Source organism: Ailuropoda melanoleuca, chromosome 2 (genome assembly GCF_002007445.2).
Source record: "Ailuropoda melanoleuca isolate Jingjing chromosome 2, ASM200744v2, whole genome shotgun sequence".
Lineage (NCBI taxonomy): Eukaryota > Metazoa > Chordata > Mammalia > Carnivora > Ursidae > Ailuropoda > Ailuropoda melanoleuca.
This window is the reverse complement of record NC_048219.1, coordinates 135799768-135871856: the sequence shown is the minus strand read 5'-3', so window position 1 is coordinate 135871856 and position 72089 is coordinate 135799768.

Genomic DNA, 72089 nt, shown 5'->3' with positions numbered 1-72089 from the left:
TCTCCTAATTTCTATATGAAACTCAGTTTATTTCAGTGCTGACCACTTCCCTACACTTTATATCTGTATATCCAACTTTTGGCCAATATTTCTTGGGCATCTACTAGATATATCAGCCTTAGTATGGCTCCAACAAAATTCTTAATTTCTTTACACCCTCTACTCCTACTCACTTCTCTATCTCAGTAATAACATTCCCCCAGGGGCACCTGTGTGGCTAAGCTGGTTGAGCAGCTGACTATTGGTTTCGGCTCAGGTCATGATCTCGTGAGTCATGAGATCAAGCCCCATACCAGGCTTGGCGCTCAGTGGGAGTCTGCTTAAAGATTCTCTCCCTCCTTGCCCTTTCCCCCCACTTCCTCTCTCAAATAAATCTTGGGGCACCTGAGTGGTGCAGTTCAGTTAAGCATCCGATTCTTGGTTTTGGCTCAGGTTGTGATCTCAAGGTCGTGGAATCCAGCCCTGTGTCAGGCTTCATGCTCAGCATAGAGTCTGCTTAAGATTACTGCTCTCTCTCTGCCCCTCCCCACCCTCTCTAAAATAAATAAAGCTTTTAAAACAATAGATAAATCTTCACCAAAGAAAATAAATTCCACCAGTTACTCAAGTTGAAAACACAGCAGTCATCCTTGACCCTTTAATCTACAGATCACTATTTTCTTCCTCAGTATTATTTATGGCAAAGTCACAGGCTATTTCTTCTGTTCTCTTGGCTAGAGATACCTTCAAATCACCTCAGTGTTTTGCCCCATCTTGGTTTTGCTGCTCCCATTGCATTTCTTTGACTGTTCAACTGAAAGAAGCTTTTTTTTTTAAGAAGATTAAAATGTTTCCTGCCTCCCAACATTTATTTTCTGAATCCCAAAGATACAAAGACACAAAGGAAACTAATGTGGTAGAAAATTCAGAATTTTCAAATTCTCCTAGTATTTTCTTATTGAGGAACTTCTCTGGCCATGTTTTCTAAATCAGCAGGTCTCAAATAGTTTCCCATCACAAAATGTGTTTTTTTACTTTCTTATGGACGATATCCGCTCAACTTCTTTGTTAACCATAAAACTCCCACCCCCTTTTTAGGTCAAACAAATATATACAAATCAGTGAGAATCTGATTAACAGTAGTTTACCTTAAATTAGCCATAATTAAATAAAACTAATTTGACAAATTTAGCATTATTAAAAGTATTATTAGTATGATTATTGAAAGTACTAAAAGTATGATCATTTAAAGTATTACACTGTATAACACACATCAGCCTCAGCCACAATGACAGGAAATAGCTGTTTTTGAAGACCACTTAGGCTTAAGCTGATAAACCAGTTACCTTAATTTAATTAATACATGAAAAGTGAGTGGTGCTGTCCTTCCTAATCAAGATCTTCATTTATTCAGATCCTGTACAAATGACCCTTGTTGATCATTAAGTTCATACAAAAACAAAACAAAAAATAACAACAACAACAAAAAAAAAACCTGTTCATCTTTGAGAAGTTTGCAGCATAGTACAAATTCAAAGAAACAAACCAAATAAAGTGACCTCTTTTAGGTTCCTGCAAGGAAAAACCAGAGAGATACAAGGGTCCCCATATAGAAACCATGGAGGTATTTTACTACCCTTTGCCTTCATGCTGGACAGCTATGCTCACCCATATCCTGACTATGTCTGCAATATTAGTGGTAAGATCATACATAAGGTAAGATAGATATAATGTAATTTTTCTTTACTCATTCTAACCAAATATACTGAGTGTACATTTTTTTATTTTCTTGCGTTCAAGATATCCAAAAGAAAAGCAAGCTTTGGAGTTATAATGATTAAGTATATTGTCTTTTTGCTCAGTTTCCTTTACAGTAAACATCCACTATTTTGATAGGCAGATATTTTCTACTCAAAAGGCAGCAAACCTGTAGAAAAATATATATTTTATATAAGTTCCAGACACATGGCAAAACCATTAGAATTTCAGTATATCCTTCAAGTTCCCCTTGAAAAGTCTTGACCCTTTCAATAAAAACCAAAACAATGATGAGCCTTCCCTAATTCAGTAGTTCTTTTGGTTATGAACCATCCACTCAAGAACTAGGTGCTGATATTGCTAATGAACAATGTTTACAGTGAATACATTAAAGAGCTTCCAATTAAGCTCAAGCAAATAGAACACTGGTCTTTCCTCTGCCCTCATAAATTCATGTGACCGTTGAGCTGTTACTTCTTGTAGGATTTTTTATCTGGAAAAATTGACTTGGACACTTTCACCTCTCCTTTTAGACTCTCCCTCTCCTTTATAATTCTAAGTATATTTATCCTCCTTAGTACCACCTCTTATTTTCCTTCCTTCACTTCATATATCTGCTCTTGCTATTCATAAGCCTGATTTAGTCACCGTGTGTTATCTTTATATGCTGCTTCAGCTACACGTGTTTAAGAACTCATTCGGTTGCTGTGAGGCTTGTCCACAGCGGTACAGTACTTGGAAGGTTCTTTCATTTAGTATTAAACAAAAGCTATTCAAGACTCCATTTTTATAAAATTCACAAATGGTAATATATAGCTATTAATGCTGATCTGGATAATACATCCTGGCATTTAATATTTCAGGAAAAATTCTAATTTTCTCAATTTTATAACATTTTATAGACGAATTGCAATAAAAGACAGTATGAAAATTTCTAAAGGTGCTAATAACATTTAATCTCTCACAAAAAAAGAACCCTATGACTACTGAATAACTATTATTAGACTTTGTGGTTATGACAAAAATCTGCCTACAAAGTACCTTGTATCTTGCAATTTGATCTCTTTCCACATAATTCTAGAGAGAGTTTTTTTGTTTGTTGGTTTTGGATTTTTTTGTTATTTTAGGGAGCAAGCAAACAAGCAGCAGGCAGGGGAAGAGGGAGAGAAAAACTCAAGCAGAGGGGCGCCTGGGTGGCTCAGTCCTAAGCGTCTGCCTTCGGCTCAGGGCGTGATCCCGGCGTTATGGGATCGAGCCCCACATCAGGCTCCTCTGCTGAGAGCCTGCTTCTTCCTCTCCCACTCCCCCTGCTTGTGTTCCCTCTCTCGCTGGCTGTCTCTCTCTGTCTAATAAATAAATAAATAAATCTTAAAAAAAAAAACCAAATATTTTAGCATTTACAAAATAAATTTAATTGTGACAGTCTTGTCTAATGAGTGTATGTGTCCACTTGGTCATTAATAACAGCATTCCCTTCATGAAGATGAATTTATGTAGCCACCATCATTGCAATTCTCACTTCCAAATGTTTGGAAGGTAGACTGATGAAGAAAAACATGCACTGAACTGGTACGTAAAATAACTAGTTTTTAGTCTGAGTTCTGCTAATAAATAGCTATATTTCATTTGATCCGATTCTAGATATTTAAGAACCACTGTTTTCCAGTATGCAAAATAAAGTCATCCAGGATGACTGTGCTCATGCCCAAGGCTGCTTCTTACAGGGAGTGGCCTCAGAGACCTCACACTGGAGAAATGCACTTCAGGAAATTATTCTTCCCAAGTGTGATAGGCAGAATAATGGCTTTTCAAAGTGGGTCATATTTTCATTGCTAAAAAGTAAAAATGATAGGTATTACATCTGCAGGTAGAATTAAGGCTGCTGATCAAATAACTTTGAGATTGGCATATTTTCCCAGATTATCAAGGCGGGCCCAATATAACAATAAAAACCCTTATAATATGGAAGAGGGAGGCAGTCAAGTCGGTATCAGAGTGATGCAGCATGAGAAATCTTGAGAAGTTTTTGCTGGCTTTGAAAATAGACAAGGACCACTAGTCAAAAAACTGATTGAATGCAGAACCTGGAAAAAAGCAAGGAATTGGGTGCTCCCTTTGAGCCTCCAGAAGGAAAGCAGACAAGCTGTTACGGCCTGATTTTAACCCGTGGAAACTCAGTCTGGACTTCTGACCTCCAAACAATATGATAATGAATTTGTTTTGTTTTAATCTACCAAGTTTCTGATGATTTATTATAGAGCAAAAGAAAATAATCGCATCAAGTCATTAAATAAACAGCAATATAATACCAAAGATGGAAGAAGAGAATCCGTTTCCAAATTACCACAACCACAACGAAACATCTACTTTCCCGAAAAAAATTACACATGCAAAGAAACAGAAAAATGTGACCCATACACAGGAAAAGCAGCAGGCAACAGAAACTGTGAGAGGGCCCAGATGTCACATTTAATTGACACAGGCTTCAAAGAAGCCACTATAAACATATTTAAAGAACTAAAAGAAACCAGAATTAGAGGGAAAAAATGGAAGATGTGAAGACAACGTCACAAAGAGAGTAAAGAACCAGATGGGAATACTGCAGTTGAAAAGTACAGTGACACAAAGGAAAAAATAAAATCACTACAGGGGATCAATAGTGTATTTGAACTGGCATAAGAAAGAATCAAGGTACTTGAAGATAGATCAATAGAGATTATACAATCTGAAAAACAGAGAAAAGAGTAAGGAAAAAAAGCAAAAGGACAGAGCCTCAGAGAAATGTGGGACACCATTAAATATGCCAACCTTTACATAATAGAAGTACCGGAAGGGTAGAGAGAAATAGACGGAAACAAACAAACAAAATCAGAAAAGTGACTGAAAATGTTCCAATATTATAACAAAAACAAACAAACAAACATTAACCTAAACCCTCCAAGAAGCTCGATGAACTCCAAGTAGCTGTTTTGTGTTTGTTCTAGCCTTTGACAGTGTGGGTATAAGCTAGGAATGCCTGGGGCACTCAAAGGAGCCAGTACTACTTATGGCAAACCTCCTGCCCCCCCCCTTTCCATCTCCCCACCCACCACCAGACATTTCCCTGACTGGAGCCAAATGTTGGGGCCGTGCAGGCCCTGTGGTTCTTATAACTACAAGATGCACCTTGGCAACAAACATCAGGAGAAATAAAAATGTATTATTCACAAGTCGTAGAGAATACAGGGCACACTGGGGCCACACAGTGAGGTTGCGGGTAGAGAGGCAGACAGAGGACAGACACACAGAAAGAGAAAGGAACTGCAGCTCTGCCTTTATTGGGGTTGAGAGTGGAGTCCCTAGGCTTTCACAGGTTTACTCTTCATATTTAAAACAAGGATGAAAATCTGGGACGCCTGGGTTGTTCAGTTGATTAAGTGGCTGTTTTCAGCCCAGGTCATGATCCCAGGGTCGTGGGATCGAGTCCTGCATTGGGCTCCTTGCTCAGGGGGCTCCTTGCTTGTGCTGTCTCTCTGACAAATAAATAAAATCTTTAAAAAAAAATTAAAGTGCAGAAAGGGAAATACAGGGGCATTCAATTAGTTACCTAGGTCACCCAGGGCTTTCCAAAAGCAGAACTTTAGTAGTGGGGGTAGTCTGGATCTTTACCTAGTTGTACAGCTAGCAATACGTTCATTCAAGGTGTAGGTCTTTGAAATGGATGTGTCAATGATCAAAAGCTTACTGTCAAACACTTATGTTACAGTCAAAAAAGCTAAATGTCAGGCACCTACACTACAGTAATATAAATTCAAAGAGAGCTACAGCAATAGAAACACAAAAAGCTATAACAGACACATCATAGAAACTATTCTGAGGACCAAAGACAAAGAAAATTTTGATAATACAAGAGAAAATCACCTGTCACATTCAAAGAAACCCAACTATGATTAATCACCGACTTATAACTAGACATAATAAAGATCAGAAGACACGGGGACTACTTAAAAGAAGAAAACTACTGAAAGAATAAAAGCTGTCAACCAAGAATCTTATAGCCAATAAAACTATCTTCAAAAATGAAGAGGATATAAAGACATTTACAAAACAAAAAAATGAAATAAAGGATGATCTTAAAAGTGAAAGCAAGTGATAGAGTAATTCAAATCTACATGAAAAACAAAGAGCAACCGTAAAGGTAATTACATAATTATGAGAGACAGTATAAATGACTACTTTTTTCTTCTGTTTTTTTTTTAAATAAATAGGTTTATAATTGCATTGTTGGAACTATACCAAATAGAAATGTAATTAATTTCACGATAGCAGCAGCAAGTAGGTAGGTAGGAAGAAAGCTGTACCAAAGTAAAGGATGCCAGATGGTAATGGGAATCTATAGGAACAAAAGACGAGAACTCAAAATAGTAAATAAGTTTAATACAACAGATTAAATACGTACTTGCTTTCCCTTCTCAGTTTTCTTAGTAGACATGAAATTATTATACAAAGTAATAATTAAAAGAATGTATTTTTAGGTAACAGAGATGTAATATCTATAACTAATAGCAACACAAGGGAAAGACAGAATAGAGCTATATTGGAAGAATATTTCTATGTCTCACTAGAATTATTATAAAGGTGAAGTGGAGGGGCTCCTGGGGGGCTCAGATGGTTAGGCATCCAATTCCTGATTTCATTCAGCTCAGGTTATGATCTCAGGGTCGTGAGTTTGAGTCCCCTGCCAGGCTCTGTGTTGGACGTGGAGCCTGCCTAAGATACTCTCTCCCCCTCCCTTTACACCCCTCTCCCACTCTTAAAAAAGTGAAATGGATTCTTATAGGATAAGCCCTCATTAAACTACTAAGAAGATACTTTTTAAATATATTTTTAAAAATAATTAAAGAAATTTAAAAGTTACACTAAAAAATATTACCTTTTAAAAAATAAACAGTAAAGGAGAAATAAAGAAAAATGACATGAGACATATTAAACAGTAAAAGGACAAATTAAATCCAATTATATTCATAATGGTAAGGAAATGAGTAATCTATTCAAAAGACAGATTTTAAGACTAGATAAAAAACATGAATCAAATGCTGTTTATAGGAGACATTTTAGATTCAAAGATACAAATACATAGAAAGGCCTATGTCATGCAAATAGCAACCATAAGAAAGATAGAGTGGCTATACGCCTATCAAGCAAAAAAGACTTGAAATCAAGAAAATATTACTGGAGATAAACATTTTACAAGAAAATGCAGGCCAATCCATCGACAAAATCTAGCAATATAAACATATATGCACCTAACAACAAACTCCAAACACATGAAGCAAAAATTGACAGAATTACAGGGAGAAACAGACCATTCCAATAATAATGAAAGTTCAAGAGTCTACTTTCAATATTTGAACTAAACAAAGATCAATAAAGAAATAAAAAACTTAAACACTATCAATTAGACCTAACAGATATCAATACTCCACACAAAAAGGGCAGAATATACATTCTTCTTAAATATACACAGAAAATTATCCAGGATAGATCATATGATAAGCCATAAAAAAAAAATAAACCTAAAGAATTTAAAAGGACTGAGATTATACAAAGTAAGTACAGAGGGAATCTAGACAGAGTAAAACTAGAAATCAGTAACAAAAAACAAAAACAAAAAAAAATTGGGGAATACTGACGTATCAGTGAAAACTTTAAGACCTCTATATAGCAAACAGATCAAATAAAAATTGAGAAATTAGTGAATATTTGAGGTGAATTAAAATGAAGATACCGTATATCAGAATGCAGCTAGAGAAGTGCTTATGGGAAATTTATAGCTATAAACGCAAACAAAAAACCCAGGAGACATCTCGAAACAATAATCCAGTTTGCTACATTAAGGCACTGGATAAAGGAAAGCAAATCAAACCCAAAGCAAGAAGAATAAAAAGAAATAGATATTGGAATATAAACCAGAGATTGGGGGAAAAATAAAGAAGAAAAACAAATTTGGTTTTGAAAGAATTTTTTGTTTTTAATCACAAACCTTCAGCTAGATTGACCCCTCCCCCCCAAAAAAAAAGAATCACTCAGGTCAAGAGTGAAAGAAGGTACATTACTATTTAAAAAATAAAAGGATTTAAAGATGATTACAGCACAGTTCTATGCAAATAAATTCTATATCCTAGATGTAATGGACAAATTCCTAGAAAGACACAAGTTTCTGAAACTGAAGCAACAAAAATATCGGATTGGGCCTATACCAATTAGAGCTTATATAATATTAGTAATTTTAAAACACCACAAAGACAAGCACATGTCCAGATGATTTCACCAATGGAATTCTACCAAACATTTAAAGAAACATTATCCATTCTCCCCAAACACTTCCATAAAACAGAAGAGGAAGGAAGGTTTCCTAACTAATTCATAATGTCAGTATTACCTTGATTCCAAAGCCAGACAAACCCATCACAATACTACAGATCAATATATTTTAATACTCAAAAATCTCAACAAAATACCATAAACCCAAACAAATCAAATATATAAAAAGATTATACATCATGAAGAAATGGGATTTGTCCCTGGAATGCAAATTTGAATATCTTAAAACCCAAACAAAACAAAACAAAAAAACCAGTTAATGTACTATACTATATGAATAAAGCATAAAAAACACATGATCATTTCAATAGGTACTGATACAGCATTTGACCAAAAACAAGATACTTCCATGACAAAAACACCTGATAGGTTGTCTAGGATTAAAGAGGGAAAAAAAAAAAACCCAAAAAACGAATCCATACTTAATGGTGAAAGACTGAATGGTTACTCCTTAAAATCAGGTAAGGGAAAAGAAACAGGCCATCAGCTCTGTTCCCCCACCCATTCATTCATTTATTTATTTGACATTATGCTAGAGGTGCCAGCTAGTCCAAATAGCAAGAAAATAAGAGGAAAACATTTTGGGAAGAAATAAAACTATTTGCAAATGACACCTTGCATACAGAAAATCCTAAGAAATCCACTAAAGAAAAACAGAACTCAAATGAGTTCAAAAAAACTTTGAAAGGTCAATATGCAAAAATAAACTGTTTCTTCTTCTTCTTCTTTTTTTTTTTTTTAAGATTTTATTTAAGAGAGAGAGAAAGAGTGCATGAGTTGGGGGAGGTGCAAGGGAGAGGGACAAGCCTCCCCACAGAACAGGGAGCCCTACATTCAGCTTGATTCCAGGACCCCAAGATCATGATCTGAGCTGAAATCAGATGCTTAACCAACTGAGCCACCCAGGTGCCCCCCAAAATAAACTATTTCTATATATTACCAAGGAACAATCTGAAAAATAAAATTCACATTTATCATAGCATCAAAAATTAAAGAATTTAACAAAAGAACTATAAAACTTATGCTCTGAAAATTATAAACCATTATTGTAATAAATCAGAAGACATAAATGACCAATAAATGAGATGTTCAACATCATTAGCCATCAAGGAAAGTATATCAAAATTATTAGATGCTGTTACACAGGCACCAGTATGGTTATAATAAAGATAATAACTAGTGGATATGGAGAAAATGGAAGCCTCAAACACTAACAGTACAGCTTCTTGGAAAATAGTCTGGCCCTTCCTAAAATGTCAAACAGTTACCATATTACCCTGCCACTCTATAGGGATTCAATCATAGATATATACCCAAGAAAATGGAAACATATACACATAAAAACTTTTATGTTGATGTTCACAGCAGTATTATTCATAATTGTCAAAAAGTGCAAACAACCCAAATGCCCATCAACTGATGAATGCAAGTGTATCTATAGAACGGATTATTTAGTAATTACCAGAAGTGAAGTAGTGACACAGGGCAGGAATGATGGAGGAAGGATGATGAGTGGAGGAATCTTGAAAATATTATGCTAAGTGAAAGAAGCCAGTCACAAAAGACCACATATTGCATATTCTATTTATACGAAATATCCAAAATAGAAAAAGCTACAGATTCGGAAAATGGATTAGTAGTTGCTTATGGCTGCAGGATTTGGGGTCAAATAAGAAATGACTGCTAATGGGTTTGGAATTTTTTTTTGGAGTGATGAAAATGTTCTCAAATTGATATGTGACCGTTGCATGACACTGTGAATATTAAAAAACTTAAAAAGAAATTTTGGTGAGAAGTTTATGGATAAAATAGATCATATAATCTATTTAAATATAGGCCCATGTTTTTATAACTGTATATGAAGATGAAATTTCTTAGAAAGTGTTGCTCACTTTCTAAATAAGTATGATAATTGTCATTGGCAAATGTTACCATTTCAAGACTAATTAGGCTGAACTGTGCAATTCCAATATCAGCATTCTCAGTTTATTATTAGTCTCTTTTCCCCCCTGTAGTTTTTCCTCTAATGTAACTAAATTGATTTCCTGCACTTTAAGAAGTAAATTGCAGTACATAAAACATAAATAATGATGATTTTCTGAAAAATCTCCTGGTTTGGGTATAAGCCCAAGTGATTCTAAGAACAATTCTAGACTGACTTTGTTTAAATGATCCCTTTACTGTTTTGTCACATTTCCCAAGTGACACTACAAACCTCTGCCTGTCACCGGCAAGAGACAAGATGAGCCAGACTGACAGATATAGTATAAATGTAAATCTAGATTTAATATTGTATCTGAAATACAAACCATTTTTATGGTAGCTACAAAAGAGCATATCTTACCATTAAAAGCCATGGGGTTTGTTTTGTTTGTTTGTTTGTTTGTTTGTTTGTTTGTTTGGAGAGAAGATGGCAGCAGAGTAAGAGGACCCTAGGGGTTCACTTCATCCTATGAACACAACAGTTGTCAAATCATCCCAAACCCCCCCCACCCCTCCCCCCCAACACACACATGCAAATCAACTTGAAGACTGACAGAACAAACGCCACAACTAAAGAGAGAGAAGAGGCCACATCAAAGAAGTAGGAAGTGTTGAGATGTGGTTTGGAGGAGAAACAGATAGAAGGTATCAAGGAGCAGAGGGAGCAGTAGTTAGAGAGAGAGGCAAGAAAGAGGAGCACACAGAGGAAGAAACAAGGGGAACACTTCCCCAAAGCTTAGAAAACGACAGAGGCTGAATTTCATGAGTTCTTGCAACCAATGGAACTTAAAGCCTGGAGTTTTAAAGGTCAGCAGACTTGGCTGAGATAGAGCCCAGAGGGGAAAGCACTGCTCTTTGGAGAGAAAAACGGGCAAACAACCTGGGGGGGGGGGGCAGGCAGTATGGAGACAACAATCTGAAGAGCACCAGGACACAGTGGGGAGATGGGGAGATTTTTGCTGTTCTCAGAGTTTGTCCCTTAGAGGCAGCGTTCACAGAGACACTGTGAACACTGAGCTGGCCAGTGCCATTTCCTTCCCCTCCCCCTCAGCATACACAGAGCCCCCTGTGGGAAGTTGGGCAGCACAAACACTGGTTGCATAACTTGCCTACAACAAGCCCACCCCACCCCTCTGTGCTCTGGTGGGACTGCCTTCTCAGTCAAGCTTGCCTCAGTCCCAGCACAGCAGGCCCTTCTCCCAGAAGACCAACACAAACTCCTGCCCACACCACATCTCCTGACCAGTTTTGCAGGGCCTCAGTTCTGGTAGGGGTGGTGACAGGTTTCATTTTACAAGTGGACCAGAGACCTAGCTAAAACTCCCCACATCCAGGCCAGGGACCAAACACTGCACACAGCAGACAAGGAGAGCCCCTGCAGATGACTAGCCTGAAGGTCAGAGCAGCCAGAACACAACAGCAGAGCACACAGAGCACATGTCAGAGACAAAAATGCAAAGAAGGAGGAATTCATCCCAAAAGAACAAAATAAGGTCACAGCCGGAGATCTAAGAGAAATAGATATGAATAACATGCCTGATGGAGAATTTAAAGCAACGATCATAATATTCACTGAGCTTGAGTAAAGAGATCAATGAGACCCTTACCACAGAGATAAAAGTTAAAAAAAGAATCAGAGATAAAGAATGCAATAAATGAGATTGGAAACAGGCTTGATGCAATGAACAGCAGGCTGGAAGAAGTGGAGGAATGAATTAGTGGCCTAGGAGACAAAGTAATGCAAAACAACGAAGCTGATAAAAAGAGAAAGAAGAAATATGCAAAACGAGAATAAACTTTAGGAACTCTGTGATTCCATCAAACGTAACAATACGCAGGGACACCTGGCTGGCTCAGTCAGAAGAGCATGAGACTCTTGATCTTAGGGTCATGAGTTCAAGCCACACAATGGGTGTAGAGATTACTTAAATAAACTTACAAATAAATAAATAAATAACACCCAATTTACAGAAGTCCCAGAAGGAGAGAGAAATGGGAGCAGAAAATTTATTTGAAACAGTAATAGCTAGAAACTTTCCTAATCTGGGGAAGAAAACAGACCTCTGGATCCAGGAGACATCAAAATCAACAAAAGTAAGCCAACAACAAGACACATTGTTTGCAAAATGTAGTGATATCAGTAATTATACTGAATGGAAATGGATTCAACACTAAACACTCCAAAAGACATAGGGTGCCAGAATTTATATTAAAAAAAAAAAAGACCCATCTATAGGCGACCTACCAGAGACTCATTTTAGACTTTAAGAAACCTGCAGATTGAAGGTAAAGGGGTAGAGAAACATTTATCATGCAAATGGATATTAAAAGAAAGCCATAATAGCAACATTCCTACCAAACTAGACTTCAAAACAAAGACTGTAACAAGAAACAAAAAAGGTACTATATAATAAAGAGGACAATCCAACAAGAAGATATAACAATTATAAATACTTATGCACCCACATGGGAGCACCCAAATATGTAAAACAAAGGACTTATCAATAATAATAGTAGGGGATTTAACACCCCACGCTAAATCAATGGACAGATCATCTAAACAGAAAATCAACAAGGAAATAATGGCTTTGAATGACAAACTGGACCAGATGGACTTAACAGATATATTCAGAACATTCTATCCTAAAACACCAGAATTCACATTCTTTTCAAGCACATGAAACATTCTCCAGAAGAGATCATCATAGGTAACCAAACAGGCCTCAGCAAATACAAAAATACAAAGACACATAGATTGAAGTCATACCTTGCACCTTTTCTGACCGCAATGCCACAAAGCAAAGAAGTCAACCATAAGAAAAAAGTCTGTGAAGACCACAAATACATGGAGGTTAAACAATATGCTACTAAACAATGAAGGGGTCAATCAGGAAATCAAAGAAGAAATAATACATAGGAACAAATGAAAATGAAAACAATGGTCCAAAAACTTAGGGATGCAGCAAAAGCTGTCCTAAAGAGGGAAGTATATAGCAATACAGGCCTGCCTCAAGAAGCAAGAAAAGTATCAACCTAACCTCACACCTAAAGGAACTAGAAAAAGAACAAGAAGCAAAGACACCTAGAGCCAGCCGATGGAAGGAATTAATAAAGATCAGGGCAGAAATAGGTGATAAAGGAGCTGGGAAAAAAAAAAAAAAAGACCAACAGAACACATCAATAAAACTAGGACCTGATTCTTTGAAAAAATTAATAAAATTGATAAACCTCTAGCCAGATTTATCAAAATCTGAGAGAGGAGAAATAACCAACACCACAGAAATACAGTTATAAGAAACCATTATGAAAAACTATATGCCAACAAATTGGACAACCTAGAAGAAATGGATAAATTCCTAGAAACAAATTAACAAAATAGGAAGAAATAGAAAACTAGAACCTAGAACAGACCAACAACCAGCAAAGAAATTGAACCAGCAATCAAAAAGACTCCCAACAAACAGAAGTCCAGAACTGGTTGGCTTCACAGGTAGATTGTACCAGACATTTAAAAAAAGAACTAATACCTATTCTTCTAAAACTATTCCAAAAACTCAAAGAGGAAGGAAAACTCCCAAAGTCATTCTATGAAACCAGAATTACCCAGATACCAAAATAGATAAAGACACCACTAAAAAAAAGAGAACTACAAGACAATATCCAGGATGAACACAGATGCAAAAATTCTCAATAAAACACCAGCAAACTGAATCCAACATGAATAAAATCATTTACCACAATCAAGTGTGATTTATTCCTGGGCTGAGGGGGTGGTTCAATACTCGCAAGTCAATCAATGTGATACACTATATTAATAAAAGAAAGGATAAGAACCATATGATCCTTTCAATAGATGCAGAAAAAGCAGTTGACAAAGTACAGCACCCATTCATGATAAAAACCCTCAACAAAGTAGTTTCAGAAGGAATATACCTTGACATAATAAAGGTCATATATGGAAAATCCACAGCTATTATCATCCTAGATGGGGAAAAACTGACAGCTCTTCCTCTACAATCAGGAACAAGAAAGGAATGTTCATGCTCACTCACCACTGTTATACAACATACTACTGGAAATACTAACCACAACAATTAAACAACAAAAAGGAAAGGCATCCAAATCAGCAAGGAAGAACTCAAACTTTCACTATTTGCAGATGACATTATATGCTATATAGAAAATCCGAAAGACTCCAAGAAAAAACTGCTAAAACTGTTACATGAATTCAGTAAAGTCACAGGATATTAAAAAAAAAATCAATGTACAGAAATCTACTGTATTTCTATACACCAATAATGAATCAGAAAAAAATTAAGGAATCAATCCCATTTACAGTTGTACCAAAAATAAGATCCTAGGAATAAACCTAACTAAAGTGATGAAAGACCTGTACTCTGAAAACTATAACACAACGATGATTACTGAAGAAGACCCAAAGAAATGGAAAGACATTCCATGCTCATAGAAATGAAGAATATTATTAAAATGTCTATACTACCCAAAGCAATCTACACATTTAATGCAACCCTATCAAAATGCCATTTTTCCAAGACCTAGGACAAATGATCTTAAGATTTGAATGGGAGCACAGAAGACGCCAAATCATCAAAGCAACCCTGAAAAAGAAAAATAAGGCTGGAGGCATCACAATTCCAGACTTCAAGTTACAGTACAAAGCTATAGTAACCAAAACAGTATGTCACTGGCACAAAAATAGACAACACAGAGCAATGAAAAAGAATAGAAAACCCAGAAATGAACCCACATCTATTTGGTCAATCTTCAACAAAGCAGGAAAGAATATCCAATGGGAAAAAGACAGTCTCTCTTCAGCAAAAAGTGGTGGGAAAACTGGACACAACATGCAGAAGAATGAAACAGGACCACTTTCTTATACAAAAAAATATATTCAAAATGGATTAAACACTTAAATGTGAGACATGAAACCATAAAAATCCTAGATGAGCACAGGCAGTAACTTCTTTGACATCAGCTGTAGCAACTTCTTTTTAGATGTGTCTCCTGAGGCAAGGAAAACAAAAACAAAGACTATTGGGACTACATCAAAATAAAAAGCTTCTGCATAACAAAGGAAATAATCAACAAAACTAAGAGGCAACCTATGGAATGAGAGGAGATATTAGCAAATGACATATCTGATAAGGAGTTATTATCCAAAACATATAAAGAATTTATCAAACTCAACACCCAAAAAATAAATAATTCAGCTAAAAAATGGGCAGAAGACACGAATGGACATTTTTCCAAAGACCTACATATGACCAACATGAAAAGATGCTCAATATCAATAATTATCAGGGAAGTGCAAGACTACAACGCGATAATCACTTCACACCTGTCAGAATGGCTATAGTCAACATCATCAGAAACAACAGGTGTTGGCAAGGATGTGGGAAAAGAGGAACTCTATTGCAGTGTTGGTGGGAATGAGAACTGGGTGCAACTACTCTGGAAAACACTATGAAGGTTCCTCAAAAAGTTAAAAATAGAACTACCCTATTATCCAGCAATTGCACTACTAGATATTCACCCAAAGAATACAAAAATACTAATTCAAAGGGATATGTGCACCCCAATGTTTATAACAGCATTACCTATACTAGCCAAAATATGAAAACAGCTCAAGTGTCCATCAACTGATGAACGGATAAAGCGGGTGTGAAACCCACATCCACACACACGCTGAAATACAACTTCATTAAAAAAAGAATGAAATCTTGCCATTTGCAAGACATGGATGGATCCTGAGAGTATTATGCTAAGTGAAATAAGCCAGAGAAAGCCAAATATCAAACGATTTCATTCATGTGGAATTTAAGAAACAAATGAGCAAAGGTGGGGGGGTGGGGAAGCAGCAAACCAAGAAACATACTCTTAACTATAGAGAATGCACAGTTATAGAAGGGAGGTAGGCGGGGGGATGGGTCAAATAGGTGATGGGGATTAAGGAGCGCACTTGTGGTGAGCATCTGTGATATATGGAAGTACTGAATCACTACACTGTACCACCTGAAACTAATATTGTACTGTATGTCAACTAACTGGAATTTAAATTAAAAGAAAAAAACTTTAAAAAGCCATGGGTGGGGCGCCTGGGTGGCACAGCGGTTAAGCATCTGCCTTCGGCTCAGGGCGTGATGCCGGCATTATGGGATCAAGCCCCACATCAGGCTCCTCCGCTATGAGCCTGCTTCTTCCTCTCCCACTCCCCCTGCTTGTGTTCCCTCTCTCGCTGGCTGTCTATATCTCTGTCGAATAAATAAATAAAATCTTTTTAAAAAAATTTAAAAAAATAAGTAAAAATAAAAAGCCATGGGTTTTTTTGTTTTAAATTTCCATGCATGGGACCCTCAGGGGATATAAAAATTTCCCAGGTTATGTGCCAAGAATTCCCGGGGGATAGACGACTGTGACAGGATGGGCAAATGTGACTAAAATGTCAGTTCCCATATTTAAGCACCAGAGAGCCTTCACTCATGTTCAGAAGTCTTCTGAACTCTTAAAATCTACTCATGGATATTAATTAGACCAAGGTATGATAGAATGGATGTGTTCTGGTATATGGCAGCTCTGGTTATTGGCTTTCCTAGACCCTTGGGAGCCCTGGATATGCTAGATACACAATGGGTTAGGCAGGGATCTCTCTTTTTTTTTTTTTTTTTTTAATCCCTTTCAGGGATTTTTAGGTCAATATAGTGTCAGAGACTATAAACTCTTTAGGAGTAAATCTTAAAATCTAGTGATCTGTGAAAACTAAAAACTTTCCCACATATCCCTTGAACTAGTTTCAACCCACACTTGCCCTCTCAAACGAATGGCTGTGTGTCACACAACCTACACAGCCATATATAGTGGCACTGGCTTTATGGTCATAGAAATGGAATACAGTAGGACAATAGTTCCTTTAAATGTTGGCAACACTATTTTAATCTGAAAATACCAACTCCACTAAAAAATAGTATTTCCCAATTGAGAATCTGGTTTTTAGTGTCTGCGTAGAACTAACAATCAGAAAATAACCTCATATACGTCAAAGGAATGCTGTGTTGTGGTTAAAGCACATAAATTTCAGCCTGAACTTCATTGGTCATTTCCATATCTGAGTTTTCACTTAGAAAAATAAAGACAACTAAAAATATTCATTAAGCCCTTTGAAATTCTCAAATACAACGATCAAGGGACTTCTACAATTTTCACCTTAAATATGAATGTTTATCTTTATATTTTATTTTACATCTGAAGATGATTTGGCTGATATTTTTAACATGTTACTCTAGTTGGAACTAAGGCAAGATATGAAATTGTTTGCATTTCATAGTTTAAGTGTCTGTGTACTTAAATAGCAAGTATAAAAATACAATAGATTTATTCAGAGGCAAATAAAGCAAAATTAGTCTCTTATATAAAATATGGATATCAACTATTTGTTCACTTATTCATTCAAAAAATAGTCCTTGAGCTCCTACCACGCACTGTGTTAGGAAGTGAAAATATAATGGAAAAAAAAAAAAAGTCAGATATGCTCTCTGCTTTTGAGGCTTTTGTACTCCAATGGAGGAGAAGCTACAATACAAGTAATGACATTATAAAATGTAATATTCACAGCTGAAATAAGCTTCAGCTTCTCCCTTATATTCAAAAGCACCATAACAGCAAGTTGTTGTGTCCAGTCTTATAATTCCATGTGCCTCTAGTGCTTGTAATAGTGGCTGTCATATAATCAAAGTTCAATAAACATCTTGAATTAATATATAAATATTGAGCTCCATAAAGAGGATATGAGCTAGAAAAATATTTTTTTGGAGTAATCACCTATAAGCAAATTGCCTCTAGAGAGTACATAGCCTTAAAAGAGAAGAAAGCATAAGGCTGAATCTTCAGGAATTCTAACATTCAATGAGTGGGCAAAGGAGAAACCTGAAAGGAAACACAGTTGTCTCCAGAGGGTGAAGAGGATTAACTAGGATATAGCTTCCGCAGTAAAGGAAGAGGATGTCTCAAGACAGTGATCATTAACGTTGATTGCTGCTGATTAAGACCGAGTAAGAGGAGAAGTGGACAAAATTTCTACCATACTAAGAGATAAGAGGGTCATTATTGATATATTTCTTAAAGTTTAATAAAATGATAGGGGTGGGTTTTCAGTGGGTTTTAAAAGGCAGTGTAAAGTAAGTACATGGCAGAAGCATTTGGCTATGAATTGAAGGGAGAGATGGTACGATAGCTTGAGTCAAATATATCAATTTCAAATACTCATGGAAGAGAAATTTCTGAGAATATGAAAACAATGATATACAAAGCACATTCATTCATTCAAAAAAAATATTTACTGAGATCTGCCCCAATATTTGAGATATCTGGGTTAAACAAAACAAAATCTGCCCCAATACTTGGGATATATGGGTGAAACAAAACAAAACAAAATAAAACAAAAAAATAAGAAAAGCTCCTTTGTTCATGTAACTTAGATCATGAAAATTGATGGATTGTACTTGGAAATAAGAGCACTCTCTATTATAATGGTAGTAAAATAAGTTTGGAGGAGAGAATTACGGACACCTGGAGCTATGTGTGTCAGTCAGAAGGCGGAGTTATGCTGCATTAATTAACAAACTGCATCAAAATCTCAGTGGTTTAACATTCTCATTCATGCAGCGGTGGGCAGACAGCTAACATTCATGGGGTAATTCAGAATTCTAAGCGTTCTTAAGGCACCTTTTAGCACAATGTGTCAGGATTCACACAAGCAGGGGAAAGGAGTATGGAGAAGCAATTTTAAATGATACCACTTCCATTTTAATGACTGAAGAAAGTCAGCTCTAACACCAACAAATAATCCTTCTATACACCTAGGAACACAAACGGTTCTAGAAATACTGCAAGCACAAGTAATATCTACCAAACAGTAAGTTCTAGTTTTCAATCAGTCCCTGTACACATCCTATTACCTACTCATCCTTGGCCAGGATTTGTCAATTCAGACATCGCATTAGAATCAAGTAAAAAAAAAATTAGCGTGTGGACCCAGGTCTAGTGATGTGGGTTTAATTTTTCTTGAATAGAACACCTATGACTGAGAATTGCTTTCTTGGAGAATACTCTTAAAATTTTTCATCTAGGTGGATATAAGCAATGTTTATAGCATAATTCCAATCACTTGTCTTATAGTGACCATATCTTTATCTCTATCATTATAGGTGACACATCAACCATAGATTATTACACAAAGCAATAGAACTACTTTATGCAATTAAAAAGCATTAACTAAAAAAAAAGAAGGAATTCTCATCCTTATTCCATAAAGCCACTTCCCTCCTCTCACGTCTTATCTTCCCTTGGCTCATGTGTCAGGTATACCTACAGGTTAATGTTCTTATTGATTTTTTCAGTGTACTGTTATTCCAAATACATATTTAAGTTGGTAGTTTAACCTTACATTTTTTATTTTAAGATACTGTGATCTTAATGATTTTTTCCCATCATTTGCTTTGGAAACCGTATTTTAGATGTATGTCACCAATTTTCTTAAAAACATTTTTTAAAAAAGCCCTAAAGTTAGCTTTCCTTGCAAATATAGTAATATCTGAGGTGTCTGACAAGTGTCCTCTCCCTCCAAATTTCTCCCTTAAATCCTTGCTATAGTCTCAAGTATCCCATCACTAAAGTAAACTATTTTTAAACTAACTCTGTTACAATGCATATATGTCTTTGGAAAGGACTTAGCCCTTAAGCTGTAACAATCATTAGCCCTTATATGAAGATTAATTTGTCAACTGTCATCTTAGAAATTGGAGTGCAATTCCCATTGTCTCCTGTCACAGAAGAGGTAAAGTTTAACGAGGGAGCAAAGTTTTTGAAGAGATAACAGGGAAGTACTAAATGTTACTGCCAAGAAAGGGCACCATGATAGCACCCTGAAGTCAAGGAGCCTGGGTCACTAGAGTCCCCATGCTGGCCCAGGATGTCTAGAGACAGAAAAAAAGTGGTGCGATATTGACTTAGAAGGTAGAGATGAGAAATACAATACAAAATAAAAGTTTGCCTACCTCCCACTTTTGCTTACCTTCAAATTCTCCTTTAGATACATTGCTATCTAAGTGGGGGGAAAAAAATCACTGACCACTCTTGTTTCATTAGAAAGACACCACAGAAGAGTCAGGGTGGTGTGGTAGAATGAGCTGAGCAGATTCGAGTGTCACAGGCCTGGGTTCAAACATACAGCTCAGATACTAAATGGCTATATGAATTTGAACAAGTCACTAAACTTTGTTTCTTTCAGTTTCCTTATCTGAACAATGACAAAAATCAGAAAATTGAATATAAAGCAACCAAAATACAATTCATGCTCAATAAAAGACAGTTTATTGTAATTATTACCAATGGCAAGGTATGTACTCTGCATTAAAACACAACTCTGCCATCCCATGCAAAATGAGAATGACAACATGCACTCAAAGAATCCATACAATGCTCAAACTGCGGGACTCTGATCATCACTCTGGTAAGACTGCATAAACAGGTAAGATATATACAGTCCTCTGTCAGTAGTTATGGGTGTGAATAATGGCCACGTATTCAGAAGTAGATATAAAATAAATGGAGACTCCTGAGATATAACATGTGATTCTCCTTAAAAATAAAAGTGACTAATTTCGACCTTAAACAGAAACTATGTTTATTAATTTCCCCATGCCGCCATGCTTCCAAAGAAATAGAAAGTATTTCATTAAATACCTTTAAATGTTTCTTAGTATCCACTTAGAATATTATGAAATGGGATCTAAAATGTCATTTCTCATTTCAAAACACATGAGTATAACTAACTGCAGAAAATGTCAAGGTGTTGGCTATTTTTTTTTCCAGTAAATGACTGGACTAGAATTTAAACTATATACTACATAATGTGTCGAATTTACCTACTGAAATGCTATAATCTTTTCCTTTATTTTTATTACTAATAGCCACATATATACTTCTTATACACCTTATTTCTCAAATCCTTGAACATTCTGTGCTGAAATAGTAAAATGATTTCTTTACAAACTATATCTTCATGGGGCGCCTGGGTGGCACAGTGGTTAAGCGTTTGCCTTTGGCTCAGCACGTGATCCCGGCATTATGGGATCGAGCCCCACATCAAGCTCCTCCACTATGAGCCTGCTTCTTCCTCTCCCACTCCCCCTGCTTGTGTTCCCTCTCTCGCTGGCTGTCTCTATCTCTGTCGAATAAATAAATAAAATCTTTAAAAAAAAAGTATATCTTCATTTTCTTATGATTTGGTTTTATTGGATGCAATTGATAACATCAATAGTAAAATTCTCTGAAACACTTTATAGCTAATGGATGTTACTGGGAATGATCTAGTACAAGTTAAAAAACATCTGGTGACTCTATAAAATAAATGAGACAGACTCTATGCCATATATTAATTATGCACCCCACCTAAATTTGTGTTATAAAAAAATTGTATTTTATTTTGTCTTCTGCATAAACGTGATGTTTGAGAACCACTCTTCATGTCTGCAACTTTCTTCTATAACCAATTTAACTGAAACTAATCTGTTCAGTAAAAACATTGAGAAACCATGGGAAATGGGCCATATACTCCCACAATTTTAATTCAGACAGCTAACATTTGTAAATCCTGCTTCATTTCACAAAAGGTTAAACATCTGCCAACATCTATTCTTCATAGCAGTAGGTCTATGTTGTACCATTATCCAGAATCTAGCTAATAGGGGAATTTTAGCGTGCTGCTGTGCTATCAGCTTCAAGAAGAAATGTGTAGATTTCTCAGTGTCTTAGAATTTAACTCACTGGCTACAGGATTTTCATTGTTAATTTTAGCAAAATCACAAGTAATAGCTAAAAAAAGAGAAAAATGCCAATGGGGGAATCAGTATTTTAATATGTAGGACAGTTATTTTACATTTTAGAATAAATACTGAAAGATTGCACTGATTTTTCAAAGAATTATTTTTACATTTTCTGATTTCCCCATAACACCTTTTTGATTCACAGTTATTCTTGATCATGAATTGGTCTTTTCAGCCATATCCCTGTACATGAATAACAATGATGCCAGCAGTAGCAGCAGCTGCTGCAAAAAGGCAAGACTCTTTTTAAAGTAACTTGCCTGCATTCTACATTATGCAAGACCTGGAAATAGATTACATTATAAATCTGGAAGACAAGCTGTGCAGTCCAGAGGTGAAGACCCTCAATACAGACACAAAGATCTTTAAGAAACTTTACATTTCAACTAACGAACCAATAAAGAGTACATTAAAATATGCCAATGTGTCAATAAGACATTACATATTGTGCCATGCACAAAACACTCTGAATCATTTGTGATTCAGAATGTGCAAAGAAGAGAGGGAAAAAAAGTTATTTTAATGGTAATTTTTGAAAATAGAATAAGTGGTAAAAAAGAGGTTTGTATTTCAGGTTCTAATATAAAATGTGGTTTTAAATAAATGCCACTCTCAGCATTTTGTGTTTAGCCAAGTACTATGAGAACATTGAACCCTTATTGTTCAGTTTGATACAGAACTGTTTTTTGTTTGTTTTTGCTTTTTTGCTTGTTTTTAAAGATTTTATTTATTTGAGAGAGAGCAAGCATGAACTGGGAGAGGGTGAGGGGGGCAGAGGGACAGAAAGAAGCATACTCCCCGCTGAGCAGGGAGCCTATGCAGGTCTCCATCCCCAGACCCAGAGATCATGACCTGAGCTGAAGACAAATGCTTAACCGACTAAGCCACCCAGGTGCCCCTAGAACTGTTTTATGAGAAAAATAGTTCTTTATTCTTAGTATTAATAAGAAATTACTTCTTGCGATTTCTATCTCACCAACTACATTTCTGGAATTATCTCAAATCCTATCATCTTCTCATGGTGGCCATTTTATTTTGGATACATGATTTATAGATCAGAGTTCTAGAAAACAATGATAAGACAATTTAAGAATATGCAGCGCATATCTCTCAGTGGGATGATAAAAGGAGGTTCACGTTAAAAGAAGAAACAGGGGCTTCTGAAAAAGAAAGAGGCTGGCAATAATTCGAGGTAATAAATGCATTCAGATTCACGGACATAGAGGTAAGTATACAACAGTTCTTAACCTTTGAAGAATTTATAATCCCCTCATTGATAAAATCTATGAGGTGCTATAGGAACAAGAAGGAAAAAAAGCACTGAAATATAACTATGTGGAAAAGTGGCTATAAAACAGTTTATCTAGAGCTGAGTTAAAAAAAAAAAAAATCTTCATGGAAAGTTGGGGAGGCTAAGAATGTCCCAGACAGTTTAAAGCTGGAGATAGGTCGCCTGGGATAGGGTGACAAGATTTTCAAAATTAAAAAGCAATCGCACTGATAGTTTCATAAGGAGTGCTGAGTAACCACGGAAAAGCTATGCCTCATTGAGATTTTTATAAGGGTTAATTTCACAGAGATGAAGTACCTTCTTCCCTCACCCCAGAAGGTACAGCAAACCAAACATACATTCTCAAAAACTGGTCTATTCTACTGGGCCCAGTGTTAGATAACATTGTGTCAATGCTGTGCAGGATGACAATTACCAAGGAAACTCACACCCACCAATTTACAAACAGGAAACTGACACTTAAGTCCATTCATGAAAAAGAATGGACACTGTATTTCTACCCTTGGAATCAAATATACGTATTTTATATCCAAAAAAAAAATATACTAACATATAGGACCAAACTACCTTTTAAGAAAATAATACCCTCAAAAAAACCTATCAACAGAAACCTATATCCTATTGACCTGAATGTCAGACTCTGCAACACCAAATTCTCACCCCCCCCTTTAGTTTGGCCTTCCCCTTAAATTTAAAATAAAAGCATGTGCAATCTTCACTTGATAACTAGTAAAACAAGTGGTTTTACATACTGGGAGAAGTTTTCAGTTTGTTCATTTGCCTCTCCAAAACCCTATTAAACAAAATCTAACTATAGGAGCAAAGGACCCCACTCACTGGAGGGCCAAGGGGTGGGGGGTGGGGTAACATACAGCGTAAATTCCTTAACCTCGTCCTCATTCACTTACTGAACTAATGATTAACTATTGTACCCAAAATTTACTTGTTTTTTGGGGTTTTGTTTTTGTTTTTACCTTTCTCTTGTTCATGCTCCATGACCTGGCATGCTTTATCTCTTCCCAATTTCTTTGATTTGCTGTTTGTTTTGGGTTTGTGTTGAGGGGGCATTGTTTTTGTTTTGACTTTTCTCCAATCGTTTACTCAAAGCCAGATTAAGTGTTAGAAGGATTTAGTACCTAAAATTATGATGCCCCAAGAGAATGTAAAAATTGTACCATAAAATATCATTAAAGATGGAGAATATTTAGTAACCCTACCTATCTTTCTTGTTTCTTCCATTTATTTTGCATATTTTAACTCCTTCCTGGATCTCTATCAAGGTATTCCACTTCACAGCATGATAGACCCGTGAGGAAAGGAGGAAGAGAATGAATGAAGCCAAAGGAGAGTAAGGAGAGAAGGGGGTCCAAGTGATAATCAAGAATATATACTACAGCAAGAGATTTTAAATTTGTTTATTTACTAAAATATAACTACACTGAGTCAATAATTCTGGTGTTGCCGCCTTTGTTTCATTTTGCTTGTGCCTGGTTGATTTTATTGCTTTCACCATAGCTCATTGGCCTTGTTATCATGCCTGTCCATTTACTTTACTCAACCTCCCCACCTGTGACCTTCAGTACGTCCTCAGACCCTCAGCATCACTATCACCTGGGAACTCGTTAAAAATGTAAATCCTCAGGCCCCACCCAGATTTAGAAACAGAAAAGCTAGGGGAGTTATGCCCATGTTAGGAGTTAGTTGGACAGTTAGGGAGTCAGGCCCAGGGTCTCCAACAAGAAAATACGGAGTCAGGACAGCTAAAATAAAACAGTACTGACATTCTGTTCTGCAGCTTAGACAGGACTGCACTAGCATTCTGCTTTGCAGCCTTTGCAGAAATGACTTCTGCAAAACATCCTAAAATAAGGCGATTAACCACAAAGCACTTGTCAATATCATGGGCAAGGGGCAGTTAAGACATAAGACCCCAGGCGTCAGCAAAAAAGTCCATCAGCATGTTGACATTAACCTAATAGGTTGAGACAGATACGTGACCAAAACCCTGATTGGCATGACTCAGCACACCCTGATTGTTTAAGATAGTTCTGCAAAAGAGCTCAGAAAACCCCCTAAACTTAGAAACTCCTGGAGCAACCCTCTCGGGCACCCCTCCCTCTCCCGGAGCTTTATACTATTGCTCAATAAACTTTGCTTTGCTGCGCACCACTCTTCGTCTGGTCCACCTCTTCATTCTTCCAAGCGGTGGTGTGACCAAGAACCGTGGGCACCTAAAGGCAGCGAATTCCTGCAACACCCACAGACCTGGTTTCAACAAACTCTCCAGGAGATCCTGACATGTGTTTTTTGAGAACCACTGCTCTATACATCTAGTGGTATGGTTTTTCTAAAGCACACTCCTCTCCATGTTCCTACTATTCTGCCTAAAATACTCCAGCATTTCCTATTCTCCTGCCTAAAATACTCCAGCATTTCCTATTCTCATCTTCAAAATACAATCCAGACTCCTTTTAACATAAAAATTATCATGTGGTCCGATTCATACATTTCTCCTCTACCCTCATCTTCCACCAACATAGCAGGCCAGCCACACTGAAATTTATTTACTTCCCCTGTCACCTTTGCTTATGTTGTTTCTGACTACTGGAAAACCCTACATATCCTTTTTCATCCAGAATATTTCTAGGTACTCTTCAAAGTTCCCCTCCACCAGTCCCCCCGCAGCCGTCCCCGACAACGTTCAACTCAGTAAGGCATATCTAGGAATTCTCTTTTCACCGTGTTCTCTTAGCACTTTATACATGTACCTCTAACCCTTTGCTTTTCAAGTTTTTAAATTTGTCTCTTTCTGTTGAAGGGGAGAGTTACTTTTCTTTCTTTTGCCACCCCAAAATATGCCGTTTGGCATATTTTTTAGATTAAAGTCACTTGAGAAGCAGCAAGTGCAAGGTCACTCTGACCCTCCTTTGATCCCCTGAAGGCGAGAAATAAATCTTCCAAATGAAAGTTGACCTCCCTGTACTAGGAGGGTAGAAGGCATCCTTATCACCAGAAATAGGAAATTTAGAGCCAAGAAGGCTATATAAACAGCCTTATTAACTTCACTAATTTACAACCCCAAGCCCAAACCTCTTCGTCTCATCAATTCTTCACAAGCTTATTGTTTCATTGTCCAAAAGGTATAAAATCTAACTGCTTTGGTCACTTCCTTCAGACTCATTTTTGAGTCTTAGATTCTTTTCTTGTTAGTGTATCTTATGTCAACTTAATTAGACCAGCCAAAGATTGTAGAATGGAAGAAGGGAAAACTTTTTCTCAACCTTTTTTTAGATAAAAATACCTTAGGGGAAACGGAATTTATCTAATGATATCTTGTTCATTGCATTCTATGAGCCTGGAACATATAAGGTGAATAACTTATTCTGACAAATACTGGGTACAACGTCTCCATGATCCAACAATCGCTTATTTAGGGATTTGAACTTTGCACAATATAGTTGTGAAGCAGTTTGACTAGATATCCAAAACAAGACAATGAATAGAAAAAAACTGAAAAAAAAAAAAGCCAAAAAAAAAAAAAGGATGTTTTGGGTTTAAAAAAATGGAAAAAACTTTAAATTCCCATCAGAAATTTCAACAGTGTAAGGGGCCAAGAGGAAAGAGGGTCAGGAAACCAGGATGTGCCTAAGGGTTTTTGCTTATCTCAATTTCTTTTAGAGGAGGAAGACCAGGCCTTGGGCTAGAACAATCTAAGCCACTGGAATTGAGAACTCTAAATGCGATTTTGATTGTAAAAGACAAAACACACTCAGGAAAACAAGAGGACCTAGAAAATGTTATGGCCCAGAAAGAGATGAAGCGGCAGAGCTAGACTCTTGTCTCACTGAGTTGAAGAACGAATCCTGCTGACAAAGGAGAATTAAGAGAGAGTTTTATTAAGCAAGGATACAGAAAAAAAGCTCTCAGGACAGGGTTGCCACGGAGGGCTTTTAGGGTTGGTCTTTACACAAAGCTAACCAATGAACTTAAATCTTTTTGACCTCTCTACTGACAGAACCTTTGTGTAAGCAAGGCTAGTGATAACATCTTTAATGGTTTCCTTCTTTTTAGGGCCTTTTATTTCCCATTGACCACAAGAGACGGTCATAAACAAGACTCCCACCTCAGACACCTAGGGCAGGGTGGTCTGGAGTGTTTCCTTACACTTCCTTACACCTCTTTTGGGATTTCTGTGAGCCTGATCACAGAGCCCCAACTATGTCTCCCTACCTAGCCCTGCCAGTCCCTTTCTGAGAGGGAGGCTTAAAAACAAACAAACGCCTGTCTATCTTATCTTGGACATAGAGCGAGAAAACAATCTCAAGATCTCAAGAATTTGTAAGAACAAGCTGCATGCATATACATTTATATCATGAATGGACAGTGGGAGTGTTGTCAGGAAAGCCGCAACGCAAAATAACTAATAAAAAATATTAGGACTTACGGTTTTAGTTCTGACACATCAAGAGCTTGGAAGTCACCACCGCACAATCTGAAAGCCAACAGCTCTTCTGAGATCCATCGAGGAACTGAGGTCATAGGGCAAAATTCTGCCTTAAATACCAGAGAGACAGGTGACTATAAAGAACAAGAGCTGAGCTCAGTTTGTCAGCTGGAGCCATAACTTGCAGGAAAACTTAGGTCATAATTGACTCTTCCCCGGAGGCTGAGCAGGGAATGGCTTGAGCACTAAAACTCCTGGGGGCCCACTCCTAGGGAAGCCCCTACACTTTCATGGGCTTAACCTCAAGACATTCCAGGTTCTTACCATGAAGATGAGAGAAAACCTGATGAGTGCTTCAGACAGCAAAAGGGAAAAGTGACCCTTTTTTTTTTTTAAAGATTTATTTATTTATTTATTTATTTATTTATTTATTTATTTATTTATTTATTTATTTATCTATTTGACAGAGGGAGACCGCCAGCGAGAGAGGGAACACAGCAGGGGAGTGGGAGAGGAAGAAGCAGGCTTCCCGCGGTGGAGCCTGATGTGGGGCTCGATGTGGGGCTTGATCCCGGAACGCGAGGATCACAGTCCTGAGCCGAAGGCAGACACTTAACGACTGCACCACCCAGGCGCCCCAAAAAGTGACCCTTTTGAAATAGGCCCAGTCAAGGAGACCTGCCTCACGAGAAACTCCTTTACCAGGGCCTTGTCTGATTCCGGAGAAGGCAATGAAATTGAACAACTCCATACCCCTCCAGCCTTCCTAGTGTACTTAAGAGGAGAAGAAACAAAGTCTAAGAAATGCTTTTGAATATCACAGTTCAAGGACTCCGTACCTGTAGACTTTTCAGTAACCACCCTCAAGGTACCGATACAGCTTTGCTGAAGTTCAGCACAGAGAATTTCCTGAGAGTTTACATCCCTCCCACGTTCCCCCTTAGACAATGAATGACGGCGTGTACCAGCATCCAACACCACGTACTAATATGCAAAACAGTGCAATTATAAGGATAGGCTAAGTGCTGGAGTTTGGGGAAAAGGAATCATGGACATTCAGTAATTAGAGGCTTTGTATTTCGAATCGTTTATCATGTGCTAAGCATTGTGCTGACACATTATTTCCTTTGATTCATTCATTAGCCTGGTGTGGCAATTACTATTATTTTCCTATTTTATTTTATTTTATTTTATTTTATTTTATTTTATTTTATTTTATTTTATTTTATTTCTAAAGATTTATTTGACACAGAGAGACAAAGAGAGACAGAGAGAGCTAGAGCCGGGGGTCAGGGTCAGAGGGAAAGAGAGTCTTAAACAGACTCTGCACTGAGCATGGAGCTTGACGTGGGGCTCAATCTCACCACCCTGAGATCACGACCTGAGCTGAAACCAAGAGTCAGACGTTTAACCTACAACACCACCCAGGCACTCCTATTTTCTCATTTTATATGAAAAATCAGAGATTAAAAAAAAGCTTATTTGCCAAAAGATCACATAGATGGTGCATGAAGATGCATTTAATCCTACCTCTGACTTTAAATCCTGTTGGCTATACAATCTGCCTTTCAAACCCACTAATGGTAGAAACTGAGGCTTTTACAAAAACTTCCCCATGACTTTGACCTCAGAAAAGTTCTTCCTATGTATCTTTGAAATATGAGTCTAATTGGTCTTAAATTGGATCAGCCACCTTCCAAAGACTTAGAATGCTCTGTTTTAAATTCTTTTCATTCTAACATATTCTTACCCAGAAATTTTAGAAGAAACATAATAAATCTTATTAAACTTATTTTAACAGTTCTTTTCCAAAAAACACTTACAGTGCAAAAATTGTTCAAGGGCTCTTCTAGGAAGATATCCTAGCTAAATCATGGCAGTTATACAGGATATAAAAAGAGCACAATGAATGAAGATATTGAGGAATTGGGAAATAATCCAATCTCTTTAATAGCAGATTTAATAGTGCAATTTATCTTGAGATACTAAAAGCATATTTGTGGGAGGGTTGAATGCCATTGAAATTCTAAAATATTACTTTATAATGAATTACTGTATCCTTTGTATCCTCCACATCTGCTGATCAGGGTATCTGAAAGATTCTAAACTCTTGGCTCCATGCAATAAATTTTATAAATTAGAATTTTTCTCTTTTTAAAAAAATTTAATTTAATATTAATTTAATTTAATTTTAAAAGAATTATATGCATAATTTCTTTTGTCCCCCCATTTTCTTCATGGTATCTATAATTGTTGCTCAATTTAACTGAATGCCCGTTTGAAGCATCATAGATTTAGTTTTTGGAATTTATGAGCAGATGATGTAATTTTTATTGCACCGTGAGGTAAAATGACATATTTAGATCATACAGACTTAATTTTTTTAAAAAGCATATATATAAAGAAGCTCTTTTGTTTTAGGGTAGTTTTAGCTTTATAGAAAAGTTGTAATTATAGAGAGTTCCCAGATGCCCCTCATCCAGTTTCCTCTATTGTTAAAATCTTATACTACCATTTGTCACAACTACGAAGCCAATGTTGGTACATTACTATTAACTAAACTCTACACTTTAGTTGGATTTCAATAGTTTTTTCTCCTGATAACATCCTTTTTCTGTTCCAGGATCCTGTCCATCATGCCAGATTAAGTTACTTATCATGTTTCCTTCATCTCATCTGGTCTGTGACCATTTTCAGACTTTCCTTGTTTTATAAATCCTTTATAGTTTTGAGGTTAAGTATTTTGTATAAAGTTCCTCAACTGAATCTGGCAGGTGCTTTCTTCAAGGTTAGTCTGGGAATACTGCTGTTTGGAGGGAAGACCACAGAGGTGAAATACCATTCTCATATGAAAGATACATTAACATGACTTATCATTGATGATGTAACCTTGCATATGAAACCATACAGTTTGTCATGTTTCTCCAAAGAAAAGTTACTTTCCCCCTTTTTCATATTCTACTCTCTGGAAGCAAGTCATTAAGTGCAAAGGCAGGGTCAGAGGAGGTAATTAAGCTCTGTGTCCTAGAGGGGGAAGTACCTATATAAATTCTTTAAATTGTCCTATAAGGAAGATTTGTCTCTTCTCCACTCATTTATTTATTCAATCATCTAGTTATATCACCATGTATTCATGGATACTTATTCTATAAGTTGGATTATAATGTGACACCATAGTATTTATTTTGTTGCTCAACTCTGGCTATTAGGAGCTCTTTCTGGTTGGCTCCTGAGTTCCTTTGATGTGCACCCATTTTTGAACACTTCCTTAATTTCTGGCACTGTAAAATTTATCTTGTGTTTTACCTGCTTCGTACCTAGAATTGGTCATTTCTCCAAGGAGCCCTGATTCTTTTTTGTCAAAGGAAACCATGGTCTAGGTACTTGGTGTGCTCATTCCTACTATCCTGTCACTGCTTCTTGGCCCCCTGAGCAGACTGAGCTAGAAAATGTTTACACATGTATTTCTAACTATCTCTGTATCCATTCATCTATATCAGGTTAAACATGAGTTCATACTGATGTCTCTACCTCTAGTCCAATTCCGCACAGCTCATTCTAGCCTGTGGCTCTCCTTTTCCAAGAGTAGGAAACTTGGCTATCACCATCCACCTTAGGTTTACTTACTTCTTCAATACCAGTATACAAATTCTTTCCCTTCTGAAATAGAACTTACCTTATTATTACAAAACCTCTTAGAATCTAAGACATCATTTTTTTAGAAAAGTACAAGATAGTTGTTAAATCAAAAAATTAGAACTTTTAAAGTTAAATAAAAATAAAATTATAATTTGATCTTAAAACTGTTTAAGGATCCTCAAACAGTATTCTTTTATATACATGTATACATATATATGGCATATATATATATAGTTTTTCATTACGTGACTCTAATAGCTATAAGGAAAAAGGACAAATTCCATTCAAAGTGGCCAACCTTCTATCCCAAGGTTTTCTATATATCTTGGCTATGGAAAAAAGAAAAAGGAAAAAGGCACATTTGAGTAAAATAAGATATAATGGATTTTATACCACCTCCTGAGAACACTCCCAAGACACTGATCAATCGTAAGTGTGAACAATCAGGTTTCTTCCCTCTGGGTTTCTCTGCTGCACAGGCAAATTTTCCTCAGGGTCTCTACAGACTCAAACGCTACAGAATAGGAATCTCACTTATTAAGGAAAACGGGATTTGAGAATACCCAGCTGTACCCTTCTCCCACGTCCATCCCTACCCCCAACACTAGCTGAACTCCACTGACACTAACTCATTGGTCTGAGATGAAGTGAACACTTCCTAATGGATTTTACTAAAGGCAGTTGGTCTAATCAGATTGAACAACTAATCAAGTATCATCATAACCTTATTAGTTGAAATAGAGAATATACCATTTCTTTCAAGTCATTTCACAAAGTATTCCAAAATTTCATTTTAGATGTTTTCCATAAAACATAATTTTTAAGAAGAGGAAAATTATGAACATAACCCCTGCCTCCTTTCAGATGGTTTGTTCCAAAATTTTTCAATTTTAACAAAAAGTCTGCAGCTTGACCTACGTGTCTTCTTTTCAAAAATCTCATAGCAGTGTAACTTTTCAAAGATCTCCTGGAAACACACTTACGAGCTCCTCTGCAGCAGCTTTGTGTGAATTTCTCCAGCCCCTGCCCCACTTTCCTACAGACAGCACGTGTAAAAATGTTACAGGGTTTCTGTGCAGGAAAAGGCAAGCTTTGACAAGAAATCCTATCTTAACACCTGAAGTCCAAGGAAGAGGCTGAGATGCAGATCTTGCTGGAAAGGCACAGCTGTGGCATACCGGGTGATAGAGAAATTCACTGTGGTACTGTGTAGGCAGAATTTGCCAGAAATCCACCCTCTAGAATGCCAGGGAAAGCTCCTCAAGGAGAGGTGTTTCACTGCAAGGTATCTGCCTGAGAGAGATGCTAAGGTAAATGCTGGCTTCCAGTGCTGTGCACTGTAGGAACGGAGCACCGAGATGCCACCCACATTGCAGAAGCTCGAGTGAGCCTGGGAAGCTAGCTGTGCAAGAGGCTGACTGGGAGCACCCTAGGATCAGGAAGCACAACTCCTCCCTCCTCCAATGCCTATCCAGTGCTCTCTACTAACAAAGCTACCGTCAGCTGGAAAACAAAATATTTATTCACAAGGCCCACATCCACTGTTGTAGAGTAGACAATAAAACATAAATTTGGAGCTGAGAAGCAATAAATGGATAACCAGCAAACTTCCCTGACCATATGTAGTTTAAATTATATTAAGATCTGAGAAGTTACCCCATATGTGGCTCTGTGGCTTCCAGATATTCTATTAACCTCAAATGTTGTCCACTTGTACCTTGAGGGAGTCAGGCTATGCTGTTCTGGTACTGGAGCTGAGCAGAGCGGGGAAGGAGAGAAAGTATTCTCCGACAAAAAAGAAAAGTCACATACTTGTAATTTTTACCACAGTGATCTTTCAAAGGCAACCCCTCCTGTTGTTCCTACTTGCTTTGTTTAACATCTCACTATTTCAAAACACTGAGTTTGTTTAATTTTTTTTTTCAATTTTCAAAATCATTTTTTGTGGGTTTCACTGGACTACTTCACACTGTCAGCATGACTAGAAGTCTGGGTTTTCATTAAAAAGTGGATTTTTGAGTAAAATAGAGTTTCTCAGCATCTTTTTGTTCTTCGGTTTGCAGTAGAAGCTGAAGTATCCAAGTGCTTCAAGCTCCAAATGTCACTTCTTTGGGGTTATGAAATATTTTCCAAGATGAGTGTGTGTTTGCGTTTTCCGAGAGTGATTATTAAGACAACCTCTCTGGTTAATAATGTCACTGTTTTTGACCAGTAGCTATTGGTCCTCTAACAATTTGTGTTCTCCTTTCACAGAAAAGACTGATTTCTGGAAAGGGGCTGTCCCACCCTCTTAAGTCTCCATTTCTCCTGGGATCCAAAGAATGTAAGCAGAGGTGACTTGCGTCACATCTAGGCTAAAATGTGGATAAAACAGGAAGATGTTATGAATTCTTTCCTTCTCCAGCTGGAAGAGAAAGTATCCATAGCCATATATGATAAAGTACCATAACATGGAAGGAGCCAGGATCTTTAAATTGCCTCATGCAAGCCTGCCCACTGAACACATGTTTTCGGATATAGCATGTGTAAAAAAATTTCTAGAGTGATAAACTACTAAATTTTAGGGTTTATTTGAATAGCAGCTAGCAACATCCTAACCAATATACCAAATTGAAAGTAATATTTAAGCTTCTGATATTAATATACTATAAAGATCACATTTATATTTGAACCGAAAAATATACAGCAGTTTTTAGAACTGAAGGTGACTTTACCCACTTCCTTAATTAGATAGGTTAGACTTAGACCCTACGTTTGAATACCCTGCAAATACATGGGATTGTTTTAAATACTGTAACCTAGACCGTAAGACATTCTGTGACTTAAACTCTGGATTGGAAAAGAGAGGAGTAAAATTGAGAATAGAGGAATTACTCTATCTTTACATCTGACATCACTTGATATGTACAATCCCCAGAATCTAAGAGTATGAAGAAAATGTTGCCCTGCTTTATGATGTCTGTATCCCAAAACTTCCCTATAATTAGTAGGAACATGAAAAAAAAAAAAGGATTTTAGAGCATGGGAAGCAGGATGACAGGGTTTGATTCCTGAAAATTGGAATGCTATTATCCATCCAGGGTAAGGCAAGACCACAGTTTGCCAACAGTCACGTAACTCAGAAATAAGGTATAGTATCCTGGTAAAAAGGAACCAAGCAAAGGCTAGGCAGATGGAGCCCTAAACAATAAAAGGTGAAATTGGAGTTGAGAGGCAGTAAATAATGGGACTTAGAGCAGAAATCACAGGTTGTTACAGAAAAACAATAAGAAACAGGAATAGGAACAGTATGGAGTTCAGTACTCTGGTCTAAGTCAGGAGGGGTATTTCTTCTCCTTCCAGCATAAGAGTAATAGCCCCAACTTACTTGTCCTTTAAATGAAAACAGAAATTCATAATTAAATTTAATAATGTAATACTGAAAAATAAAAATACATCAGTTGTAAGGATGGCACTCCTTCTTAGTTCCCGCCATAAGTATTCCTTCTTTGCCATTGCTGTGTGGGCATTCATAGGTCTCAATTTTTCTTATAAACAAGAATGCAACTAGAATAGCAATAAGAGAAATGCGGATTAGCCCCCAAAATAGGTACCAAATGTTTAAACATTCAAAAATGACTGTTGCAACTTAAACAATAAGTGTAGGAACAAATCACCTAGAAATGTGTCACAAGAAGCATCAAGAAAGGTGGAAGACTGAGATCACCTGCCTCCCAAAACTCTGGTAGAATTAGCACTGGAAAAACTTTTTTTTTTAATTAATCAAAGAATAAGTTAAAAAAACCCACTAATTATAATCCCTTCTTTTTTTTTTTTCCTTTGTTATAGCAGAACATGGAATGATCAACTGGGCTAAGAGGGCACTAGAAGGCTAGATTACAACACATATTCCTCTATTTTTTTTTTTTTTATTCTTAACTGGAAACACATGGCCAGAAGGCCTGTGTTATCTTCCAACAAATAGCAAAGTGTACGGTGGCTGAAGTGGAGGTGGGAAAGTTGGAGTTTAAGGACCCAAGTATGTCTCTAACCACTACAGCATGGGAGTCCAAATACAACATGTACTTTACGTGGAGAATTCATCTAATATTCCAAATTTCACTTGCTAAGAAGAGATGGGATTCCAATTTATTAATGGATTTGGAACTGAGAAAAGTAGAGTCTGCAGGTTGAAGGACATTAATCTTCAGTGCTAAATAGAGTTGAGTTAGGAATGGACCCAATTGGATATACATGTAATCTCTGGGGGTCTGGGCTGAACTTCATTATATATGAAGAACACATAAAGTAAGGAATAACATTTCAATTAATTATTTTATAGGCCAGCTTAAATATGTCTTAGCCATCTTTTCTTTTTTGGGGGAGGGGAATAATAGGAAATTTTGTCACCTTTATAGCAATCTGATTCTGTACCGGGAACAAAATTATTGACCACACCAACCCAATATTGTGCAGAAGCTGAATTTTATCTGTAAGACTCAGTTCTCAAAAAAAAAAATTAATCTATTTGCATCAACAATATGAAGATGTATTTTTATAGTCATTAATAATATATACATGATTATAGTGTACATTACCATGTGTTCGACTTTTATAGCTCAAAACTTGTAAATAGAAATTTTACTCATTCCTCCCTTTCATCTCATTTTTAGCAGAGTTCCTTTTTTGTTTGGCTGGTATAGGCATCATTTCTTTCCTCATATATTCCCCATGCCAGAAGAAGCCTACTTCCCCTCCAAAAGATAACTTGGGCCCAAGTGAATAGATACTAACCCCATCCTTCCTCATCAGTGATTGGTTTAAGAATGGACATGTGAGCCAGTATGGGATGTGAGATGTGAGAAAATGTTTTCAGGAAACCATGATGTAATTATTCTTGTATCTTCTGGAATTAATTCTTTAAATGACTGTCCATTCTCTTTTACTGTGATAAATTGATACAAAGCCTGGAACTAATAATCTTAATAACAGCCTCACTGATGAAACCAACACATGGAAAGAGGCAGAGTCAAAAGATTTACTGAGACACCGAATTTACTGTTAGTTATTTTAGCTAGCAATTAATATCAGGTTTACTGTTTAAAACAGTTTTATATTCATTTTTCCTAAAGGCATCTAAATGATTGAGATAAAGTAACTTTTCTAAATATGACAGGGTTTTTCATATAGATATTTCTTTCCATTTCTTTCAAGTATTTGGAAGATCAGAGACCGGGTCTTTTAAATTATTCCAAAGCTTGCCTTTGTCTCGTGACTTTCCCTCTAATCACAGACAGATATTAAGACTATGCATATTCTTGACGCCAGAATGTGAAAAATTAATTTCTCCTGAAAACTGAACTTTGGACTTCTATATCTCAAAAGTAGTATATTGAAAGTATACTTGAAAGTAGAAATTTTTTCACTTCAGCTTAAGGAAATTTCTAATAGCTTTTTACCACTTACATTGATGTCTCCTAAACAGGTCCTTTTGTCACACACACAAAAAAAGGTAATATAATTCTGTTTTTTCTTACAGATGTTTTCATGGATTTTATTTATACAAGTCACTCAAATTTGAGAATGCAAACGTTTCTAAATATTATCTACATTGCATAGTGGGAATTCCTATTTCCTCTATGTGAAAAGTGAGAAGATGAAGTACTATTGGCAAACTAATACATCATGGTCTATTTTGGTATTAATTTGAATTAATCTATCTAGCTGTCATGAGGCCATTGATATATTGTTCATTCTGAGACAGTCCTTTATTGGCTTCATCATACATCAAATCCATGCACCACAGAAATCTATTTGTGGATTGTGGATTTAAAAATAAAATATCTATCTATTGAAATATTAAAATGCAAAATTCTCTTCTATGTCCTGGGAAATAAGGAAGTTGATACATAGGGACATGTATGCATAAATAAGAATAAGACACACTGCTTGCCAACAAAAGAGATAACAGATTAGTAAGGATGAAAAGGAAATGTGGATAAAAATAATTCAAAATAAGGGGAAAAAATGTGTTTGCTTTTTTCTATTTTTGTTTGTGTTTAGTTTCATTTTGTGTTTGCTTTTAGATGGCTTAGTATAGAAGCAGCTAGATGCAATGTTTTGAATAGAAAAAATAGTATATATTATGTCCCTTTTAATTAATAGCAGATTGGAATGTTTAGTAGTGGCGTGTCCTCCTGGTTTTGAATATAAATAATTTTAAGCTTCAGAATTAACTGTGCAAAAACAGAAAATCAGGGAAACTTTTTTTTAGCTGTGTAACATTTTTGCCTTTAAAGAGGTTTAACTATAATTATAGAAAAGAGCTTCATTAAATTTTCTCTTATTATAAGAACTTCAACTTTTGAAGGTGATTCTTGAAACTTATTTTGAAGGAGCATCAAGCAAGATTTCATTTGTTTATTTTTATTTTAAATTACATTGCTCCTTGCCAAGAATTTTCTCTTTCCATTTGCAAGGAGTTTTTGAGATTTTTCTTTCAGAAATGTTTCATGTTGTAAATGCAACGTTTACATAAAATTACTACTCTGGTTTTCATCAAAGAAAAGACAGAAATATTTGGACTTGTCTGTAATTTCACAAAAACAAAAATGATATATAAGGTAGCAATGGTGGATATACTAAGATTCTATAATTACTGTTACTGATTAATTATTTATAGTTAAAAAATGCCGCCTTCTTTGTGTCAAAGTAGTCTCAGAGACAAGGCCAAATCTTTTCATACACCTGGAAAGGTTGTGGTTCTTCCAGTTTGTTTATTATCTTGATTATTTTCAACAGTTTCATGATTCTCGTTTCAATCAGTGATTCATCTATATGGTTGAAAGCAAAAAGGTAAATGAAGACTCATACAAAACTTAGTTAAATAATTCACTGCAGCAAGGAATAGATCTAAAGGCAGTCTTATGATTTTAGGCCAAACATTAAATTTAGCGTAACCTGTGGGAGCATGAAAACCTGACATGTTAGAGTAGATTTTGATTCTTACATTGACTACTTCATAACTACAGTATCAAAAAGACCTACTCATTTCTTAGGAAATCACAATGCTTAGCTCATCACTTGCCAGCACTTCAGTATCTGCAGGCTAGTATGGTTGGTAAAAATTATTTATTCATTCAAAAATAATCATTACTCAATATTACATACCGGACACCCTCTCCATGCCAGACATTATTCTAAGCACCAGGATATAGCAGCAAACAAAACACCATCCTTACTATCACACAACCCACAGTCTAGTGGTGGGAAGATAGACAATAAAATAAATAAACTGAAATAAACCAAGACAGGAAGTAAATGGTACAGAGCAAAAAACAAAAGAATCAAACAGGGTTAAATAATATAGAGAATGATATGTTTCATACTGGATAGTTAGATATAGCCTCTCAAATGAGGTGATATTTGAACAAACATAATGTTTCGTTTTTTTGTTTTTTTAAAGATTTTATTTATTTATTTGACAGAGAGAGACTGCCAGCAAGAGAGGGAACACAAACAGGGGGAGTAGGAGAGGAAGAAGCAGGCTCCCAGCAGAGGAGCCTGATGTGGGGCTCGATCCCATAACGCCGGGATCACGCCCTGAGCCGAAGGCAGAAGCTTAATGACTGAGCCACCCAGGCACCCCATCTCTATACTTTGTACTCAATTTTGCTGTGAACCTAAACTGCTCTAAAAAGTAAAGTCTATTGAAAAAAAGAGGAAATTTTGATTACTAAAACTACTTGATTTCAAGTATAATGATAAAGCTACAGTAAACAAGACTACGTGATATTGACATAAATGGGTCAATGAAATAGAACAATGAAACAGACATGTAAATAGATATGAACACCTGATTTTTGACAAAGGGGTAGGGGAAACACAGTAGAGAAAGGATAGGTTTTTCAACAGATGGTGCTGGAACAATAGGAACAACCCATATGCAAAAGTATGGATACAACGTTGATCCACCCTTTGCACCATATACTAAAATTAAGTCAAATGAATCATAAGACATAAATGTAATACATAAAACAAAAACTTCTAGAAGAACATCTTTAACCATCAGGGTCCATACTCCCAACTAAAATGTGAAACATGATGCTAGAAAAACAATGGAGTAGGAAGGTCCAGGCTCCTGTCCCCCAACAGATCAAAAACACAGAATTTATTAGAACCAATTTTGTTAGAACTCTGAAAAACAAAGGTTTACAGCAGCCAAGAAAATGTTAGATCAAAACAAAGCAACTTTTTTTTTTTTAAAGATTTTATTTATTTATTTGACAGAGATAGAGACAGCCAGCGAGAGAGAGAACACAAGCAGGAGGAGTGGGAGAGGAAGAAGCAGGCTCATAGTGGAGGAGCCTGATGTGGGGCTCGATCCCATAACGCCAGGATCACTCCCTGAGCTGAAGGCAGACGCTGAACCACTGTGCCACCCAGGCGCCCCAAGACAAAGCAACTTTAAAATGGAGGAACAACTTGCCCTTGCCCCACCCCCTCCCTGGTTCAGCAAGAGTCAGAAAGATGGAAGTCTTGTATTTCCAGTGTGGGACGCTGGTCCCTGGTTGTGGCAGGAGTGAGCAGACCTGACTCATAAGTTTTTGTGTACACCTGTTCTAACCAGTGAGAGGGCTCTCTGAAGGACTGACACAAGGCACTAGTCTCTGTTTCACCTAGAAATTCACCCAGGAATGGAAAATAGGGTAATTCCTCAAAAAACATCCTAAAATGGATATGATCAGCAGCAAAAGATTACAGTCCTCTCAGACTGCCTGAGGCCTGTGAGGAAAAGCAAGGGAGAGTTTCTTTGGGAAACTGGGGCTTTCAAAAGCACACACTAATAAGGGGGAATTCGGAAAGCCATGTGCATGTCCAGTGCAAGATGCATGCTCAGAAATATCTGAGAGAACTCTAAGCCTTTACCATTTGTTAATGAAGTATCCTGGCACAGAGCCAGTCTGCAAAGACTACGGGAGGTGCGAGAGGGGGTTCATTTGTTTTAGGTGTTGGTACTCAACAAAATCTCTGTCAAAATGCTAGCTGAACACAAGCTAAGAACAGACTTCAGTGACCACATTACAAGGAATAAAATCTCTGAAAAGAGTAAGTCACTAAACAAATGGACTACTCAGTTTTCAATAGTCAAAAAGGCCACAAACTCTAGGGGAAGTTGAAAATCGGATTTCCAGTGTCACTACATTATGATATCTAAATGTCTAGTTAAAAAAAATTCACAAGGCACGGGCACCGCGGATGGTTACGCCACCAGTTCTTGGTTTCAGCCCAGGTCATAATCTCAGAATCCTGGAATAAAGCCCTGCATGGGGTTCCACACTTAATAAGCAGTCTGCTCCAGGATTCTCTTTCGCCCTCTGCCCTTCCCCCAGCTTGCTGGTGCTCTCCACAATTAGCCATCAAGAAAATGCAAATCCAAACCATAATGAGATTATTCTTCATACCCATTAAGATGCCTATAATAAAAAAAACAGATAATAACAATGTTGACAGGATATGATGAAATTAGAACCTTAATACACTGCTGGTGAGAATGTAAAATGATGCAGGCCTTTTAGACTATGATCTGGCAGTTCCTCAAAAGCTCCCATTGACCCAGCATTTCACTCTTAGGTTTATTCCTTAGAAAAATGAAAATCTATGTCCAGAAAAAAACCTGTACACGAAGGTTCCTAATAGTATTATTCATAATAGTCAAAAGGTAAAACAGCTCAGATGTCCATCAACTGATGAAAGAATAAACAAAATTTGGTACATCCATACAATGGAATATTATTCAGCAGTATAAAAGTAATAAAGTACTGATACATGCTATAACATGAATAAATTTTGACAACATTATGACACATAAAAGGAGCCAGTAGCAAAAGACTACATATTATATGATTCCATATGACTGTCCAAAACAGGCAAATACAGAGAGACAGAAAGTAGACTTGGGTTTGCCTAGGGCTGGGGAGGGATGGAATGGCGAATTGCTGCCAATGGGTCTGGGGTTTCTTTGGGACAGCATTAAAATGTTCTAAAATTAGACTGTGGTTATAGTTGAACAACTCTGTTAAGTATACTCAAACTCACTGAATTATTTATTTAAATCAGTGATTGCGTGGTAAGTGAATTTTATCTCAATAAAGCTTTTATTAAAAAAATTTTGAAGACTTTATTAAAGCAAATGTTCATTGGAATGATCTCAGGGTTATCCTACTCAATGTATTAACATAAACAATGTGGCCTCATTCAATGGTGTATAAACGTGGATGCATCACTTAGGAGATTCATAAAAACACAGGGCACTGAGCTTTTATTTTCATTAATGATATTTAGGCTGACTTGAAAGAAATCTATCATTTAACAAACCCCCCCCATTTCCCCTAAAATCAGCATAAATTGCCATTTACCATTTACCAAAAGCTGGTTAAATTAATAGTAGTCTATTATTTTACTACTGCTATTGATACTCTGTTAGATGCATAATAGAGAATTATATGATTAATATAGATAGATATTTTTTTCTAATTTATTAAACAAATGAAAATTATCATTAAGGTACATGGCAATTAATACCCTGTTACCTCATATCAACTTTTCTTATTAACATTTCCAACTGAAATTTCCAATTTAACTGAGATAATAAGATCTTTAAGAGGATATGCCAAGTAAATGGATCATTTTATAATAACACTAATACAGAGGGGGGAAAACCAAAATTATTACATTTTATTTCACATAAAAGGATCTCTTTTTCCCCTATCTCTCAGTTTGTATCCTCCATGAAGCTACTTACTAACAATAAAATAAAATTTAATTATTACTTATTAATGTCTCTTTTTTTCACACTTATTAAGGTGTTGTTTCCATTGTTTCAACTCCATATTCCTCAGGAAATACCAAGTCTTTATGTCCAGTTAAAACCTGATATTCCTTCATCCCTATATCCATTCACTTATATTTTTTATTATTTTTAAAGATTTTATTTATTTATTTGACAGAGAGAGACAGCACAAGCAGGGGCAGCAGGAGAGGGAGAAGCCCATTTCCCACTGAGCAGGGAACCCAATGCAGGGCTTGATCCCTGGACCCTGGGATCATGACCTGAGCTGAAGGCAGATCTTTAACTGACTGAGCCACGCAGGCACCCCTCCATTCACTTATTTAAAACACATTGAACTTTTCTATAGTGTTGTCAGACTCTGCTTTTTTTGCATACATTATGAACAAGGCACAATACTTTCTATAAGGGAAGAAAGACAGCTGTTTCGATGAAGAGTTAAAATAACCAAGGTAAGTGTGCCCACATGGTGATGTATGTAGTGCAGCAATACCGTAAGCGACAGTAGCCAGAGAAATGGAGGTTAGGGAAGATTTTACAAAATAGAAATTTTTGAGCTCTGGCATGAAGAATGAGTTTGCCCCTTTGCCAGAGAGGCATGGCTGTGTATGTACTGCAAGCAGAGAAAACAGCATTTATAGATAAAGGCAGGGAAATACTAAAATGCATAGAACAGTTATATTAAAATAGGATTGCATTTTTACCTCTGCTTCTAGGAAGACAGAGTAAAAGCACTTTACATACTTTACCGACTTTACCTACTATTCCTTCTATACATATGTCTACATGATGGGATGAAGTGCAGTGAATGATGCAAGTATATGATGCAGCATTAGGCTCGACTGACCTTCAGACAGTATGTCAGGAGGAAGGTCACCTTTCCACTTCTGGATCTCGGTTGACAGCGGGTAAATGAAACTGCAGAAAGCAAATCCACGGAAAAGGGGGACTACTGTACTTTGAAATGCAAACTGAAAGAGAAAAAATAGTCTTATTTATTTCACAATCATTCTCTGCCTTGAACCAATTCAAGATACAAAAGAGTTTGCCTTCCTACTGATTATATCAATTTTTAAATTGCACTTATTGCTATTTTTCTCATATTCAGAAAGATTTATTGGATGTCTGTTACATGCCAGGAACTATTCTCAGTAGAGCCATAAAAAACAGAAAAATTTTTCACACTCATGCAGCTTAAATTCTAGCTGGAAAGATATAGGAATAAACAAATAGTGAAACAAACAAGCAAAAAGGATGCCAGAAGGCGTAAGTACTTCGAACAGAAATAAAGCAGGCCAAGGGGATGGCAAGTGAGATATACATGGAGAGTTATTATTTTCATTGGGATAGTCAGGGAAACTGACTTATCCCAAGATTTATGCATGCTGATGGCAGAAAATTTTAACAAATAAAGATGAATGAAATGAAAAACTGAAATATCTTTTATTTTATGACCCAGGGATAGCTAGCCTGTGTTAATATTGTATTTTAATTACAATGAACATCCATAATTATTTCATGAGTCTAATTTTAAATGTCAGTCAACAATCATTGCAAAATTAGAATTGTGATCAACATTGTCATAATTTTTTCTAGTAAGTTATTACCATTGGCACTGGATGGGAGTAAGCATTTCTTGAAATACTCATTAACATTGGTTATTGTCATTCATCAATATATGATGAATTTGAGTTATCTTTTTAGTTTTTGTCATTAGCATAATCATGCTATATTTTCTTTAAAACATAGTATGAGGGTGCCTGGGTGGCTCAGTAGGTTAAGCATCCGCCTTCCACTCTGGTCATGATTTCAGGGTCCTGGGATTGAGCCCTGCATCGGGCTCCCTGCTGGGGGGGGGGGTCTGCTTGTCCCTTTCCCTCTGCCCCTCACCCCTGCTCATGCGCTCTCTCTCTCTCTGTTCTCTCTCTCAAATAAATAAGTGAAATCTTAAAAAAATAAAAATAAACATAGTTTGCATTGTGTGATGGAATCTATGTTAAAGAACTATTTTAAAGGACTATTTTAAAGGACAGGGGGAATATGTTTTCTCACAGTAGGCTAGAATGGTAGTATACTGCTTTATACCAACAGCACATGTATAGCACAAAACCTCAGTTACTCTTTGCAGAGGGCTGGCACATTTTAAATATTTTTTACAGCTTTACTGAGATATAATTGGTGTATGATAAACTGCACATATTTAACTGTACAAGTTGATATGTTGTGACATTTGTACAAACCCAAGTAATTATACCGCAATCAAAATAATAAACATTTCTATTATTCTCAAAGTTTCTTTTGGGCCTTTCATAATCTAAACCCCATCATATATCCTCCTTCACTTCCCAGGAGAATATTTATTTGCTTTCTGTCACTCTAGATTTGTTTCCAGTTCTAGAATTTTATATACATTGAATAATACTATCCACTTTCTTTTGTCTAGATTCTTCTATTCCTCACAATTATTTTGGGATTTAGTTAAGTGTTTGAATGTTCCAACAATTTGGTTTTTGTTTGTGTTAAATATGAATGTAATATAAATTGTTTATTCATTCACTGATTAATGTACATTTGGATTGGTTTCAGCTTTGGCCATTATTACCAGTAAAGTTGTTATGAACACTCAGGTACAAATATTTTTGTGACTGTATTTTTCATTTATGCAAAGGAAATATCTAATTGTTGGGTGGGATGGTGGGTATGTGTTTAAGTTTTTTTAAAAAATAGCCAAACTGTTTGTCATGTTGGTTGCCTCACTGTACCTTCCCACCAGCAGCCTCATCCTCTGCCTCAGCCTCCGTTTTGAAGTCACCTTGTTACAGCAGCTCTGCTGCACTTAAGTCACCGTTCACACCATAGAGGACTGGAGACACTTAAAAAAGAGAAACATCAAGGTCAACTTCAGCAGTAGGAGAAGATAAACTTTTAAGTTCATTTTATCATAGTCATGCTTCAAGTTGGTGCTAGGCCACTTCTGAGAGAGCCTTCTACGCAGGAACTGAAAGATCAATCTGGAATAGTGGAATACTCTACCCTCAACTTATCTCACTTTCCTTGATGCTACCCTTCAACAGTGAAACCTGGACATGAAAGTTCAGGAGACACAGACTGATGACTTCTTGCTCCTGTCTCTTTCTCCTCTTTGTTTTCCCCAAATCACTCCTAGATGGAAAAGGAGCTATGTCATTGCACTTTACCCTATGCCTCTGAAATGATATGTTTCCTAAAAGCTCTGCTGCATGACAGAAAGCATTCTCATTAAGCCATATGCCCATTCCCTTCTGAAAGTACCCTCCATCAGTGACAATCACTATCATGAGTTTGGTGTGTATGTTTCCTAATAACATTTTATACTTTACCATACATCTAATACATAAATAATATATACATGTATACATGAGCAATATACTAAATTGTTTCACGTAAGGATTTAAGAATTTTTTATTAAGAATACATAAAGGTATAGGAGTTAGATGTCCTTTTTCTGTTCTTTTAATGGTTACCAATAACAACCAATAGACACACTTACATTAATATTTTAGTAAAACATTCTAAAATAAATCAGCATATCAACCCCCAAAGAAAAGGATCTTAACAAGCTTTAACCTTTTTTTGAACTCCCACTTCCTATGCCAAACCATGTGAAGTATGAATGTATTTGTTATTTTATTTTAAGGTCCTTTAATTTTTTCAAAGTGCTTTATATGTTGCTCACCTTTCTTTCTAGAATCCCACTCCTTCTGCCTGGGGTTACTTTTCTTCTTGGTGTAATATGTTATCAATGACAGTCTGTGGAGTGATTGAAGAACAAACATTTCAGAAACGTTCATTTTATTTAAGCTTGTTTTTAAACTTTTGAAAGAGAATACAAAATTCTGAGCTATTGTTGTAAATAATAAAAATCCTGCCAGAGTCTTCATAATGTGAGGTAAAAGGATAGTTCTGATAAAAACAATTTCAATACACCTCTATTTTAAACTCCAGTATTTTGGTTTTAATTTGAAATTCAGTTAAATCTGAAATATTTACAATAAATCTAATTAAGGAGCCAATATAATCTTAAAAAACTAGCCACACATTCTGATTCATACTCTTCTAAGTGTTTCATGATACTAACAAACATAAAAATTTACATTTATAAATGTGGAGAGTACTTTCCATGGACATTAAATGGCAAGAAAACATAGCACAGAAAAATTATTACTTTCAATCATGCGGAAAAATTTCTTTGTCTTAAGACTCATTTTAACTTGATTAGTGGGAAGACAGGATTCTGCTTAACACCCTGTGTTATAAATATTCTAAATGACTAGTTTCTCTTAGTAGTAAAGGGAAATAACTCAGGCCCTTGTGCCCAGATTCCATCATAGTTTTCCTTTCATTTAAAGGTGACTCTGTGTACAAGGGATACTAACTTTGTTGTCACTTTTGTTTCCTTTTTGAGAGGTCTTATTTTATTCTGACTTGATAGTGATAAGCTGTTTTGATGTGTGTGTGTGTGTGTGCGCATGTGTGTGTAATAGCTTAAAAATAGTTTAGACATAAAAATACAGGTTCAGAGACATTTTCCTTCATCACTTTGAAGATATTCCATTGTCTTCTGATATAAACTGTTGCTAAGATAAACCCTACCTTTAATGTGATTGTCTTTTCTGCATAGGAAATCTGTATTTTTACTTTATAATGTTTTAAATATCGTTCATTGTTCTTAATGGTATGCAGTCATTCTTTTATCTCATTCTCTAAAGTTTATTAGATACACATTACAGCTTCTTGCTATAGTTTCTCTTTCATAAGCCCGATCTTTTGTTGAATTATAGCAATCTACCTAATCTCATTGCCAAATTCACTTCTTCAGTTATGTCCAAATTGAATTTATGTATTGATTTTTAAAGTTAATGGCTAATTCATGTTAAAAGTTAATGTTTTTTTTTTAATTTTTAAAATGGTTCACTTCCAAAAAGTAATTCTTAGTTTTCTTCACATTTATCTGTACTTTTACAATCTCTTGTCCATTACATGGATGCCCTTTGAAGATTTTAAACAAGCATGTTTTAAAACTCCTTCAAATTACTTTGGTGATCTGAATGTTTTTTCTTGGGTATGATTTTTCCACTCATGAGCATGCTCTTTTTCATGGCAATGGATTTTTCGTTTGCCTTGTTATTTTTGTTTGATAGCCCATTTTGCATTGTTTTCTAACATATTCACATATTCATCCCTCGTTGCTAGAGGGTTTCATGATGGATTCAGAGAGGCTCTATGGACTGCACAAATTAGGCCTTAAATTATTAGTGAGAAGCAGCACAGATTATCCCAGAACCTATATCCTGCTCAGTGCAGGCTCAGTTCTGGACTTGCTCTGCCTTACCCAAGTGAATGCCAGGTAAAGTCTAATTTGAACCTCAGGTATGTGAAAGATCCTATTTCTTCTCCTGTGCATAGCTGGAGAATTTGGTTCCACACCGTGATCTGGCTTCAGCCCTGACTTTACAGAAGTTCCAGTCTTTCATCATTTGACCAGTTTTGCTCTTGCCTCTCTGGTTTTTCAAGCCTCTTTGGAGGTTCCTCTTCATGTTCCTGGCTATTGAATCATCCTAGAGCTCTGTCTTAAGTTCTTAATTCTAGTCTATCTACACTCTGTGCCTTATAACCTAATAAAATTTCATGAGCTTAAACAGTATCTACATTTTGATAGTTCCCAAATGCCTATATCCATCATGAATCGGTTTTCTGAACTCCCAACTTATATATTCATATATCCATTTGATAAATTCAGGAGAATGTCTAACAAACATCTCAACCTTAACATTTCCAAATCTGAGCTCCTGCTTTTCCTCTCAAACCTGCTCCCCTTACAGTCTTCTTCATTTCAGTATAGCAACTCCATTTTTTCAATCGTTCAAATAAAATAGCATAGAGATATCACCAAGTACTTTATTTCTTACACAAACATACAGTGCTTTCCCAGCAAGCCCTCTGTAAATGTACCCTCAAACTGTAACAGAAGAAACCTATATCTTCTACCTTCTATCTACCACTCTATCTGTGACATCATTGTCTCTCACCCAAATTACTGAAATACTCTTCTAGTTGACCTATTGCTTCTGTCCTTGCTTCACTTGGTCCTTTCCCAACATAGCTTCCCGGATAATTATTTCAAAACATAAGTCACATCATATCATTTCTCAATGGCTTCCCATCTCATTCAAATTAAAAACAAATGACCTTGTTGATTTATGTTTATAATCAAGTGTTCCATTTCTATTCTGAAATTTCTCTTACTACACTCCTCCTCGATAATTCCTCTCATACCAAACTATTGATGTTCCTCAAATATACCAGGTCTTTACACCTCAATTTCCCTTTGCCTAGAAGTCCTTCTCTGCCCCCAATATTCACATGGCTAATCCCCTACTTTGTTTTTGATATTTCCTCAAATGTCACTTTCTCAGTGAAGTTTTTTCATTGTAATTTCTCATACTCTGACATTTTGTAACCCTTTCCATGTATTATTGCTCTCTTCCACATTTATCACTATTTAAAATACTACATATTTTACTTAATTCTCTTGTTACATTTCCTCTCCTCTGTTAAAACATAAACCATATTAGAGTTGGGGGTGGGGGTGTTTGTTTAATTCACTTCTATATCCAAGCACCTAGAATAAAGCCTGGCCAAAAAAATAAAAATAAAACAAACAAACAAAACAAAACAAATACTCAAAAATATTTTTATATTAAGTATGATTTTCAAGAGATTTCCATTTGGGATAATGAAAAAGTTCTGGAACTAGATACTGGCAATGGTTACATGAGATTTTCAATAAATTTAATGTTACTGAATTGTACATTATAAAACAGTTAAAATGGTAAATGTTATGTGTATCTTACCACAATAAACAAAATGTATGTTAAAAAAGAACAATGAGTCTTATTCAAATATAACCATATGTCAAAAATTTTATTTAACTCATTTATTACTGAGAGAAATTGTAAAAAGTTGCGATTGGTTCAGAAAGCATTTGAGAAAAAATATACATATAAAATTAAAAAAGAAATGTTAGACAAAGATTTCTGGATAAAATACAAAATTATTTAATACCCAACAGAATCCAAAAATCATAATCTTTTAGGTTATCTCTTCCATTAGTTGAAAATTATTTGTATCTTTGCAGAAAGAAAATCTGTAAGTTTACCTCTTCTCCTACAGAGATGAATATGGTCCAGACAGTAAGGGCACTGACAATAATTCAGGATACGTCCCATGAGGTTCACATTATCTGAAACATTTATGTCACGTTAACTAAATGTAATCTAAATAAAAAGTAAAAAATAAAGTAATTGCAAGTCTAAATAAATAAATAAATAAAACATTTATGTCAACTGCATTTTACCTATATACCTAAGGAAGGCTGAATAAATCTTCTAATTTGACCTTTCTCCTATATTAAACGCAGAATGTGTATTTCATTGGATCCAATAATCGTGTAAGCTAATTAGAAAGATAAGCATATCAATCAAACCTAATTTTTCTAGCATCTCCCTTTTTTTTATTTTATTATATTATGTTAATCACCATACAGTACATCCCCAGATTCCGATGTAAAGTTTGATGCTTCATTAGTTGCGTATAACACCCAGTGCACCATGCAATACGTGTCCTACTTACTACCCATCACCAGTTTATCCCATTCCCCCACCCCCTCCCCTCTGAAGTCTTCAGTTTGTTCCTCATAGTCCATAGTCTCTCATGTTTCATTCCCCCTTCTGATTACCCCCCTTTTCTTTATCCCTTTCTTCCCCTACCGATCCTCCTAGTTCTTATGTTCCATAGATGAGAGAAATCATATGATAATTGTCTTTCTCTGCTTGACTTATTTCACTTAGCATTATCTCCTCCAGTGCCGTCCATGTTGCAGCAAATGTTGAGAATTCGTTCTTTCTGATAGCTGAGTAATATTCCATTGTATATATGGACCACAGCTTCTTAATCCAGTCATCTGTTGAAGGGCATCTCGGCTCCTTCCATGATTTGGCTATTGTGGACAATGCAGCTATGAACATTGGGGTGCATATGGCCCTTCTCTTTACTACGTCTGTATCTTTGGGGTAAACACCCAGTAGTGCAATGGCTGGGTCATAGGGTAGTTCAATTTTTAACTTTTTAAGGGACCTCCACACTGTTTTCCAGAGTGGCTGTACCAACTTGCATTCCCACCAACAATGTAGGAGGGATCCCCTTTCTCCACATCCTCTCCAACAATTGTTGTTTCTTGCCTTGTCTATCTTTGCCATTCTAACTGGCGTAAGGTGGTATCTCAGTGTGGTTTTGATTTGAATTTCCCTGATGGCTAATGATTTTGAACATTTTTTCATGTGTCTGTTAGCCATTTGTATGTCTTCATTGGAAAAGTGTCTGTTCATATCTTCTGCCCATTTTATGATTTGTTTATTTGTTTCTCGTGTATTGAGTTTGAGAAGTTCTTTGTAGATCTTGGATACCAGTCCTTTATCTGTGGTGTCCTTTGCAAATATATTCTCCCATTCCGTGGGCTGTCTCTTAGTTTTTTTGACTGTTTCCTTGGCTGTGCAGAAGCTCTTTATCCTGATAAAGTCCCATAAGTTCATTTTATCTTTTATTTCTCTTGCCTTTGGAGATGTGTCGTGAAAAAGGTTGCTCTGGCCGATGTCATAGAAGTTGTTGCCTATGTTCTCCTCTAGAATTTTGATGGATTCCTGTCTCACATTGAGGTCTTTCATCCATTTGGAGTTTATTTTTGTGTATGGTGTGAGAGAGTGGTCAAGTTTCATTCTTTTGCATGTAGCTGTCCAATTTTCCCAGCACCATTTATTGAAGAGACTGTCTTTTTTCCACCGGATGTTTTTTCCTGCTTTATCAAAGATTAGTTGCCCAAAGAGCCGAGGGTCCATTTCTGGGTTCTCTATTCTGTTCCATTGGTCGATGTGTCTGTTTTTGTGCCAGTACCATGCTGTCTTTGTGATCACAGCTTTGTAGTACAGCTCGAAATCCGGCATTGTGATGCCCCCAGCTTTGTTTTTCCTTTTCAACAGTTCCTTGGAGATTCGGGGCCTTTTCTGGTTCCATACAAAACAAATTTATCGATTTTCCATGAGCTGTACAGAAAATTTCATGGATAATTTCAGTTGCGAAAAATATTTCAGTTGCAAAATTTTTATTTTATATTTTCTAAATTTAGGGTTGAAACTTGAAAGTCAAAAATCAGGAGTATCCAAAGATTTATAACTAGATTAATGCTGATCACGTTTGACAGAAAAACAATATTTTATTGCCTATATAACCAAGGGAACAACAAAATATTTTAAGATAAACTCAGAGGACAACATGATTTTAAGGAAACAACACACTGGGGCTCCTGGGTGGCTCAGTAGGTCAAGCGCCTGCCTTTAGCTCAGGTCATGACCCTGGGATCATGCCCTACATTGGCTCCCTGCTTTTTGGGGAAACTCCTTCTCCCTCTCCCTTTGCCTGCCACTCCCCGTGCTTGTGCTCTTTCTCTCTCTCTCTCTCTCTGTTTAATAAATAAATAAAATCTTAAAGAAAAAAAAAGGAAACAGCACATCACATTCATAAATAAGAAAAGGTTTTCTTTAACAACTGAGGACATGATACAGTCAACATTAAAAACAACCAATTATGCTGAAAAGATAGAAAACTTCTGATAATAGACACACTATATAGAAGATAGAGAATGACTTTTTACTATCCTTTGTTAAGACTCTAACATTTTAACAGAGAAAAAGCATTAATATAATACTTAGATTAATATGATAATTTACAATAAAAATTTCAATTCCTTCCTTAAAAAAAAAGGTAGTTATATTTGTCATTATTGTTCCTGGTATAATGTCACCCATCCATATTAATTATAATTTTTCACCAACGTAATAACTTCTATTCACAGAAAAAACTGGGAAGCAAAAAAATAAAAACTGGCATATACAAGTATGCTAACAGACTAGCAAAGCTTATAAGAACACATAACACAACTTTCTATAGCTACAACTTTTACTCACCTTAAAGTAGCAAAAATGATAAACATGTTCATAAAATTATTCAACAGTACTGCCACTCTGTATCATATGAAACCAAGAAGCAAAAGTATATAACTTAAACTGATGTTTAGTAGTCCTTGTTTCAAGATTCAATGTAAAAGTAATATCCATTAACTCTTCTGAATATTAGATAAAGATTTTGAATTACCAAAGAATTTAGATATTGTATTTAAGCTTAGAAATGCAAAGCATAATCACTGCTACATAAAAGCATCTGTCATTATTATGATTCAATTTACATGAACACAAATTTACATTTTTCATAAACTTAAACTTCGTGTAGATTTCAAGATATGTTGCAAAGCTGTAGTAATCAAATCAGTATGGTATGGACACAAAAACACACAGATCAATAGAACAGAATAGAGTCCAAAAATAAACCCACACTTTTATGTTCAATTAATCTATGACAAAGAAAGCAAAAATATGCCATGGAAAAAGACAGTCTCTTCAACAAATGGTGCTGGGAAAACTGAAAGAATAAAACTAGACCACTTTCCCACACCACACACAAAAATAAACTCAAAGTGGATTAAAGACCTAAATGGGACACCTGAAACCATAAAATTCCTAGAAGAAAACATAGGCAGTAATCTGCTTGAAATCAGCCATAAAAACACTTTTCTAGATATGTCTCCTGAAGCAAGGGAAACAAAAGCAAAAAGTAAACTACTAGGACTATACCAAAATAAAAAGCCTTTTTTTCCCCTAAGATTTATTCATTTATTTGAGAGAGAGAGAGCACAGGGAGTAGGGGCAGATGGAGAGGAAGAGAGAGTCTTAAGCAGACTCCATGCTGAGTGTGGGGCCAGAAGCAGGGCTCAATCCCACAACCCCAAGATCATGACCTGAGCTGAAAGCAAGATTTGGATGCTTAACCGTTTGGGGCCACCCAAGTGCCCCCAAAATAAAAAGCTTTTGCATAGCAAAAGAAACCATCAACAAAACAAAAAGATGAACTTCTGAATGGGAGAAGATATTTGCAAATGATGGATCCAATCAGGGGTTAATATCTAAAATATATTTTTTAAAAAACTTATACAACTCAATAGTAAAAAGACAAATAATCCAATTTAAAAATGGGCAGAGGACCTGACTGGATATTTTTCCAAAGAAGACATACAGATGGCCAGCAGACACATGAAAAGATGCTCAGTGTCACTAATCATCACGGAAATGCAAATCAAAACCACAATGAGACATCACCTCACACCTGTCAGAATGGCTAAAACCAAAAACACAGGAAACAACAAGTGCTGGAAAGGATGTGGAGAAAAAGGAACCCTCATGCATTGTTGGTAGGAATGGAAATTGGTACAGCTACTGTGGAAACAGCATGGATGTTCCTCAAAAAACTAAAACTTGAATTGCCACATGATAGAGTAATTCTACTACTGGGTATTTAACCAAGGAAGATGAAAACACTAATTCAGAAAGATACACACACCCCTATGTTTACTGTAGCATTATTTATAATACCCAAGATATGGAAGCTACCTAAGTTTCCATCAATAGAGGAATGGATAAGGAAGATGTGATATATATGTATACACATATACATACACAATGGAATATTCTTCAGCCTTGAAAAAGAACAAAAACTTGCTATTTGCAACAACATGCATCTAGAGGGTATAATGCTAAGTAAATGAGTCAGAGAAAGACAAATACCATATGATTTCACTCATAAGTGCAATGTAAGAAACAAAACAAGTGAAAAAAGAAAGAAGACAAAAGAGACTCTTAAGTATAGAGAACAAACTGGTGATTGCCAGAGGGCAAGTGGGTGGGAAATAGGTAAATAGGTAAAAGTGATTAAGAGTGCACTAATTGTGATGAGCACTGACAAATGTATAGAATTGTTGAGTCATTATATTACATACCTATAACTAATATAACACTGTATTTTAATTTTACTTGAACAATTTTTTAAAGACCTTAGTGTCCCTGCCCCCAAAAATTGTACATCAGTGGATTTGCTAAAAACTCATTTTGATTTTGTGACTTAGATTCTTTAAATATTTCTGAACTAGCTATCTGTATGGAGGATTATTATTTTTGTGGGAGAGAGGACTAGAACTTTTAAACTTTTAAAGTATTAAAAAACAAGTTTACTTTCTGTGAATTTAAAAAATACATAATTTATGTAAGTACTTATTCTTGAAAAAACAGAACAGAACTCCATTTATTTAAGAAACACTTTAATGTAACCTATTTACATCTGCTAGAGATAGAAAATACTTCACATTTGTCAAAGAGATGTACGTACTTTTCTGAATTACAGACACACAAACACAAACATAAATATAAAGAGAACTTATTGGTTCAGTTCTACAAATTCAACCAAAGATAAAAAGTAAAAAGAGAAGCACAAAACCCATCTGTTCAGAAATCAAGGAGTTGTTGTCCTTCCCAAGAGGCACAAAATTTTAATTGTTTTGAGCTCACAGTTAAAGAAACAAACAAAAAAGACTGACAAATCAAATTTTCTGTCATACGTTACCTACTAGAGAACAGCTCATCATCCATACAATAGAGATCTCACCAAATAGTCAAACCACAAAACCAAATTCCTGTCCATTGCTACCACAAATGGGGAATCAATTTTCAATTATTCATGAACCAGAAACAAAACAACCATAGGAAGAAAGAAAAGAGAGATTCAGAGAAGTTAAAACTGATTGCCATTTGAGCCAAGAAAAGACATGTCTGAATTTAAATAGCCGTGGGACAAATGTTTCCTTTAATACCATTCACTTGGCTCTATCATGAGTCCACTTGGGCATCTCAGTGAATGATCTCCAAAACAAAGTACAATTTTCATTAGTTGAAAAACATGATTCTCATACAGTATAAAATGAATATGCTACTTAAATCATTAATTAATAAGGAAACCAGTAAGGACTATGACTGGCTCATAGATTCTTTAAAAATAAAACAGGAATAAAACAAAGAAATGTTAAGATAAGATTTCTGTGTTAGATATGAAACTACTTATATCAAACATGATCACAGACAATAACCTTCAGTGTTACCTGCTCTACTGGACAGACATTATTTGCTTCTCTTCCAGACAAAAATCTACAAGTTAACCTTTCACCCCTCACAGTTGAAAAGTGCCTGACTAGTCAATAGATAGTCAAGTCAGCACTGCAGTGAAAGAATGCCAATAATTTTTCTTGACCATTTCAAGTTTAAAATAATTTTCCTGCTATTACATATAATAAATCTCTAGGTTTTATTAGACTTCAATTTACTGCCCGTGGCCTCAACTATATGTATGTTTACTGCTGTCTTGTCTTTCACTTTCACAGCTTTAGCTCCTGTTTAGTACTTGAATTCCAAGACCTTATACAGAAGAAAAATAATACTTGAAACTCTATGGTTGTGGAATAAACTGACATTTTTTATAATATGGTTAGCTTGTTAAACCATAAAAAAATTCCATTCCGAAGCCCTGTAAACTTGTACTTAGGAAGCTTGAATAGTTTGTCTGGATTACATGGTTTTTTTCATCATTTGATAACAAAACAAATAAATGTCCTAAAAAAATATTTCACTAGACAGATTAAAATAATAGTTATGAGTTCTGTTATATTCAAATTGTAAAGTTTCATTTCTAGAGTAGCTTTTACCTATAGTAATCTAACATCAGGGCTTTTGCTTAAATGACTATATCTGCCATAAGATCTCAATGAAGCTTTATGCAAGGATTAGATAAAAAAAATTATGCCAGATGATTACAGTTTTTCATGGTCCATTCTTAGCATATGAATACACTTTATCACCGTATCATTTGAATTGATACCACCACTATATTACATGCTAACTAATAATTTAATTCAATTTATTGGGCTAATTTATTTCCATTAACGTTCATAAGCCAACATTTTTTTTTCTAACACTAGCAAATATTGAACACTATAATGCCTAAAAATCTTTCTTTCTATTTCATGTAATGAATTTCTTTATTTCTCTTACCCTTGGTCTTAATATGAACATCATAGGAAATTTAGATGTCTTCTGGCCTCATCTTCAATACAGTGTGAAATTATATAGGTATTTCCAACACCCTATTTGTCATCCAATGAATGCTTTTTTTTCCCCCTCTTTCCAGTTAATGAGCTCTTGCTCTACCTCTGGAGTAAGTAGAAAATACAATATTCAGGTCCCAGCTATATCACTCCTTTATGGATAGGTTCCCAAACTTTGTAACTTTCCTTATCCTTGTCAAAAATGTAACTGGTTTTGTCTCACTTCTTCAGAGAATCTGTTTTCCAGAAGATATGTTAATAGTTGCTCATATATTAACTCATTGTCTTTTTTAAAAACACATATTTTAATAAAGGCCTCAATGGAAAGCAGTACCCCCTAATGGAAATTCAGGCTTCACTAATAATGAACTATCAGAAAGAGAATTTAAGAAAATTCCATTTACAATTGCATCAAAAGAGAATGTAATGACTAGGAATAAATGTTACCAGAGAGGTAAAAGACCTGTACTCTGACAACTGTAAAATATCAATCAAATAAATTAAAGACACAAACAAATGGAAAGATACATCATGCTCACAGATTGTAGAATTGATATTAAAACGTCCATAGCACCCAAAGTAATCTACGGATTCAATACAATGCCTATCAAAATACCAATGGCATTTTTCACAGAATTAAAATAAATAATTCTAAACTTTGTATGGAACCACAAAAACCCTGAAAAGCCAAAGCAATCTTGAAAAAGAACAAAGCTGGAAGTATCACACTCCTAGATTTCAAACTACAGTTCACCCTTGAACAACATGGGAGTTAGGGGTGTTACCCTCCTGGTATAGTCAAATATCCATGTATATCTTTTTTTTTAAGATTTTTTATTTATTCATTTGAGAGAGACGAGAGAGAAGGAGCAAGAGAACGAGCAGGGCTGAGGGTCAGAGCAAAAGGAAGAAGCAGACTTCCCACTGAGCAGGGAGCCCAATGCAGAGCTCAATCCCAGGACCCCGGGATCATGACCTGAGCCAAAGGCAGACACTTAACTGACTAAGACACCCAGGTACCCCCATGTATAACTTCTGATTTCCCAAAACTAAATTAAATAGCCGCCGTTGACCAAAAGCCTTACTGGTAACATAGTCAATTAACACATATTTTGTATATGTATTATATATTCTATTTCTGCAATAAAATAAGCTAAAGAAAAGGTTATTAAGAAAATCATAAAGACAATACATGTATAGTATTGTACTATATTTATTGAAAAAGAAATCTGCATATAAGTGGACATGTATAGTTTAAACTTGTGCTGTTCAAGGGTTAACTGTATACTACAAAGCTATGGTAACCAAAACAGTATGGTAGTGGCACAAAAACAGACACAAAATTCAATGGAACAGAACAGAGAGCCCAGAAATATTGCCATACATAAATGGCCAATCAGTATATGACAAAGGGGACAAGACAGTCTCTTCAATAAATGTCATTGGGAAAACAGGGCAGGCTGCATGCAAAAGAATGAAACTGGACCACTTTCTTATACCAACACAAAAATAAATGCAAAATGGATTAAAGACCTAAATGTAAGACTTGAAACCATAAAAATCTTAGGAAAAAACATAGGCCGTAAACTCTTTTAGCAATATTTTTTGGACCTGTCTTCTCAGGCATGGGCATTGAAAGCAAAAATAAACTATTGGAATTACATCAAACTAAACAACAATTGTACAGCAAAAGAAACCATCAACAAAATTAAAAGACAGCCTACTGAATGGGAAGAAAATGTGCAAATGATATATCCAATAAGAGGTTTTAATATCCAAAATAAAAACTCCTCTAACTCAACACCAAATCACCACAATCTGATTAAAAAATGGGTAGAGCACCTGATAGGCATTTTGCAAAGAAGACATACAGATGTCCAAAAGACACATGAAAATTTGCTCAGCATCACTTTTCATCAGGGAAATGCAAATCAAAACTATAATGAGATATCACCTTACACCTGTCAGAATGGCTAGGATCAAAAAGAGAAGAAATAACAAGTGTTGGAGAGGATGTGGAGAAAAGGGAATCCTTATACACTGTTGGTGGAAATGGAAACTGGTACAGTCACTATGGAAAACAGTATGGACATTGTTCAAAAGATTAAAAATTGAAATACCATACAATCCAGCAATTTCACTTCTGGGTTTTACCTGAAAAAAAAAAAAAACTAGCTCGAAAAGATATATGCACTCTACATTCATTGCATCATTATTTAGTCGTCAAGATATAAGAGGAACCTAAGTGTCCACCAATAGATGAATAAGTAAAGAAGCTGTGGTATATATATACGATGGAATATTATCCAGTCAGAAAAAAGAATGAAATATTGCCATTTGCAACAACATGGATAGACCTAGAGAGTATTATGCTACATGGAATAAGTCAGAGAAAGACAAATACCACATGATTTTACTTGTATATGGCTTCTAATAAACAAAAAAGCAAACAAAACAGATTCATAGGGGCTCCTGGGTAGCGCAGTCGTTAAGCATCTGCCTTCGGCTCAGGGCGTGATCCCGGCGTTCCGGGATCGAGTCCCACATTGGGCTCCTCCGCTGGGAGCCTGCTGCTTCCTCTCCCACTCCCCTGCTGTGTTCCCTCTCTCGCTGGCTGTCTCTCTGTCACATAAATAAATAAAATATTAAAAAAAAAAAAACAGACTCATAAATACAGAGCACAAACCAGCGGTTACCAGAGCAGAGGTGGCAGAAGTATGGGTGAAAGAAGTGAAGGGAATTAAGAAATACAAACTTCCAGTTATTAAGTAAATAAGCCATGGGGATGGATGCAAAGTACAGCTTAGGGAACATAGTCGGTAAACTATAATAACATTGTATCGTGATGGACGGTAACATGGTGATCACTTCATAAGGTTCATAAATAGCAAATCACTATGTCGTACACCTGAAACTAATATAATATTGCATGTCAACTATACTTCAATAAATTTTAATTCTTTCATTAAAAAAAAAAACCCTCAGGTTTATTAGTTTCCGGGCTACTATAACAAATTGTCACTGATTGGGTGGGTTAAAACAACAGAAATTCATTCTCTCCCAGTTCTGGAGGCTAGAAGGTGTTGGCAGAGCCATACTCTTTCTGAAGGCTCTGAGGAGCATGTTCCATGACTTTCTTTAGCTTCTGGTGCCAATAGCAATTGTTGGTGCTCCATGCTTATTGATATATCATTCTACACTCTGTTTCCCTCATGCCATGGCATTCTCCCTGTGTGTCTTCTGTGTCATTTCTCCTCTTCTTATAAGGACACTAGTCATACAAGATTAGGGTCTGCCCTAATTCAGTGTCCTGTTATCTTAACTCGATTGCATCTGTAACCACCCCACTTTCAAATAAAATCACATTCACAGGTACCTGGCGTTAGAATTTCGATATACCTTTTTTGGGGGACACAATTCAACCCACAATCTCAGGTTCTGTGCCACAACGTTCCAGTTCTTCCCAGATGGTTAAAAGTGCTCCAGCCCAAAACATCAGGAGACATGCAATTCAAATTGTCCATCAACTGCACTTTTCATGCTATAAGGTGACTATTCTTTCACATCCTTTTTGTTTGAATGCAGATATGCTCAGCTTTTGCTCTCAATATTAAAGCCATAATAGTGAAGGAAAATTAAGGGAGGTATGCTAATCTGCCTCATGCATCATCTGCAAAATTGTCAGGTAAATTCAGACTCCAAAATTTTTGTTTTAGTGTTAGTGACTAGAAGCAGAATAAACATGGTTTGATTTGCAGTCAGCTTGCTATGTTTGTGACATTACAGCAGTAGAAAAAATATTGTTAAGTAGCATATACTAAGAAAATTTAATATGGAAGTCATTGATTTAGTCTTGGGAGAGACACTTTTTCAAACAATAGATGCATTTTATTGCTGCTTTTAACATTCACTACATTTTTCAGCAATGTTGCCATATAAATATTAAAGATATCTTTAAAAGTAAATTATATGCAAATATATGGATATTAAATATCACATGATTGTAAAGCTATTAGATACTGTTTTTAAGTCTGCAGGAAAAGCTAATTTGGGCCTAATTCACATTTTTGATATTTCAGTAAGGGTTCACCTTAATTTTACCTTTGCTTTATGAGAAAATAATTTGCTAAGTATATTTATCTTATGAAGAAATTGCCCTGTTTATGTGACAAATTGTATACATATTTCTTGTAACCTGGAAACATTTATATATGAATAATTGATACACTAATTATAAATCATTCTTAGTTGTTAGTTAAATCAAGTTTTCTTTTTTTTTTTTTAAAGATTTTATTTATTTATTTGACAGAGATAGAGACAGCCAGCGAGAGAGGGAACACAAGCAGGGGGAGTGGGAGAGGAAGAAGCAGGCTCATAGCGGAGGAGCCTGATGTGGGACTCGATCCCATAACGCCGGGATCATGCCCTGAGCCGAAGGCAGACGCTTAACCGCTGTGCCACCCAGGCGCCCCTAAATCAAGTTTTCTAAGACACACTTCCAGAGGAGACTAATTCAAAGCAGAATATAGCATGGTAGAGTGTGTTATAAAAAGGTATTTCTATATAAGAAAAAGCTTTTTAATGCATAATTTTACTTACTCAAATAGATCTGCCCTTTTTTTGTTGAAATAACTTAGAACATGTTTCTTATATTAAATCTTATTTCTGATCATTAACTTGTTCATATTCTGAGACAGAAAGCAAAATATGAGTGGGTTAATATTAAATATTGATGCTTTCTATAAATGAGTGAAAGATAGACACCAAGGAATTTTTCTTATAGTAAATAAGAATCAAATATAGTTTCATTTTTTATTGTGAAAAGAATTAGGTAATTGTACAAGACTGCATTCTTTTAGCACTATTAGGGTACTAAAGCTGTATATGTCTAACATTACTCAACAGGATTTAGAAGATGTGGGGAGTCTGGCTGAATGTTACAAAAATTTACAAAAGTGAAATCTTAAGATGTTCTAATTTTGTAATGAGTTCTCAAGGAGTCTAAAGCTAGGGGTGGTTATTGAGAATAATGGAGAGATTTCATGCACCAAAATGCTGGAAGTAAAACAGTTTGTGGTTCAGGTATTTCACAGAGAAGCAGAACAAATCAGAGACCTGAGGCTCAAATTCCACTGAACACATGGTTATTATTTCATCCTTGCTAATTTCCATACCCGTGCATTCGGTAGCTTCAAGCCTCAAGATCCTCATAGGGCTTAAAAAACTTCAAAGAAACTGGAGAAAATACCAATAACCATCATCATACTGGATCAGTCATGAATCCACATGTCATTTTATGCCCACCTCACATGATTACATGAGATCCATTTTAATCCATTTAATGAATTTTAATCCATTTAATCCATTTTAATATGGTTATGATGTCACAAATTCTTCAGATTATATATCAAGATATATAATATATATATCTTTATATATATATAATGCCTATTGCCTGTATTTTTTTTTAAGATTTTATTTATTTATTTGACAGAGATAGAGACAGCCAGCGAGAGAGGGAACACAAGCAGGGGGAGTGGGAGAGGAAGAAGCAGGCTCATAGTGGAGGAGCCTGATGTGGGGCTCGATCCCATAACGCTGGGATCACGCCCTGAGCCAAAGGCAGGCTCTTAACCGCTATGCCACCCAGGCACCCCAATTGCCTGTATTTTAGACTTAGCCCTTCCGAGTGAAGCTCACATTTAGACTTAGGCTTAATTAGTGAGGAGAGTTTTAGCTTAGGGGTAGCTCTCTTAAGAAGAGAAAGCTCTTTGCTATTTGACCATAGTGATTTAGCATAGATTTTTGTGGCCCCTAATGATCTTTCTAATTCATAAAAACAGTTCTGAAAGATCGAACCATTATATAAATTGAGGAAAAATGCTATATATATATATTTGGTGTGTTTAAATTGATTTTTGAATATCGAGTAACTGTTCCATTAGTGGTTATGTCACAGCAGGGATTACAAAGACTGTGGCATGGAATGGCTGCTACTGAAAACCCTAGATGTCACGTAGGGAAAATGAGAAGTGTAAGTTCTTGAATGCCCAGCTCAGAACATGGGAATAAAGAAAAGGAATTAGAAAATGTCTATGAAAGCTTCAAAGATTCCTTATCTTCCACTGTCATAAGACAGATAACACTGAGCTTGAGGGTAAGGGTTACCGAGTTGCAGTGCCAATTAAATGTAGCACTCTACCAGGCCTCTTCACTAACATTAAGGCATGGTGTGCAAGACTTTGGAACCTAGGATAGTGGGCCATTTTGGTAAAAACATAGAGGACCAAGAAGTCTGAATCCCTAAAGTATCCTAAACCTTCCTTAACTGTAGAAGCAGCCAGTCCTTACCAGCTTTACTGTCCATAAAATCTTTCACTTCAGGCAGTTGCCTCAAGGATGCCTGTTTTGCACCCAACCTCACCATCTCTTATTGCCTCTAATACCAAACAAGAGATTTTTATCCTATCATACTCCAAATGGAGAAATAAAAGACCTACTCTGGAAAAAGATAGCCTTTATCCAAAAGAATTGCAGAAACGTGCTAATGTAAAAATTAGCAAGGTGAGCATGCCTGGGTAAAGAGAAATATCCAAGACCTTCCAGAAATATTAGATGTTGGCTTTTAATTGAAGCTAATTTTTAAAGACCCAAGACCCTGCTATGATTCATGGCCAGAGTAAGTGGCATTGGAGGTCAGTTTAAAGATGATGTTGTGGTCTGAGGCATCTCATGAGAAATCCATTAGAGTCATGGCCATATGCTATGGCTCTTTCTTTGGTTCTAGAATATATACTTAGTAATGAAAGAATCCCTAGATTTGTTCCTGTGAATTAAGGGTCATTATGGTAAGTGTGTCCTGTGGAAGCCATTATGTCACGCTTGCACCAAGACAGTAAACTAAAAGCAATGTCCTATCCCAGGAGATGGGCAGAAACCAATGCAATTTTCAAATACCTGGAAGACTGAGCGGTGATGATTTCTACTGCTTCTCCCATTAATTTACTTTTTTTGTTGATAGAAAAGCCAGACAGACCTTGCAAAATAAATGATTAGAAACTATTCCAAACTTAATCAGATCATTTTACCAATTGCAACTGTGATGGGAACAGAGATTTTAGTGGATAAAACCAATATATCCTAACATACCTATTTTGCTTTCTTCTTTTTTTCTTTTTTTAAGATTTTATTTATTTATTTGAGAGAGAAAGTGAGAGAGCACAAGCAGGGGAGGCAGCAGAGGGAGAGGGAGAAGCAGGATCCTCACTGAACAAGGAGCCTGATGTGAGGCTCAATCTCAGGACCCTGGGATCATGACCTGAGCCGAAGGCTGACACTTAACCAACTGTGCCCCCCAGGCACCCCTATTTTGCTTTCTTTAGATTCCTATCAACAGACATAAGCATGATCAGAAATAGTAGAACATCGTGACTGTCTTACCACACAATATGTCGATTTGCCTGTTCCTGGTCATCACATAATCCAAAGGAATCTTGACTGTCCAGTTATTCCTTCACTATCAGGTTGGTTCATTTTATTGATGACATTATGCTAATTGGACCTGGCTACAGGATGTGACAAACTTTCTATCTGCCTTAGTAAAACACAGGCATGCAAGAGGATATGGGATGAACCTTGCAAAAGTTGAGGAGCCCAACATATCTGTCCTCTTCTGCACAGCTCTATCATTGCTACTGTAACCTGATAGAGACTGGCCCTGGGCACTAAGTGACTGATTTAAGTTAACTGTCCTTCATGCCTGGGTATCATCTGGTCAATGAATGATAAAGCTGTACATGAGCGGCAGCATCCCATGCTTAAGTGAAAATATTTGTTAAAAGAATGAACAAATGTTACTTTTTTAAAACATTTTTCAAACATTTCATTTCCCTTTTATATTACCTTATTCTGATTGATTCATTCCTTTAATTGAGAGGAAATTAGAAGGAAATCATTAAGAAGATTTAACTTTCTAAAGAGTGTAGAGACATTCTCAAATATTAACTCACATGGTACTGAAATAAATGGTCTAATGGCTCACCAGAGGTCAAATGGTGATCGAAAAAATAACTGTGGGTTCCTTCAAGAGCCCTTTGCTATTCATTTCCTTCCCTTTGATAACAATTATATATATGGAATTATATATAATTATATATATGGAATTATTATATTTGGCAATATTTACCCATTCATTCATTATTCATTTAGATGATAAATAGGTAGCTAGAAATGATATAAATAGAGAGAGGAAGTCTGAATCATAAATAGTGCAATAGATTTTAAATAAGTCTCTGTGACATTGGATGTATAGGCTGGTAAAGGAAATGCTTAGAATTCCACTGATTCAGTGTCTTCCTTTCTAAATAGGGGTAGCTTAATAATTCTAAAGGAGGACAAAAATATTAATGTGAGTAACTCATAAACTTAATGAATTTTGTCCAAACTAAACAAGAATTTTTCTTAAAAATTGAACAAAAGTTTGTGTTTACTGTCTTTATGATGATTAATTGGATTAATGATGCTTAACAAATTTTAACAATATTTAAAACTATTTAATGGAACTCAAATTGGTTTAACAATTTAAGTGTTCTGTCAACCATGAAGAAAAGATGTTAAATGATCCCAGGTTAATTAGCTTTTGATGCTTAACCAGTCTTATCTAGTCTTTTGCGCCTAAAAGCATAATCAGGATTTCAAAAAGTTTAGTTATTCCCAGCTTGGTTTAAGAAGGCTAAAGACACTAAGCCTCACTTAATGAGGCTTAACTAAGTTTAATGGAGCTTGAAAATTTTAATGAAGTTTAAGTTTTAATAAGATATGAGAATTCCCTCCTATTTAAGATTATGAAGATTTTTCTTTATATCTGGAAAGTACCTTAATTCCTAAGGCAATTATGAATACAATGAAAATCTACTGATAAATAAAGATGACTTCTAAGGGATACAATATGCTTTTGGGGCTGAGAGGAAGGGCAGTCAGAAACTGAAATTGTGAGTATTCCAATAAAATAGCAGATAATAGATTCTTAGAATCTGAAGGGGCCTTTTCTTCCATTTTATTTGATGTTCTACCCAACACAGGATCCCTCTATATACTATTCCTGAAATACTGCCATTTACCTGTAACCTTGAACAGCCCCTGTGATAAGGCTACTACTCTAGAAAACATCACATTGGACAGTTAACCAACTACTTAAAGATAACTATTTTATATTGAGATGCAAAAATGGTATTATGAAGCCAGCTTGGCTTACATTTGAATATTGACACAAAACAGTTACCAACTGCATTTATACACATTGGTAGAAATAAAACATAATATTTAAGAACATATGTTCTGGACTTAAGACTGCCTGTGTTTATATTGCTGCACCAATATAAGCATACTAGCTGTGAAGCCTGAGGGGAATCATTTAACCTCTCTGAGCCTTGATGACTCAAGAGGATTTATTTCTTCATAGAGTTGTTGTGTGGCAAAATGTGGGCAATTGGCGAATCTGGATAAAGGATATTTGGGAATTCTCTGTACTATTCTCATATATTCTACATGTTAGAAATCATTTCAAAATAAAAAAATAAAGCAAATATAATAAAAATTAAAATGCAGCTCTTGTGAACATCAAATAGTTGAATTGCGTTTTTATTTTGTTTCAGCCTATTCTGTCCATCTCTACCTATTCACTGGAGTATTCAATCCATTTAAAATTAATATAATTAAATGATTGATTACTGTATGTTTACTATTTTCTCCTCTGTTCTTTGTTCTTTCTATCCTCTCTTTCTGCCTGTTTGGATAATGGAGTACTTTCAAAATAATCCTTTTGGCATTTCATTTTACTCCCTCTGTCATTTTTATGAATACCTCTGTTTTAATGTTTTAGTGGTTGTTCTAAGGACTAAAATAGTATCCTCAATTTATCACAATCTTTCTTGAATTAATATTACACCAGTTTAGAATATCAACAAGGAAACACTGGCTTTGTATGACACACTGGACCAGATGGATCTCATAAATATATTCAAAACATTCCATTCTAAAACAGCAGAATACACATTCTTTTCAAGAGCACATGAAACATTCTCCAGAACAGATCACATATTAGGTCACAGAAGTCTCAACAAATTCACATGATTTAAGTCCTACCATGCATCTTTTCTAACCACAATGCTTTGAAACTAGAAGTCAACCACAAAACAAATGGAAAAAACACAAATACACAAAGATTAATTAACATGCCTCTAAACAATGAACGGACCAATCAAGAAATCAAAGAGGAAATCAAAAAATACAAGTAGACAAATGAAAATGAAAACACAATGGTCCAAAATCTTTGGGATTCAGCAAAAACTGTTCTAAGAGGGAAGTTTATAGCAATGCAGGCCTAACTCAAGAAGCAAGAAAAATCTCAAATAAACAACTTAACCTTATACCTAAAGAAGTTAGCAAAAGAAGAATAAACAAAATCCAAAACCAGTAGAAGGAAGGAAGGATGGAGGAAAGAAAGAAAAAAAGAAAGAAAAGAAAAGAGAAGAAAAGAAAGGGAAAAAAAAAAAGAAAAAGAGAGAGGACTCAAATAAAATCAGAAATGAAAGAGGAGAAATAATAATAACAAACACCACAGAAATACAAAGGATTATAAGAGAATATTATGAAAAATTACATGCCAACAAATTAGACAACCTGGAAAGAATGGATAACTTCCTAGAACGTATAACCTCCAAAAACTGAATCGGGAAGAAATATAAAATTTGAACAGACCAATTACCAGCAATGAAATTGAATCAGTAATCAAAAAACTCCCAACAAACAAAAGTCCAGGACCAGACAGCTTCAAAGGTGAATTTTACCAAACATTTAAAGAATACCTATTTTTCTCAAACTATTCCAAAAAATAGAAGGAAAACTTCCAAATTCATTTGAAGAGGCTAGCATTACCCTGATACCAAAACCAGATAGAGACACTACAAAAAAAGAAAACTACAGGCCCATATCTCTGATGAACATAGATTTACAAATCTTCAACAAAATATTAGCAAACAAAATCCAACAACACATTATAAAAAACCATTCACCAAAATCAAGTGGGATTTATTCCTAGGATACCAGGGTGGTTCAATATTTGCAAATCAATCAGTGTGATACACCATTTCAACAAGAGAAAGGATTAAAGCATTTGATTATTTCAATAGATGCAGAAAAGGCATTTGACAAAGTACAACATCCATTCATGATATAAATCATCAGCAAAGTAGGTTTAGAAGGAACACACCTCAACATAATATATGAAAAACCCACAGCTAACATGCATGATGGTGAAAAACTGAGAAGTGTCCCCTTCAGATCAGGAACAATACAAAGACTTCCACTCTCACCATTTTTGTTCAACGTAGTACTGGAAGTCCTGGCAACAGCAATCAGACAAGAAAAAGACACAGAGGGCATCTAAATCAGTAAGGAAGAAGTAAAACATTCATTATTTGCAGATGACAAGATATTATACATAGAAAACCCTAAATAAAAATTCTACCAAAAATCTACTAGAACTGATAAATGAATTCCATAAAGTGGCAGGATACAAAATAAGTTGCTTTTCTATACACTAATATTGAAGTAGAGTCAAGAGAAATGAAGAAAAAAATCCCACTTACAACTGAACCAAAAATAATAAAATAACTAGAAATAAATTTAACCAAGGAGGTGAAAGACCTGTACTCTGAAAACTATAAAACATGCATGAAAGAAATTGAGGACAACAAAAACAAATAGAAAGATATTCCACATTCATGGACTGAAAGAACAAATACTGTTAAAATGTTCATATTACCCAAAGCAATCTACAGATTTAATGCAATCTCTATTAAAATACCAGTAACATTTTCATAGAACTAGAATGAAAATCCTAAAATTCATATGGAGGCACAAAGGAACCTGAATAGCCAAAGAAATCTTGAAAAAGAAGAACAAAACTGGAAGTTTCACAATCCTAGATTTCAAGATATACTACAAAGCTGAAGTAATCAAAACAGTATGGGACTGGCACAAAAATAGACAGCTAGATCAACACAACAGAATAAAGAGCCCAGAAATAAACCCACACTTACATGGTCAATTAATCTTCAACAAAGAGGCAAGAGTATTCAATGGAAAAAGACAGTCTCTTCAAAAAGTGGTGTTGTGAAAACTGGACAGCTACATGCAGAAGAAAAAGTGGACCATTTTCCTACGCCATACACAAAAATAAACTCAAAATGGATTAAAGACCTAAATGGAAGACTTGAAACCATAAAAATCCTAGAAGAGATCATGGGCCATAATTTCGCTGACATCAGTCATAGAAACATGTTTCTACATATGTCTCCTGAAGCAAGGGAAACAAAAACAAAAATAAATAATTGAAACTCATCAAAATAAAAAGCGTCTGCACAGCAAAGGAAACAATGAACAAAACTGAAAGCCAGCTTACTGAATGAGAGAAGATATTTGCAAATGACATATCTGATAAAGGGTTAACATCCAAAATATATAAAGAACTTTTACAACTCAATGCACACACACAAAAAATAATCCAATTAAAAAATGGGCAGAAGACATGAATAGACATTCCTCCAAAGAAGACATACAGATGGCCAGCAGACACAGGAAAAGATATTCAACACCTTAATCATCAGGGAAATGCAGATCAAAATCACAATGATATATCACCTCACACCTATCAGAATGGCTAAAATCAAAACACAAAAACAAGTGTTCACAAGGATGTGGAGAAAAAGGAACACTTGTGCACTGCTGGTGGGAAGACAAACTGGTGCAGCCACTGTGGAAAACAGTGGAAGTTCCTCAAAAAATTAAAAATAGAATTATTATATGACCAATAATTCCACTATTGGTTATTTACTCAAAGAATATGGAAACACTAATTTGAAAAGATATATACACTTCTATGTCTACTGCAGTATTATTTACAATAGCCAAATTATGGAAGTGTCTATTGATAGATGAATGGCTAAGGAAGAAGTGATATATAATGGAATATTACTCAGCCATAAAAAAGGATGAAATCTTGCCATTTGCAACAACATGGATGAAGCTACAGAGTATTATGCTAAGTGAAATAAGTTCTTATTGTGAAAATAGCCTTAAAAGCATTCATTAACATCTTCTTTAAGATCTATAGCTTTTAACTCTATTCTTGTGGGATATTTTTATTTTATTATGGTCATGAAAGACTTCTTACATCATTTATAAATTCATATTTAAAACTGGAGCATATCAAAAAGTACTGCTTGTAACTACAGATTTTCCTTTTCGTAGTTGACATCTTTGAGATTTGAAACACCTAAATTTTGTTATTTTTTCTAACTTTTATTTTTAAATAAATTTATCTTTAAATAAATTTTATTTTTAAGTAAATTAAATTTTTAAAATTTGTTAAATTTTATTTTTTAATGTATTATTGATTTGAATTATATTAACATTTGAAAATGACCATATGATCTTATCTACCCCATTAAATTTAATCAAGTTATCAATCCAATTAAATTTGATCAAGTTATCTATTCTCTTACCAAACATATTCATTGTCTTTTCTAGGATCAAATGATACTTGAATTGTAGGCCAGGGTTCTGAAAATCAAATGCTATTCTTTGGCTACTTAACTTATGTATTTATTTAATTTTCTAGAAGTCTCATCTTCATAAAAGAGATGAAAATATCATTAACTATATCCTTTTTGTCCTTGATTATTATCTATGAAAATGTAAATGATGGTAATTTGTATCAATTTGCAACAGGTCTTTATTAAACACAATTTCCCTTAGGCAACTCTAGTAGTTCACTCAGACTTTGGCCAACCAGACTAAAAATATTTCATTCACCCCTACTTTTTCGCTGCTTGGGTATCCAAGTCACAGTTACCAAAATAAAATTTTATTATCAAACCATAAGGAAGTTTTGCTTTCTGTTGACACTTTCAAGGAGAGTAACAAGAGATGATAGATTTAGAACAAAGAATAATTTAGAACAGATATCAAATGAGAAAAAACACCAGAAAAATCTACCAAACAACCATTTGACCATTGGATCTGCTTAAAGCTCAGAGCCCCCAACCAGCACCCAAACCTGTGCCTGACATCTTCATCTTAACAGCCTGAGCAGAATTATATTTCAAATAATTAATGTTATTTTCTCCCTAATTCCTTACTCTTGTACTCTTTATATATTTTTAGGAACCGTGTCAGCCATGGAAGACTGGCAGATAAAGTAGGTGCTTGCAGAATTAGTTCAAAATTTAGGATAAAACCAGAGCTAGAGGTAGGGAGGAGGGATTAGGATGGGATCACTGTCCTGTGTTATCTGGTTTCCAGTAACTGAAATATATATAGAAAAAAATTGGTTTGTTTTCATGTGAAAGTGTAAATTGTGTTACTCCACTCCATCTTAGTTGGAAGCTGTAGTCCCCTGTGAATTTTTTATTTTGAAACCACCCCATATTTACAGTGCATAATCACTTAAAATGTCAAAAAAGAAGTAGCTATTGAATAATTTATATTTAAAATCTCAGACTGGTGAGACTTTTTACAAAGGAAACAGGCTTGATGTTTTATAAATGTAAAAGTTTTCACACTGTGTCATAATCATTTCAAATTAATAGTCCTTAAGTAAGGTAGCAGTCCAGCAGTAAAAGACAAGTTTTCTGGATGGCCCTTGCTACTTTCAACGGTTTCAACTTTTAGCGGAAAGTCTTTATATTCTCAAATGGAATACGGTCCAATGATGCTTTAAAAATAACAATAGGGCACCACTTAGAGTGTGGTCAAAAAGCTTTATCATAAATCTGAAAAATAACTTAAAACTCCTTTGCAATCCTCTGTGCACACATCATTTTAAGTTTTAACTCTTGTGAATTAAGCCTAAGATTTTGAGTATGGGATAATGGCAAATTTATAATTTTTAATGAAATATACAAAGTCACATATAAACCAACATAAATGTTGTTAAATTCAGCTTTCTAGAAAGCTAACTTTGGGCTATACTATATATAGTGAGTAATGATATTGTTACAGTTATGAATGGATAGGAAGATCACTTTGTCTTGTGAGGCAAGTTTAATTTGATTGCCCATCAGAGCTGCAGCTCAGACTTTATAAGTGAAGTGTTCTTTTAAATAGTAGGAACAACATCTATTCATATTTGTGAAAAGATAGAACAATGATTATACTGTATTTTTAATTTGTAGGCATAGTTCTCAAGTAGAAATTATCGATCCTTAATGGAGCTGAACATAGATAAGCATCATGTTTGTTTATAATCAGATTACATATTAATCAATTAATTTATATTCTAACATCTCAGCTCTCAGTCTCATTTAATTTGTTGTACCATGAAGTTCTTGAATTTCTCTCCTATTCCTCTTTTTTTTCAAGGTAATAAATCTCAAAGGTAAATCTTTACTCTACGCTTTTTAACACCCTATTTGCAAAATGTTATCTTGTGTTATTGTGTACAAATAATACACTAGAAATAAATGGAAAAATATTAACAAGGAATACCAATAAAATTAATTTTCTCAGGCCATAGAAACTAAGACCAATAAATCTACAATGAAGGGATTAAAAATGGTCAGCATCCATTACTCTGCTATTCTCCATCACTTTCTGCCTTTCTGGTCAGTGCTTACACCAATTCCACAGGACCACTTCCTCAGGCCCAGATTTCCATACCACCTTTGAAAATTGCCAATATGACACGGCTCTCAAAACAGTCTAACACTTTA